General features: G+C 41.8%; 7 protein-coding genes and 1 pseudogene across 8 annotated transcripts; 5 read left to right on the top strand and 3 right to left on the bottom strand.

The window, feature by feature from the left end:
* Nucleotides 1-25,232: 25,232 nt before the first annotated feature.
* Nucleotides 25,233-27,073, bottom strand: LOC148907785 (uncharacterized). The gene is made up of 4 exons (XM_089035744.1): nt 27,011-27,073; nt 26,176-26,319; nt 25,935-26,093; nt 25,233-25,865 (listed from the first exon to the last, which is right to left on the bottom strand). Exons 1-4 carry the CDS (start codon nt 27,071-27,073, stop codon nt 25,338-25,340), a joined length of 894 nt encoding a protein of 297 aa, XP_088891870.1. The 3' UTR covers nt 25,233-25,337.
* Nucleotides 27,074-40,403: 13,330 nt separating this feature from the next.
* On the top strand, nt 40,404-41,237 carry LOC116288952 (uncharacterized). Its single transcript, XM_031695818.2, has one exon. It carries the CDS (start codon nt 40,404-40,406, stop codon nt 41,235-41,237), a length of 834 nt encoding a protein of 277 aa, XP_031551678.2.
* A 116-nt stretch (nt 41,238-41,353) lies between these two features.
* On the top strand, nt 41,354-44,009 carry LOC148907784 (uncharacterized). The gene is made up of 2 exons (XM_089035437.1): nt 41,354-41,937; nt 42,433-44,009. Exons 1-2 carry the CDS (start codon nt 41,354-41,356, stop codon nt 43,739-43,741), a joined length of 1,893 nt encoding a protein of 630 aa, XP_088891563.1. The 3' UTR covers nt 43,742-44,009.
* Nucleotides 44,010-44,568: 559 nt separating this feature from the next.
* LOC116290400 (uncharacterized) lies at nt 44,569-46,299 on the top strand. The gene is made up of 3 exons (XM_031697426.2): nt 44,569-44,873; nt 45,067-45,327; nt 45,616-46,299. The coding sequence occupies exons 1-3, from the start codon at nt 44,587-44,589 to the stop codon at nt 45,788-45,790; spliced, it is 723 nt and encodes a 240-aa protein (XP_031553286.2). The 5' UTR covers nt 44,569-44,586; the 3' UTR covers nt 45,791-46,299.
* Nucleotides 45,809-50,597, bottom strand: LOC148907783 (uncharacterized). The gene is made up of 12 exons (XM_089035436.1): nt 50,021-50,597; nt 49,735-49,950; nt 49,413-49,596; nt 49,058-49,271; nt 48,565-48,922; nt 48,217-48,414; nt 47,884-48,070; nt 47,093-47,341; nt 46,760-46,931; nt 46,344-46,489; nt 46,078-46,272; nt 45,809-46,007 (listed from the first exon to the last, which is right to left on the bottom strand). Exons 1-12 carry the CDS (start codon nt 50,381-50,383, stop codon nt 45,880-45,882), a joined length of 2,610 nt encoding a protein of 869 aa, XP_088891562.1. The 5' UTR covers nt 50,384-50,597; the 3' UTR covers nt 45,809-45,879.
* Nucleotides 50,598-50,636: 39 nt separating this feature from the next.
* LOC148907782 (uncharacterized) lies at nt 50,637-51,427 on the bottom strand. The gene has a single exon (XM_089035438.1). It carries the CDS (start codon nt 51,425-51,427, stop codon nt 50,696-50,698), a length of 732 nt encoding a protein of 243 aa, XP_088891564.1. The 3' UTR covers nt 50,637-50,695.
* Nucleotides 51,428-52,608: 1,181 nt separating this feature from the next.
* On the top strand, nt 52,609-53,277 carry LOC148907781 (uncharacterized protein F54H12.2-like). Its single transcript, XM_089035743.1, has one exon. It carries the CDS (start codon nt 52,609-52,611, stop codon nt 53,275-53,277), a length of 669 nt encoding a protein of 222 aa, XP_088891869.1.
* Nucleotides 53,278-53,997: 720 nt separating this feature from the next.
* Nucleotides 53,998-61,880, top strand: LOC148907780 (uncharacterized; annotated as a pseudogene). Its single transcript, XR_016120747.1, has 9 exons — nt 53,998-58,599; nt 58,890-59,233; nt 59,421-59,524; nt 59,939-60,054; nt 60,130-60,203; nt 60,306-60,583; nt 60,798-60,949; nt 61,074-61,158; nt 61,578-61,880. The product of XR_016120747.1 is annotated as an uncharacterized LOC148907780 (transcript).
* The last annotated feature ends 8,703 nt before the right edge of the window (nt 61,881-70,583 follow it).

The following is a 70,583-nucleotide window of genomic DNA, read 5'->3' as shown; positions in this document are numbered from 1 at the left end:
CGGAAATAACGTGTTCTTTTCTTACAGAAATGTTTATTCTGTAATTGAGTTGTTCTTAATATTATGGTGAATGGACAGTCTTTAAGGTCAATGTCATGCAAATGGGGAACAAGGAACACACACCCACACACACAAGCTTGTTTTGGAAATAAACTGAATTGAGAATTAAATGAAAATGACAACGACTGAAAATGAAATGGAAATAAAATAAAAATAACATGAACATGAAAGGAAAATGGATGAAATGAAATGAAATGAAATGAATAGAAATGAGATGAAAATGAAATGACAATGAAAGGAATCATGAAATGAAATAGGGAAAATGAAATGAAATGAAATGTTATGAGATGAAATAAAATGAAAATGCCATGAAAAGGAAAGAGATATATTATAGAATAAAAAATGTTATGAAAATAACGATGATGATGAAAATGAACATGAATAGGAAATAAGAATGAAAATTAAATTAAATGAGATGTGAAAATGACATGAATTGAAATGTGGATAATGTGAGGATGAAATTTATCAAAGAGGACAATGGAATAAATGAATATGGAATGGAAGATGAAGGAAATAAATAAATGAAGATGAAATGAAGTAGAAAATGGAATTTTAGGAAAGAATGAAAAAATCCGTAAGGAAATGGGAATGAATTACGATGAAATCGGATAGTGTAAAGAAAAGAAGAAGAAAAAGAATAAAAAAAAGAGAAATTAAATGAAGTTTAAAGGGTCGAATTGGCCACAATTGTCAATGCCCAGTCTCTTTCTACAATAAACTATTATCCCTCGGCACATATTGTTATTTTCAAGTAGTAATTTATTATCATCATTATTATTGTTATTATTATTATTATTATTATTATTATTATATTATTACAATATATTTAATATACCTTAGCAGTAAAATTAATAGTATAAATTATACATTTAAATTAATTATTTTCATTATTATGTAATTATTTACTTAATTACTTCTTTATTTATTTATTTGATTACTTGTGATTCAGTTTATTATAATACGTTTTCATTGTAAATTTATGTGATTGCTTTTGACACGCCCATATTGGAAATCAGCACTAGTTGAATATGTTAGCTTGAATGCAGTCCTTTGACTAAACGTTGTTGTTGATCAGATCATCCCTACGCGCCTAGAACGAAAAGGATAACGGGTAAATTTCCCAGAACTTGAGACTGCTCGCCAGTTTAAATCTTCGCCGTATGCTCAAGGCATGGTTTTATCAAATTAAATGGGAACGAAAACAGCGAGCTCAAGACGTGTTAGATAACATATGTTGCAGTTAGTAACTGTGAATTAATTATCCCCACTATCCTTTTGTCTACGGCCATACCATCGAGACAAAACCGTTATCGTCCGATCACCCAAGTGAAACTTGGTAGGACCATGAAAGTACTTGGATGGGTGACCGCCTGGGAATAATTGGTTGTGTAGACTATCCTTTGCTTAAAAGCTTCTTTTTTGCACCATATATGTCAGTGCTTTTCATTATATGTATTTTTTCTCATTTCATTCTAGTCTTTGGTTATTTTCTTTGCTTACTTTAGTTTAAACGCTTTCTACATGTAGTATATATCCAATAAAGTATTGCATTTATATCTGTCGACGGCCTTCGTTTGTTTTCCTGCCTTTTATTGGGGAAAAAACTCAAAATCTCTTTCCCTTAAGTTAGCTAAGCTTTCCCTTAAGTTAGCTAAGCCATGCAGCAAAAGAAACCAAAATTATTTTATTGAATACGGTCTCTAGAGCAGAAAATTTTGAATACGGTGTTAATCATGCGTCTTGTGGACGGTAGAATCCGTAAAATTTTGAATACGCTGTCGTAACAGCGCCAATCTTTAGCGAAAGCTAATGGTCATACTCAAGCACAGGCTTAGCTTCATTCATATTCACAAATATCATTAAAACACAAATACCGTTAAAAGGCCGCGGGATTTTAAAGCATTCAGTGGTGATGTTAAAAACCTGATAGCGTTTTTATTCCTTCCTTTTTTCATATAATATCATATGGAAACTCGTGAATAAAAACGATATCACAAGCTCTTATATAATCCCTATATTATTTCCCCGGGGGGGGGGGGGGGTACTCCCTTATATTTACTATACGGGAACGTTCCACCAAATAGGGTATGTTTTTTTGCCTTCACGTCTTGAATAGGGTATACAATTTTCCGTAAGTTGTCTTGAATAGGGGTGTACTTTCTATGTTTACTATGTCTTGTACAGGGTGTCAATATTTTATTTAATAGAACATAAAGTCAAAACGAATGACAATGACATATTGACATCTCTACGGGATCACTATCTGGCTATGTCAACATCTCAAGCAGCAGCAGTAAGGGGGACTCGCGAAGTCCCCAGGAACCTATGTCATTTTCACGGGAATTACCCGCGTTAGCGTCTATGGGAAACTTTTTGGCGGCATGGAAATAACCCGTGTGAAGTAGGTGCGTTACACTGTTAGCTTTCGCGAGAAGTCCCTTACTACTGCTGTGTTGGAAATATTTGTCTTATATATGCATGAATGTAAAAAGTTCACCAATGACTTCTGTATAATTTGCCTAAGATCCAAAGTTAACATGCCCAAGCCCAAGGGTTTCTGGTGTTGTGGTAAGAAAATGCAGATAGAAGATGACACGTCAGCACAGTATTACGAGTGTGGTAAAAATATTCGCAATGCCGTACCAAATGCTACCAAAGAGCAATATTACGCTAATGGAGGTCGTAAGAAAACACCTTATAAGAGAATAAAATACTTTAGGGACTGGATGAGTCATATCCAGGGTTATCGACCGGTATATTTAGACACCGAAGTAAAGAAGAAAATCATAGACCACTTAGAAGAGCCAACCCCGCAAAGTCTACGGAAGACATTGAAAAAATTAAAACTAGGGAAATATTACAAAGCTATTCCCTATCTTTTGTCTGAAATTACCGGTAGGTCTATTCCCGAGGTTTCTGATATGAGCAGAGCCGAGTGGATGTTTTGTCGGCTGAATAAGGATATTCCTTATTACCCTGACGTAATCTACGAAATATTTTACAAAATAGACCCCAACCACCCCCTCTTAGGATGGATTCCGAGAAAATAAAAATGCAAAACTGGCGTTTATTTTGCCAGAAACCCCACTGAGGAATGCATCGCGCAGAACACCAAGCTATCCCTAGTGGGGTTTTTTGCATTTTGGGCTTACGGGGCTTATTTCATCCCGCGCCAGAGGCCCTCTAGTACATACACATATATCTTTCTTACGACCCACCAGAGGGTGAACTCCGGACAGCGTCCCGAGACACCCCCTTACTTTTCCAATCGCGAAACCCCCCATCGCGGGGTTGAATCGCACTTTCTACCCCTCCCCCCCACGGTTGCTGTGAGTGGGGGAGGCTTTTTTTTTCACTCACAGCAACCGGTCCAAATGCGTCTACAGCGAGGCTTGAACTCGGGACTTTAGGCCTCCCCAGCTCCAAAGTCCACGATCACAAGCGAACGCCAGACACATCTGGACGCTTATGTATGTGAAAATTATTATATTTAATTTGCATATTTTCTAGACTGACGTTCGATATGTAAATAGAATCCTGTCACGCTTTTTTCAAAGCAGATGTTTACTGAGCAAGCTTTCTTTGAAGCTCTTCTTTTGCCTCCTGGTAGATCTTTTTGCGAGATTCCTCGGAAAGATCTTTTACGACTGTTTTTTTATTCCTTATGTCCGTCTTTAGTTTTTCGTATTTGTCTTCTTCGGCCAGAATAAGCGAGAATTCTACGTCGTCTATCTTTCTGTCACGCAAAGCCTTTGAGACAAGATCGGTAATTGTATTTACTTTAGCCCTTGACAGAGCTATTGTCGTGTCATGCTTGGATATTTTGCTTGACAACTGTTTCATAATACCCGTAGCAACAGCCGAAATAATACCACAGGCTGCCCCAACGCCGGCCAAAGGAACTCCAACAGTTATTCCCGGCCCAGTAAGCGAAGTAGCAACGCCGGAGCCCGTTAACACAACAGATACGGATCCTGAAGTTATCGCAATCTTATGTAGCGTACTCCGGGCTCTAACGTATTTCTTCCTAACTTTTTCGTAGTGTTTTGCTTGTCCTTCCAAGTAAGCCAGGATTAAATTTGCTTTATTCAGACGAAAATTTTCAGCATCCTTAGGAAGTTCAGGATAAAGTGGAGGTGCTGATGGTATAACATCCATTATATATACTAATGTACGACGCTTTTGGGAATGATATTGAGGAGCAGCCACATCATGACAAGAGGGACTACTGGAATTGGAGGGCCTTTAGGAAGATGTTTCCGCATGCAGACCCTAGTAAGTTCGAAAGAAGGCCCGATGGGATTTATTACCAAGGCTCTAGGATGTACAGCAATGAGGATTTGAAGGCACCAAAGCCCGTTCGTAAAGAAAGGCCACCAAAACCGGAGCATAAAGAAGTACCACCCAATTTTCCAAGGAATCTATTAATGCCCAAGGAAGATTACCCATTTTACGACGCCCAAGGTGGTATAAACGACTTCGATAAATTGGTAACGCATTTGAAGATTCCAGTGGGTCAGCAATCATTTGACGTAGTAGTAAGGGATATCTTTAAAGAGACGATGTTGAAGCATACGTCGGGTAAAGAGGCCAGGGAATGGTTAGCAGGACCCAACATGCGGTATTGGCCGCAGCAGTTAAACTTTGCTATTTGGGCTGCCACTAAAGGTTGTGGTGTTGCCGCGGACATGTTTCATATTTCATTTATGCGGTTTCACGTCGCCTTTACGGTGAGGAGGTTGTTGAAGGAGCTTAACGTACCCCTACCAGGAGATGAGGTGTTTAATTCGATGAATAACCGCTACGACTCCGCTGTCCTAGAAAGGTTAATTAACGAGTTTAAGCCACAGCAAAGAGACTTTCGTTATAAGGAGGGTAAGACGCATGGGTTGGGCATTGTTTACGTTTAGGGTATTAATGCTGCGCGTCCGGCAGACATGGATCACCAAGAATACCCCGGGAAGGAATTAGAGTTTTACGATATGGGCGGTCGCAAGGATAATAACACGCTAATTGATAGGATTCAAATGATTTTTCCTAGCACTTGGGATCCGTTTGTGTTAATGAAAGGAAAAGGTTTAAGGAATTTCGCTAGGATTAACCGCAGCATAGAGGCATTCGTGTACTGCATCCTGGGAGCGCAGGTAAATACCCGCAGCCCCATTGTTGGATCCCAAGGCGCTTCACAGGAAACGCAACAGGAATTCCTAACCCTGTTTGAGTCCGCAATAATAGAAAATGACATATCTAAATCGGTGCAGAGATATCAATTAGCGGTGCAGCAATCCAAAGTGCGGCTGGATTACACTTTGTCGCCTGGTTGTTGGTTAATGCCAAGTAATTTGGTCATCAACACTAATTCCGTTGTGGGTTATAACAACAAACTTCAACGAGCTACTAAGGATATGAAGTTTGGGGTGAATGACGTGAACTCTGACATGACCAAGGGCATTCCTCACTTCGTAGAGAAGCCAAAAAAGGAACACGCAGAAAAACCCGAACCAAAGAAGAAGCCTCAAAAGAAGGTTATGCCAACCATACCCGAGGAATATGACCATAACCCTACTAAAAGCCGGCCTAGCAGCTGCAAGCATTGGTCTGAGTTATTATATATGGCGATGAACAACCCTTACGTAACTGGAGTAGATTGTGTTTATACGACTTACACAGGCGAGAAAAAATACAACCAGGCATCTTGGGTTGATGTCACGGGCATGTCCGTGAATTTGAACTACTCGGGAAAGAAGTTGATCCTTTGTAGTATTTGCATTGGTACGAGCAGCCATGCCAACGTGGGCTTTAGGTTCCTGGATGAGAATGGCGTACTGCAGCCTATGAGAAATAAGACAAACAACAGGGAGCCTGTGCATTTTTCCGTAGAGCCCAACCCAGCCAGCGCCGAGAATTTATCGGTTTGGACTTTCCACATGGTTGCCGATTGCCACGGGAAGGTAAAGCTGCAGATAAGAGTAGATGACACCGGGAGTGTTTGCATAAACAGCATAGAAAATCAAAGGGATACTATCTACAATCACAAGACCATTAGCACTCTTACGGTAATGAGTCTATAGAAGGGAATTTATTCCCTGAAATATATGAATCCACACGCGAAGGAAGATTGGTTTCTTCATTATTTGGAGGAGAAGGAATACTTAGAACAGCATTGGTACGACACCGGGCTGTGGGTGAAGGTTGGTGGCTTGGGATTAATCGTGTGTACTATTACCATTAACACGGGGTATTCGTGCAATGCTGGGTTTAGGATTGTCGATGAGGATAACCACCCATTACTACCCTACAGAAAAAAAGATAATAATAGGAACCCGACCCATTTTTCGTCGGAGCCCCCACCGCGAAGCACAGAGGACATAACGTTAATAACTTTTCACATGATAGCCAATTGTCAATATGCGAAGCTTCAGGTTCTTCCCAACGACGTTGCCTACCTTCGGATAAATGGTCAAGGCGCTGCTTCCGCTGATGCTGCTTGGTGCCATAAACCCATTTCTACTATGACTGCCCTACCCCTGATACCAAATTATCAAGGCGGCGCGAATACTATCTTTACTTATCCCCAGTCGAGGATGCCTCGGGCGCCTGACGACGACAAGCCCCCAGTAATACACAAGGATAAGATTAACCCTTCATCTTCTTCAGGAGTACCACTCCAATAGCGACAACCAAGATCCAAATGTTATTCCCCACAAACTTTAACAGTTCTCCGCCGGCCCTAAGTGCCAAGGAAACAACCGAACCCAGCAGCCCAGGAAGACCGGCTGCCATCTTTTTTCCCAAGTCCGTCAGCCCATTGCCTAATTTCTTTACGCCCGCGCCCGTAGCCTTAAGCGCGTTAAGGATAACTCCTACTACGGTGCTAATAGCGACCGCAAATGCCAGCGGAATACCATACTTCAAAAGGGCTCTTTTTACCTTTTCCTTGGTGGTAAGCCCCAGCTCCTTTTCCAGGTTATCCTTTTGCGCTTGTAATTCCGCGACTCTTTCCTGAAGGGCTTCTAATTCCCTTTGGGCAGCCTCCCTTTCCTCTTCGGGACGAGTTTGGTCATTGATTATTTCCTGCTGCCGCTCTATTTGCCCCTCCAGGTCTTCGATGGCCTGATCTCTTTGCCGGATTTGCTCTTCTTTAGTGTTGATTTCGGCAACCAACTGCCGCCGTTCCTCTAAAGAGCCAGCTATGGTGGTACGTAAGTTCTTAGCTTCTTCCTTGCTTATGTCTAGGTCTTGCAGGGCAAGCTCGAAGGCCTTTTGGGCTTGGTCCCTATCGCGTAGGGCTTTGTCTGTTTGTTCTCTCATTTCTATCATTCTTTGGTCTTTGTCGTCAAGTTCTCTTTTTTGAGCATCGAGGAGTAGTCGGTTTTGCCTCATGTAATCTGCTTCCCTTTCCTCCATTGTTTCCTTTAGTCCTTCGACTTCCCTTATCGCTTCGATGCCTTTTCGTTGCCGCTGCATTAGGGTCTTGAACTTTTCAAAGGCTTCGCTGGTGTTTTCATCGTTTTCTCTTAGTCTTTCCACCAAATTAGGCCTTCCTAATGCGTCTTTGATTTCTTTTGGGAGATTACTGGTGAGCCTGTCGGAGTCTCTCCTTTGGTAGAGATTATACCACTTATCCCTTCCTTGATACTGGATTTGAATTTGCCCCTTATCTCCGGTTTGGAAATTAAGGCGGGTCAAGTCCACATTTGGAAATTTCTCCCTTACGTCGTCTAAAAGCCCCCTTAGCATTTCAGTTCTTAGGTCCGTGGAATCCAAGTTTTGCAATTCCAAATATTCTGGAATAGGTCGCCCTGGGTTCCTTGATTGCCACTTATCCTCTAAAGAACGCCAGGCCTCGCGGGCCCTGCTGCCATATTTGCGTCTTAGCTTGTCAAAAAGGCCCCGCCCGTCAACGTTGTCATCAGGAAGTAAAGACTCGTATTCTTCGTCGTTAATGTCTACTTGACCTTCTTCGGTAAGGGGGTCAAAATCCGTTCCTTCTACTTCCATTATATATGATAAGCTCAAAGTTAAATCCCAACGTATTACCTAAGCAGGTTGGCGGACTGAAAGCAGAACGCACCTTTCACCGGGTCACCTTTACCCCCAGTAGCGCAAAGCCAGGGGAAACGCTGTACGTAGGCGTGCCCCGCCTAACAGATAACCTAGTGTTGGTTCCTGGTACCCTGGCGCTAAGGTTTGACCTAGCAATACAACCAAACACTGCGGACGTGCGTTACGTCGTCAATAACGTGGGTAGAAACCTCGTTTCCAAAATACGCGTAAAGTTCGCCGGGGAATCCTTGCTGGACTTAAACAGGTATGATTTGTATACCACGTACAAAGACTTATGGTTGACTGCATTTGACCGCGCGCAAAGGATAGAACAAGGAATAGCAAGCGCAGCCATACGCAAGGTAAGAAGCGCAACCTCTGGCGCCTCAGGAGAAGACGAAATAAAGACGGCTTATGGTACTAAATATGTCGTTCCATTAGATTTCGAAGTTATCACGAACCACGGTGCATACTACCCAAGGCAGCTAAGCGAACTGCAGTTCGAAGTAACCCTAGCAGACACTACAAACATCCTGCAGGGAAAGGACGTAAGTTCCTCAGCCGTCCACCCATACTCCGTTACTAACTTAGAGCTGCAGTACGAAACGGTATACAGCGAAGATTTAGCACGTAGCGCCGGTATGGAATACAGCGCCGGGAAGGCTTTCCTTTACGATCACGTCGTGATGTACAAGACGTTCAGCTTTACAAACAACGTCGAAGAGGTTATCAACCAAAGCATTAACCTTCCCAGGCGCAGCCTCACAGGGATAATGTTGCTGTTCGCAAAGACATACACTGCAGGATTGCGTGACTCTGAGGCGTTCTTTAATCCTAACATCACTAACGTAGGCGTTAGCATTAACGGAGTGCCTAATAAGGTTTACTCACAAGGGATAAAGCCCGAGGACATGTACCGGGAAGTCGCGCGTAAGTTTGGCGACCAAATTGGCCCAAAGGAATTCTTTAAGGATAAGTATGCGCTGTGGATCGACATGCGCACAACGAACGACGAAGACCTACATGGTCAGGGTTTACGCCTGGTAAATACCCAGGACGGCATTACGTTGGAGATCAAGCGCACCAAACATGCCAGCGACACTACTAAGATAAACGCGTACATTTTCGTAGTCTCAGACGCGCAGCTAAGCGTGGAAATGAATCAGCTAAAGAGCGTCGCCTACTAGTTTCGTGAACAAAGTGAACGAAAATATTAAAATATTCCTTACGTATAATATGCTTCGCGTATTTCAAAACAACGAAACCAAACTGCAATGCATAGTGCAAGGCGACAAACTGTACTTCAAAGCAAAGGAGGTGGCTTTGGCGTTGGGCTACGTTAACTCTAGGGACGCAGCTAGAGCACACGTCTCAGAGGAAAACAAGGTAACTTTGAGGCACATAAAGGGTGTCAATCTGGCCGACACCCTTAATGCGCAACCGCATTCCGTTTACGTAACAGAAATGGGCCTTTACGAGTTAATATTCGGATCTGAAAAGTCCGCAGCCAAGGAGTTCAGGAAATGTGTGTTGGGCGACGTTCTCCCTACGCTAAGGAAAGCAGGTAAATACGAGATCGAAAGGCGGTTTGACGGTCCAAACAAGTTGGTATTCAAAATAGAAAATGAATTTGACCTGCATAAAAAGGTAGTGGACTACATCCGCAGGTTTTACCCCAAAATGCTCGTGACGCCTGGTCTAGGCGAACTGCAGGACGGCGACGGTAAACGCATAAAGTGCTGGCAGAAAGGATATCAGCGAGGGCAACCCGACCTGCTCATCCTGAATGCGCACACCCATTACCGCGGCTTCTGCATCGAGCTGAAGACACCTAAAGGCAACGGGGTATTATCCGAGGATCAACGCCGCCTCTTACAGAGGTATGAAGAAAACGGTTATAAGGTAATGATTAGCAGCGACTACGATGTCATTTGCAGGGAGATCACGGAGTATGCACAAGGAATTCGCCTGCCATGTAGGTGGTGCTGCAAGCGCTTTAAAAGCGCGCAGACTCTGGCAACGCATTTGAGAATATTCCATAGGTATAATGGATAAGGATAAATTTAACGAGTTAAAGTTCATACAAACGCACTGGCGCGATTTGGCGGTGGGGGAAATCTACGAGATAAAGAATTACGTGGTCTTTGAAGACATCGACCGCCTGCGTTTGGTCTTAAAGAATAAAAAAAGAACATACACCCTTTGGGCGCCCGATAGGATAAGGTACGCCATCGAAGGGCAGGACGTTACCCATGTCATGAGTCATGGTAAAAAGAATGGCAGGTGGGTATTCGACGTGGTCAAGTACGAGCCTGAGAGTCCTCAGCATTCGTAAGGACGTCTAATAGGGTCCGTTGCGCTTTAGGATCCGCGGGGCACCAATGCCCGACAAAGGATCCTTCGGGGAATACCCTGTCGCAATGAAGGCAGGTGTATTTTTTACGCGGTTTGGGTATCGGCGGCTTACAAGTTTCAGGGATTATGCAGTCTGCAGGTAGTTCGCACGTAATACAGTCCATATATTGAAAGGGCGATCAGGAATCCTCCAAGGAATGCGGCTGCGTAGGCTAGCATATATCGAGGCTGCTTTGAAAGGGGCCTTTATTTTTATTTATTCTTAGTTAGTTCTGCAAGGCTGCTTTGAAAGGGGCCTTTATTTTTATTTATTATTATTAAGTATTCTTAATAATAATAAATAAAAATAAGATCAAGATTTGAGACTCTTTGCGCAAACCCTGATCTGCCTCCTTTCTTTTTACTCCTTACGAGCAATCTTATCTCTTAAGTTGTTTGCACTCCAACTTTGGAATGTACTCACATGCTCCTTAAAGGGCACGGGATTAGACTGCGGATACAAACATTGCCAAATATGTTGGTCACTTCTTTGACATCCGCAGCGATCGCAGCACGCCTCCCAATATTCTCTATCCTCCCAGCGCACTCCTTCGGCGCGATCAAACATCGCAAAGCGCTGATCGATCTCCTTCTTACGCTGCGTTAACTTCCTTCTGGTATCAGCGGGACAACAGCGCGCCGCGACATCCCCATGTTTGTAACAAGTAATGTCGAGGTCGTAATTGCCGCGACATCGAAACCGATGCCACTCGTCATCTTTATCCTCCTCACAGCGCTCACATACATTCTTTAGGCAGACGCGGTTTTCAACGTGGTAATCCAACATCTGCGCGCTGCTGAAGAGGCGATTGCACTCATTACAACGTCTTTCGCGTGCCTTCTTGGCGCACATCTTCTTTTCGACGTGGTATTTTAACATTTGCTTTGAGCTGAACTCCTTGTTGCACCGCATGCACTCCATATATAATAAGGATTTAATAAGCCTTATAAGGGATACTTAATGAAGTCCTTAACGGAATCTTTCGCCCAGCCCGCCATAGTTATCAGCGCACCAAACCTCTCCGCGCGCTTCAAGCCGCACATTTCATCGTACAACTCCTGCACGCGCTCTTTCAGCCGATCGATCTCCTCCCTTTGCATTTCTATGGTGTCTCTTTTATCTTTTGCGTCGGCGACAATTCTTTGCACTGCTTCCACTGGCTCCATATATATCAGGGAACAAGTTCCCTTCGAAAGAAGGGATATAATGAACCCGAATCACATGCCTTGTAACGCTCTGATAGTAGGACCCACCGGCTGCGGAAAGACCCAATTCGTGGTAGAGCAGCTATTAGGACCCTTTAGATGCCGCTTCCACTACATAGTGCTGTTATGCCCCACCTACGTAAATAACCGCACCTGGACGGGTATAGGAGTGAAAGACGACGACTTCTTCGTAGATATCTTAGACCCCAACGAGTTATCCAGCCACCTTAAGTTTTGGCATAAGCAATTCCCTAAGGATACACAGACACTCCTCATACTGGATGACATTGCCTGCGGGGACGACGTAAAAAGGCGCACCTCCGAATTAGTGAAGCTCGCTTTCAGCGGCAGACACGACAATATTAGCGTTTGGTTGCTCTCGCAGCAGCTTACCAGCGTCTCTAAGCCCTTCAGGGAAAACATAGGATCGCTTGTCGTCTTCTACACGCCCAGTAAGTCTGACCTGGAAACCATCTTAAGCGACTATGGCGGTGAAATATCTAAGGAACAGTTGCATGAATACATGCGGCATTTAAAAACGCACCAACATTCCAAAATGATCTTCTCTTTGAGGTTTCCGTATTCCATTAACATATATGGATATTGAGCAGCTCTTAGATGAAGTCCCCACACAGTTAGACTGAAAGTAACCTCAAGGAACAACTCAACATCCTTGTGTCTTCTGGGAAGTGTAAAGAAATGATAGGTAAGGAACTTACCCATGAGCAAGTTAACAAGTTGTCAGAAGATGAAGTCAAGAAGTTCCATAAGAGGTATGAGGCCGCCCTTGCAAGTAAGACCACGGACGCCGTCGCAGACTCCGCTATCCGACTTGCAACTAAATTGCTTGGACTTGCGCTGCCTATAGACGACGTGGAGCAACTGCGGAAGGACATAAGCGAGGACTATGTCATCGCCCAAGAACTTAAGATAACCTGCGGGTGGTTGTCTTTGAAGTGCGGTAAGTTAATGGCAGTCGCCTCTGCGGCACTTCACGTAGCTCAGCATGTCGACTTGAAGGAGGTACTGGTGTCTTGGAAGGACTTTAAGAAGGACAGAGAAGTTGAAAAGGTCTTCCAGGCGGCACTTGCCGAGGTACCTGATCAAGTCGCCTCAAGTACTTAGTCAAGTCGTCCTCAAGTACTTAGTCAAGTCGTTGTCAAGTCACCTCAAGTACTTAGTCAAGTCGCCGTTAAGTCATTGCCAAGTCGTTATTAAGTCGTCCGTAAGTCATTGTCAAGTCGTCGTCAAGTCGTCATCAAGTTACTTGTCAAGTCCTTCAAGTCCCTTAATATAAGATGAGTGGCACCGAAGAACAACCAGAAAAGGCTCCCGTAGAAGATACCAAGATTACCAAGGCTAAATCTCCAGGCACAGTTGCCGCGGGGAAGAAGCTTGCAGAGATGAATAAAAAGAACAAAGCCAAAAAAGAAGAAAAGGTGGAGGAAAGAGAAGAGGAATCCTTTATTAATCCTGGGTACGTCATCGGCGCGTTAGGAGTCATCATAGCTGCAGGCAGCCTTTACTTACAATGGCGGGCAACGAAAAAGGTAGAACCACCAACATATCACGCGCCCGTGCACGCACCTGTGGAGCCGGCTGTTAGAAAAAGTAAGATCCCTGAAATGGAGTAATAACCTTCTCGCTCTGTAATATAATGTCAACCGCGTTATTGAAAACTGTTGAAGAAGCAGCTATCATTACTTCCATCGTTGCGGGTATTGGTTGGGTAGGTAAAGAAAGTGCTCAAAGAAGACTTTACTGAAGACCCAAGCAAGAGCTTCGCCAACTTTGCTAAAATGACCGCTGCCGTGGGCGGGGCTATCATGCTAAAGGACTATCTGCAGAAGGAAAAGTACATCCCTTCTAAGATATAAATGGCTGCTATGATAGGAGGTTCACTAATTGCTGCTTTAGCATTCACTGGCGCCAGTTACGCAGGTAAGTACATAGAAAAGGCGGTAAATGGCGGAAGTAGTCTCGAAGCTGAAAGAAAGAGACACGACTTAGCGCTGGAGAAATATCAAAGGGACGTGGCGGCTTGGAATGAAAAAAGACAAGCTTACAGGGATTGGTTGGACAAGAACTACCAAGACAAGATGCAGGCGGATAAGAACTTCGAAAATACAGACTACGCCTTTAGACTTTATGCACAGGCGCACCCCGCGGCATCGACGGGGTTAAGAAAGCCTCAGTTTAAGAATTACTACCAGCCTTCTAAGAAACAAAAAGACAATGAGCTGGTCTTCGTAGGAGTCGCAGGGCTGGCGGGAGGCGTAGCTTTGGCGTATCTGCTCTAAGCTGCGATCAGATCACTAGAAGGGGACTTGTCCCCTGTAATATATGATCGTCTTTTTGGAAAGCGACAAGAATGACTTTACCACTTATTTAAATCCCCCCATTAAAGCCCATAAGGTTCGGCTCATAAGTTGCTCTTTGTACAATTCTTGGTATAACCTGATTAGGGGCATAGTCACTGAGCATACAGGAGGATCTAACTATCAAGCCGTATTGCTGCCCGATGGACATTACACACCAATCACACTGGCCAAGGAATTAGCAAAACACGGTTATACTCTCACCACGGGGTTGCCGCACGAAATGACCCTCAAACATAATATGCCAAACTATTCAGTAACTTTTGGAAAGCTTGACCCATTGGGATCTTTATTATGTGCCTCGGGCAAAACAATTACCAACACGGCCATACCCGTGAAATGGAAAGTCGCATCCTCTTACGAAGTCTATTGCGACTTGGTCTATAGTTACAGCAATGGAGAAAAGTCTTCTCTTATGTCCAAGTTTCTGCCCAAAGGTAATCCATTTGACCCAGTAGAATACACTCCCATTTCTTTAAGCTATGACTTGTCTAATTTGGTAGAAAACATAAACATCACCATTAAAGTGGACGGAAAGACGGTGGATTTCAACGGACGCAAGATCAATCTCGTTTTGGAATTCATATAATGGGCCGCGTAGAGGACAAACTCGAAAGGATTTACTATGGGCCTGAAGGCTATTGGAAAGGAGCGTCGGCCATCAAGAAACTCGCGACCGCGGCCAGGGTATCAGAAGAAACGGCTAAGAACTGGCTAAGAAAACAAACCCTCTGGCAGGTTTATCTTCCCGTGCCTAAGTACATTCCCAGGCCCAGCTTCACCGTAAATGGCCCCAATGAAGTTCATCAGGCAGATTTGCTTTTCTTACCGCACGACAAGGTAAGAAAGAAGACCTATAGATACGCTTTGACCGTAGTTGATATCGCAAGCAGATACAAGGACGCCGAACCCATAACCAGCAAGGATTCTGGGGAAGTCGCAGAAGCCCTAGGTAGGATTTATAAGCGCGTTTTGAAATGGCCTAAGCTGCTGCAAGTGGATGCGGGGACGGAGTTCATGGGCGTGGTTACTAAGACCCTGAAAGACCACAGCACTAAAATTAGGAGAGCCGAAGCTGAGTACCACAGGGGTCAGAGCATCGTCGAAAGATTCAATAAGACCCTGGCCGAGCGTCTCTTTGGGTACCAGTATTGGAAAGAGCTGGAAGATCTCTCCAAACGCAACAGGGAATGGACTCAGAGGCTCCCCCAGGTCGTCGCGGCTTTGAACAACGAGGCGGCCAGGGCTACAGGAATGAAACCCAGGGATGCCATAAAAAAGAAACACGTGGAGCACAAGTCCTACGTCAGAAGTTCGAGGGCGGTCGGACTGAAGGAAAAAAAGCTACCCCGCAACATAGTGGTCAGATACCTCTATCAGCCGGGGGAACTCGAAGGTGGCAGTAAGAGAGCCACGGATCCTAAGTGGTCCCTGGAAACGTATGAGATTTCGAAGTCCGTCACCAAGGAAGGGCAACCCGTGTTGTATTACCTAGATGGCCCAAGTCGCGGATTTGTCAAGGAAGAGCTGCTCATAGTCCCTAAAGACTCAGAGTAGTGCTGCTCCACGCGCCCGATTACACTCTAGGCATGTCAGTCTTACGTTGCCTCTGCAATGCCCGCGCTTGTTGTTGATACGATCCACGGAGAACTGCTGATCGTCATTCGGATCAAACCTCCATAGTAGCGGTATGTTACACTTTGCGCAGCGGGCGCCTTTCTCATAGACGTCGTCCACGCATAGGTCGAACGTCATATTTTTTTCTTCGTCGTGCCGCTTGTAGCGAAGGAGTTTCTTAACAATGTTCTCTTTGGCTATGTCTTCTGGTGTGCGGTCGTAACGCAGTTGCGGACCCCAGGCCCTTTTCAACTGTTTGGCATACTCCACCCTGCTTACGGCGGTGTAGATAAGGTTGCTCCAACACAGCCGCTGGTCTATGATCCATAAGGCTTCCTTTATGGTAAGCCCTTGCGCGCTGTGGACTGTCATGCAATAGCCCAAGCGCCAATCTGGATGGGAGGTTATTTTTTCCACCTTTTGTATGGGTACCCAGGCTTTGTCATGCGTTACCGCGTTCTGCAGTTGGATGTCGGTACCAGGTACCCAGACGTCGCGGCTCTGCATGCGGGTGTCGTGGGGTTTATAACAAACAGGTACGGGATGCGTAGGGAAGCGCTCTCGGTGTATATTTAGCAAATCCTTTTGTATGCGAGACTGTGCTGCGCGTTTGCTGCTCAGCACCAGATCCTTTGGTTGCCATGTGTAAAGGAAGTCCTCGTATTTCTTCGCTCGTACGCGTTTGCGCAGTGTCTTGCATTGCTCGGCATCACTAAGGCCCCTTAATTCCGCTTTCAGGTTTCTTACTTGATCCTTGCTGCGGTAGTCGGTGTTAATTTCCTCCGCATGGTCTACAAACCCCTTTAGCCATTCGTGGGGCATCTCTCCGGCTATTGGAGGAGGCTGGCAGGGATCTCCGGCGAATATTACTTGACATTTCCCGCGGAGGAAGTCTACGAATTCTTGAAGGATTTCTAAAGGAACGGTGCAAATCTCATCCCAACGTATCACCGTAGGTATGTCGTGGATGGCTTCTGGTACCCACTTTTGGCCATTCCAACGAAAGAAGCTGTGGTACGTTTGAGCGTCGTGGCCCATTTCGCAGAGTTTTCTTTCCAAACGGTGCGTTGGCGTTAGCACCTTTATCTTAGGAAAGAGTTCTAACACGCGCGTCGTCTTACCGCTGCCTCCCGTACCGTACAGATAGGAAAAGCGTTGGTAGGAAATAGGATCGGCAACGGAAGGCAGCGGCTCCACAGTGGGCGTTATGGTGCCCCGGGTGTGTTCTCCATGATATTCTACGCGCGCTCTCCAGGCTTTTATTTCTTCATCTTTGACGCGCCATTGGCCACTTTCTGCGAGTTCATCGGCAGTGTAGAATTCCTTCATCTTCTCTAAGACGTGCGGTTTCACGTACAAGGAATCCGTGGCTACGCGTGGAATGTCTTCTTTGTCAAACCGCAGGAGCATTGCGAGAAGGTTAATGTGCGCGTAGGCTAACATGCTGGCACGCAGATGGTAATACTGCGGTCGATGGTCCTGGTAGTAACACAGCGCATTCCATTCGTGCAGCTTATCGTCGACAATGTAGTCCCATTTCTCTACGGACACCATCGTTCCTTTGTCATGCGCACGTTTTATGAGGAAGCTTAACTCGCCGGCGTCCGTTATTAGGCGCCGCTGCACATGTTTCTCTCCTTCCTTAGCGCCCTGCGTGAACTTTCCTATGACCACGCGCGCTGTGGGGTTATGCTCCGGTAACCATTGCGTGAAGGCGCTGTGACAAAGTATGGCTTCATGCGCTGTGTATTTTAAAAGTTTGCGCTCTTCAAAGAACTTCAATAGGGGTATGGGTATCCATTCTTTCTCCTGCAGGTGCTTTCCGTACCACGCATAGATTATGGGGTGCAGACCCGCTGCTAATTTCCAGGTGGTCAACCGTACAAACCCCGTTGCTGGGGCGTCGTAGTGACCATCCAACGCAACACGAAAGAACTGTGAATCTGGATGTCCGTAACGGTCGTAATATTCCTTACAATCTCCTAGGCCTTTAAAGCTTGCGGGGTAACAATGTTTCATATCCAGCGACACGTATTTGTCTTCATCGTACTCCATGTTCCACAGACCGCCGTGACCGTGTTCTACGCAAGCTTTAGCTATATCTTTGAACTCCTCCGGTGTGGATTTCCACCCGTTTCTTTTCTTTGCGGCTAAGAAGTCCAAACTGCGACTGCTAAGCACTTCGTCGGAGAAGTCTTCTCCTAAAGTATCACAGGCGCTTTGAATGCGCAGCTGTTCCACTTCAGGACGATACAAAGTACCATCTTGGGTCATAAATTGACTTCCCTCCGCATCCATTAACCAAATAGAATTCTCGTGCATTAGTTCTGCAAGCGGCGACTCCTTGTAAACGCGCGTCTCCTTCTTCTTTGGGAATCTTAACTCCCTCCACGCATGTGCGTTATGCTGGTAAATTACGATAGGCGCACCCCGGCCCCCATACTTGTGCGTCCCGGAGTAGATGAAGCCGTCGGTGATGTCTTTCACGTGTATGCGCCTTTCTAAAGCAACCTCTAACTTCTTGATGTTGTCTATCGTTGCTCCAGCCCTACGCGTATCTTTCCCATTTCCTGATGGCTTCTCTTCTCTTTAAAGTTAACTTACCGCCACGAGAGGAATCCTCAAAGAACTCTCTAACCAGCTTTCCTACGCAGTTACCAGGATGGCGCATTGGTTTAAGTTTTTTAACATCTTGCTTCTTGATCTCGTAAGCAGCATAAATAACTACGGTAACTGGATATGCAACTTCGTAGAACAGCATGTCGATGCCCACCAGCGCTCCAGGTCTCGTATCCTTGCTTAAAACAAACAGGTTCTGCTTACCAGACGCGCGTATTGGATTACGCCCCTTTTCTATTATCCACTCACCGTCTAAATACTTTATAAACGTCAACTCCAAACGGTAGTCGCCTTCAGGCATTAAGTCGATTATCCTTCCTGCTCTTTCCTCGTGCATCGTCTCGTCTGTATCTCCCTCCATAAACGTTGTGAAGGCAAAGTCCGCATCCAGGCGATCCAACACCTGAGTCCTGAGCTTGCGCACAGTCTTGTTTCGAATGCTGTTGATGGCGTCCATCTATATCTAAGGAATATCTTAACCTCCGTTTACGGTACCCAACACAGCAGTAGTAAGGGACTTCTCGCGAAAGCTAACAGTGTAACGCACCTACTTCACACGGGTTATTTCCATGCCGCCAAAAAGTTTCCCATAGACGCTAACGCGGGTAATTCCCGTGAAAATGACATAGGTTCCTGGGGACTTCGCGAGTCCCCCTTACTGCTGCTCATTCATAGCATAATACTCCACAAAATTACGCACAATTCATTTATAATGGTTCTAGAGTAATTATAGTTACATAGGGTATACAAATTCCCCTTGAGTCTTGGATAGGGTCTACATTTTGCCAATTTGTCTTGAATAGGGTATGGATTTTCAAGATTTTGCTGTCTTAAATAGGGTCAGGGTTTATAGGCACCAGCGGAACCCCCCCCGTCAGAAACTGGATCAAGTACCCCCTCCCCCCGGGATTATTACATGTTTCTTATCGATCACAATATATATACATTATCATATATGGTATGTATTTTTACGGAATGATGTCTAAAGAGCGCAAAAAGCAAAGAGTTATGGATAAAAACTCAACGTAAAAATTAAAAACCAAGCATAGGTAAGCACAGGTAATCATAGGTAAGCATAGCTTATCATAAATTTAAAGCATAGAATAGATCCCGGTGCATCCATGTTATAGACATCGACACGTTGCTATCCCTGTGCATCCATGGTATTCAGCCATGGAGTATATACCCCTCCTGGTAATTGCCCTAGTACACTATGAACTAGACGAACTCTATCGAATTAAGTGCAATGAAAAAATAAGTTTTTGTGAGTTAATCCATGCAGCAAAAGAAAACGACATCCAAAACTAACCGTGGACGATGTCCAAGCTGATCGTTACGATTACGAATGAAGCTCATCTGATCGTGTTGGATGCGAGTTCGTGCACATGAGTTCGTACACGATTTACCGAGATAGAAACATTGATTCAATGTGTTGTATCACACTCAGAACTTTAAGACTTTAGCAAGAATTTATTTTGGTGAAGACTTTCTGATGAACACTACCACAGCGTATACGAAACGTCAAAAACGTTTTCAACACATCGTGCTTTAAACTCAAAAAAAACCTTATGTATAAGAATTTATTTTGTTTAAACTGATTTACTTTCTCATGAAAATAAAATAAAATCGCCTTATAATCGTTGTAGTGCGTATGGAAGAAGATATTTTGGAGTTGTTTGTTGGAAATATTTTTGATTTTCGCTCCGAAAAATGTTACAAAGTCACTCTGAACCATGAATCAATCCCCTCCCCTCCCCCGTGGTGTTGGTTTGTGTTGACATGTAAACGAGGCAGTCACGTGGTATCACCTGAGTTCAGGAGCAGTCGACGAGAAATGTTGTTGTGTGAATATTTTCTGACTAAAAATCCTTCTTTTATTCCACAAATATGGATTTTTATGGGCTCATACTGCATCCTAAAGGTAAATTACTTGTTCTATTAGCCATTTATTGTTTAATTAACTTATTTAGAGCGATATGTTAGAGTTGAATTGACCGTAAAGAGTTCGGTTGCTTGTCGCAATGTTTTGGCGGGATTCATCTCAACGATTTAGCTTCAAGTTGAACTATTTATTGCTTGAAAAAACCTAAATAGCCCAAATTACTTATGCTTTAATGTTTCATTGGAGATTTTGCAATGTTTGCCGGTAATTTTCCTATATTTTCTGCGATTTTGTTGGATTTTACTGCCACATCAAACGATTTACAATCGTTCCGCCCGATAACCAATTTGTCCAAAATGATAGTGCTTAAAGCTTGAGGAACATTTAAAAAACATTTTAAGAACATTTAGGAACATTTTTTGCACGATATTTTCACCGAATTTTAAGCAGTCGAGTCCACTGATAAGATATGTTTCAGCTATTTCGAGGTGGCTATTTCACCGATTTAAATAAGTCAAATATTGAGGATATCACCTTGATTTTCTACTGAATGCCAACCGAGGTACCGTTATCTTACCTATCCCTGGGTATCCTTACCTATCCTTGCCTATCCTTAGCTATCCCTCGGTACCCCTATCTATCCCTAGCTATCCCTGGGTATCCTTACCTATCCCTGAGTATCCTTAGCTATCCCCGAGTTTCCTAATCTATCCCTGAGTGTTCTTAGCTATCCCAGAGTATCCTTAGGTATCCCTGAGTATTCTTAGCTATCCCTGAGTATCCCTAGCTATCCCTGAGTACCTTTAGATATCCCTGAGTATCCTTAGCTATCCCTGAGTATCCTTAGCTATCCCTGAGTATCCTTAGCTATCCCTGGGTATCCTAAGCTATCCTTGAGTATCCTTAGCTTTCCCTGGGTATCCTTAGCTATCCCTGAGTATCCTTAGGTATCCATGAGTATCCTTAGCTAACCTCGAGTATCCTTAGCTATCCCTGAGTATCCTTAGCTATCCCTGGGTATCCTTAGGTATCCCTGAGTATCCTTAGGTTTCATTAAGTACCCTTAGGTATCCCTGAGTATCCTTAGCTATCCTCGAGTATCCTTAGCTATCCCTGAGTATCCTTAGCTATCCCTGGGTATCCTTAGGTATCCCTGAGTATCCTTAGGTTTCATTAAGTATCCTTAGGTATCCCTGAGTATCCCTAGTTATCCCTGAGTATCCTTAGCTATCCCTGAGTATCCTTAGGTATCCCTGAGTATCCTTAGCTATCCCTGGATATCCTTAGGTATCCCTGAGTATCCTTACCTATCCCTAGCTATCCCTGGGTATCCTTACCTATCCCTAGCTATCCCTGGGTATCCCTACCTATCCCTAGCTATCCCTGGATATCCCTACCTATCCCTAGCTATCCCTGGGTTTCCTTACCTATCCCTGAGTATCCTTAGGTATCCCTGAGTATCCTTATCTATCCCTGAGAGTATCCTTAGCTATCCCTGAGTATCCTTAGCTATCCCTGAGTATCCTTAGCTATCCCCGACTATCCTTAGGTTTCATTAAGTATCCTTAGATATCCCTGAGTATCCTTAGCTATCCCCGAGTTTCTTTATCTATCCCTGAGAGTATCCTTAGCTATCCCTGAGTATCCTTAGGTATAAAAACGTATTCATCTTTAGATTTCTTTAAATACTTATTACTAATAGTCCATGGGCCGGGACCCTAAAAATTGCCATTTGGTACCAAACAAAGGGACAAGGGATGACTCACTTTTTTGAACAGGTTGATTCCTCTACTTTATTATTATGCATGATAACCGTGTCAAGTGAGTAGCTTTATAGGGGTATTCACGTGATTACATGACGTCACTCAATTTCACTGAATGACAAACAATCGCCATATGATATGCTATTAACTGTGGTTTTAATACTCATTAACCATATTTTAAGAGTATTTTCATACGTTTAGATGATACAGATGTCTCAAAAGTATATTTGAAGGGTTTTTTGAAATAAGCTTATCCACATTTATGTGATGGTTACCATGACAACGTTGCAGAAATAACAACTCTTTACAAGAAAGTTGCTAAACAAGCCATGCTTTAACGCTAATCATTTCAAATCATAATCAAAGTTTGGCAGATAATGGTGTTAAGCGGTTCATGACTAATGAAATGGCTTAGTAGCTATGCCAGCTATGAAATAATTAAAAATGTGCAATACATACATACATACGTGCATAGTTTATTCAAATCGCAAATAAATTATTAACAAATAGTAAAATACAAGTAAGAGCAGAGGCTAGCAAAAAGCGATACAAATAAGACAACAAAGCACAATAATAGGCGACTTGAAAGGAAGTTATGAGGTTATCCCTATGTGAAAACTCCCAAGAAAAACAACAAAACATGACAAAAATGCATTATAAAGAAAGACCCTAAGCAGCGTAATTAGCGAAAAATGCTCTATAAATGAAGTATAAGTATATGAATATGTACTAAATAAAGGAGAGACAAGCTCTCCGCCACCCTGAGCCCCACCCCCGCACGCGCACCCACCAGACAGATTATGAAGTCTGTCCGCCTGATGAGCGCACGCGCGAGAAACCCAGAGCAACAGAGAACCCGTCTCCTCCTTAATCTAGACTCTACTAAAAAATATACTAATCGATGTGTACTGCAATATGTAAACATTAAACACCTAAGTGAGACTTCAATTTCTGCTTAAATGATCTAAACCCATCGGTTTCAACAATGTCTTTAGGTAGATCGTTCCACATATTAACAACTCTGACGAAAAAGGAGTATTTGTAGCAGTTAACTCTGGCTGCTTTAACATAAAGTTTGTAGGAATGATTAGCTCTAGTAGATGTAACTTTTGTAAATTCAAAAAAGTCACGGAAATTTAGAATACCTAAACCGAAAACTATTTTGTAACATTCAACTAGAGTTAGGTAGTCCCTGCGGGTCGAGAGAGTAGGCCACTTCAATATTTTACATCTTTCTTCGTATGTCATTTCCCCTCTAGTTTGTCGAAGTGCTAGTCTGGAAGCTCTTCTTTGTACTTTTTCCAATGCAGTTATATCCTTCACCAGGTGTGGACACCAAACGGGTGACGCATATTCAAGGATTGGTCTTACAAGCGCGATATATAGCATCGAAAAGACTGTGGTATTGGCAGTGCCAACAGTTCGTAAAATAGTCCCTAGGACTTTGTTAGCTTTATTTACGGTGATGCCAATGTGTTCACTCCAGGATAGATTATTGGAGATAGTAACACCAAGATCTTTGAAACTATTAACGTCCTTTAAAGTCTCCCCTAAGATGTACTTCGGTTTGGACTTGTCGCGCAAATGGGTTATACGCATAGATTCACATTTATCATTATTAAAGCGTAACTGCCATGTGCATGCCCATTCTCTAAGATGGTCTAGATCGTGTTGAAGAGCTAGTGTGTCTAGAACAGGGTCAATAAGCTGCCTGTAAATCTTGGTGTCGTCCGCGTACAGTTTCACATTAGAGGAAATGCGATCTGTGATATCGTTAATGTATAGCAAGAAGAGGATGGGACGTACGATTGTACCCTGAGGTGTTCCAGATACCACTGGAAGCCAGTTTGAACAAGTTCCTCTTATAACCACACGTTGGTGTCGATTAGTGAGAAAATTTCTGAACCATAGAAGTAAGCTCCTGCATATTCCGTACATGTTTAGTTTTAAGAGCAAGCGCTCGTGTGGCACACTGTCGAAGGCTTTCGCCAGGTCGAGGAAGATTACGTCTGTAGGGATAGAAGAATAGAAGATTCATGTTTGGCGGCCATCTTGGATCCGCCATCTTGGATTTTCGAACATGCTTGTTTTGTTACAAAAAGTACAGAAATTGGCAGAAAAAATATATAATTATGCTAAATATTCTTTATGCGACTTGATTCCTTGTGTCAGGACACTTGTTTTAAGCCAAACCTGACTGCATATGGGCAACATAAACGATAATCTGGATGTCAGAGCGCCAAGTCTTGAACGACATCAGCAACATCTGATGAAATCTTGGGACACCTTGCAGTCTACTGGAAAAAAAAACTTTGTTAGAAGTTATTCAGACAAATAAATAAACAGTCAGCATATAACAGCCAAGTAAGATGCGGATTAATATGTCATTCTTACCTTGTCATCTAGCCTATTCATGTCATCTTCATCCTTATCGCTGTGATCTGTGACATCTTGGACGGTGTCAACGGGTCTATTGTCACAATCTGTTAGCTTGCACATGTCTGTGCACTTCAATCCATTCTTGAGACAGCTGTACTTCGGAAGTTTGCAGGCTCGCTTCACGATTATTTCGCCTACGCATCATTTCGCCTACCGAAGTTCGCCTACGCTTTATTCGTTTCGCCTACCAAAGTTTACTTAGCTATAATTACACTGTTTCTTTTCGATTTCCGAATAAATGTTTGTTTGTTCACACTATCTTTAGGAGGGGTTTTAATGAAATATTATGAGAGAAACATAAGAGAACGTCGAGAATGACTACAAGACTTCGTGACAACAAACCCGTGACTAACAACAGTGTACTTCGATCGACAACTCGTGCTCGTCAAACCATTAGATTTTCGAATAAATCTTTGTTCCCTCACCAAAATCTTTATCAAAAACACGAATATCTTATCTTTAGGAAGGTTTTTAATGAAATATCTAGGAGAGAAACATAAGAGAACGTCGCGAATGACTACAAGACTTCGTGACAACAAACCCGTGACTAACAACAGTGTAGTTCAATCGACAACTCGTGCTCGTCAAACCATTAGATTTTCGAATAAATCTTCGTTCCCTCACCAAAATCTTTATCAAAAACACGAATATCTTATCTTTAGGAAGGTTTTTAACGAAATATCTAGGAGAGAAACATAAGAGAACGTCGCGAATGACTACAAGACTTCGTGACAACAAAATAGTTCGATCGACAACTCGTGCTTACATTCCATTCATTATTATACACAGGCAGTCGATAATCAACTCAATTCGTAATAACTAACCAATTTTATTATCGAAGATTCTTTACAAAATTTTGATTATTGACATTTATCAAATGTATTAAGTTTATTTCTAAAATATTCCTTATATAGATATAATATCTATATGGGTTTATTGACTTCTAGAGGGGCCATTCAGGGCAGAGCAGGCTTTCAACAGTTGGACCGCTGATTTTTCATTACTTTCAAATTTCTCCCATAAGTCAAATATTTTCCTTTGTAGATTTCGATACTTTCTCTTTTGAATTCGCTTGAGCTTGCCACTGCTGATCAACTTGACGCTGAGTTCACATACCCTAGCTTCGTTATGGAGTAGCTCAACTAACTCATAAAAGGGAAGGTGACTTCTCCCGGCCCGCCGGTTCAAAGCATGATGCCATCCTTCAAGGTCATTATTGGTCCTAATAGGCTGACCAAAAACACTCCACTCTTTGGGTTCGTGGATGGTCGAAGATATCCACTGATCGTCCACATACTGGCATAGTTCTTGTAGGGTTCTTCCGTTAGCTTGCGTCTGCAGTCTATAAAACTGGCGAGGAATCTCGTTATGGGGCAGGAAAGGAAGGGCCATGATCTTTTTCAAGTACTTGTAGATAAGTTCGTTTTGCTGGTATGCGGGCTGAAGACCAAGTTCTTGTATCTGTAAAAACAAAAGAATAATAAGTAAATCTATCTCAAAAATATCGCATTACTATGATTTCACTTTTACCTTTCTCCATATAGCCTGCGTCCAGTGGAACGCACATCCTTGAAGCTCTACTTCTGGTAAAACAATCTTCAGGGCTGCCCATACTGCTTTTTCAAAATCTAGTGTAACTTTTCGTACAGATGGCTCCTGTGGCAAAAGGCCGATAATTTCTTGTAAAACCTACAATAAAAAAAGAAATATGTTTAGTTCGAGTCAATCATTGACGATATTTGTCATATTTGTGTTTCACAATCTGATATACCTTTTTGTAATCCTTCTTCTTTCCCGACATAACAACAAAAACCAGGGGAAGCTGTTTTGCGTTGTCGCCGGATTTGACGAAGGCATTTATGGATAGGAGCTGAGTGAATGGCCGACAATAGGTTAACAACGCATTGAAATCTGCCTATTGAAATCAAGCAGAGGTTGAGTCACACCTTTAACGAGTCTTACAGGATTGTTCTCACAAACAATAAGACGTTCGCGTCTGTCTTGTAGTCATTCGCGACGTTCTCTTATGTTTCTCTCCTAGATATTTCATTAAAAACCTTCCTAAAGATAAGATATTCGTGTTTTTGATAAAGATTTTGGTGAGGGAACAAAGATTTATTCGAAAATCTAATGGTTTGACGAGCACGAGTTGTCGATCGAAGTACACTGTTGTTAGTCACGGGTTTGTTGTCACGAAGTCTTGTAGTCATTCTCGACGTTCTCTTATGTTTCTCTCATAATATTTCATTAAAACCCCTCCTAAAGATAAGATATTCGTGTTTTTGATAAAGATTTTGGTGAGGGAACAAAGATTTATTCGAAAATCTAATGGTTTGACGAGCACGAGTTGTCGATCGAAGTACACTGTTGTTAGTCACGGGTTTGTTGTCATGAAGTCTTGTAGTCATTCTCGACGTTCTCTTATGTTTCTCTCATAATATTTCATTAAAACCCATCCTAAAGATAGTGTGAACAAACAAACATTTATTCGGAAATCGAAAAGAAACAGTGTAATTATAGCTAAGTAAACTTTGGTAGGCGAAACGAATAAAGCGTAGGCGAACTTCAGGTAGGCGAAATGATGCGTAGGCGAAATAATCGGATACCGCAGGCTCTTGTACATGAATAAGACAGTAGCCCACTGCAGTAGGTGCTGGCTCACCACTCATCCAATCAATTGCTAGCGGTTATCACCGTCTTGACACCAACCAAATGCGATTGGACTTGGGATCACAGGGCAGCACTCAAGGTTTCGCTTCCACACTGCTGGCACGGTTGTACTTGCATCCATTGAGTACTCTAGTCACCGCTCCCTCAGCGATTACTCCAGACTCAATACAGATGTCTCTCAAACCTGGGTTTTGGAATCTTTTCCCGATGATAGACAGCAAAGTGCAGACCATATGGAACATGCCCATTCTTAAAACTACGTCCTTGAACTTATGAGGGTGTTTCCATGTGATCTCAGTAGCTTTCGCGTACAAAGCCTGATCGAAAACCAACACTATGGTCTTCAAACGAAGTGCATCTTTGATATTCAGGGAGCAGACCAAAATCTCATCGATTGTGGGGAGATATTCTATGCTATCTTGGGAAACCTCAGTTTCATTGTGCGCTAAAATGTTATATCCAGTCCATCCGCTTACTTTCTGCTTTGTCTCCGCATGTAGCCGTTCTAAAACCCGTAGCAGATTTTTTCGTCTTGCACTTTCTAAGACTTCCTGGCATGTTACTGGTACATATGTTCTTGGCTTAGGGCCTTGGCATTGTAAATTGTAAATTGGTAGTTTCGCAGCACAGCTTAGCGGCTCGACGCTTCTTTTCCTACTTTTAGGTATTTGTGGTGATTGCTCATTGGGGAGACGTGGGCCAAAGTGCCTTGCCTGTACTGCTATTCCATTTACACGGTGTGAGGTCCCTTCGCCTGAAAGAGTCTCTTCAAGCCTGTCAATATTATCCCATGCCAATGTGGTACTAATATATGGCTGTATGGTGTCTGGCAATGGAATCTCGCTGTTCTGTGCCATTTTCTTAAGACAGAGAGCAGTGTTGATCTCCTCAAGCTTGGAATACGAGATGCCATGACCACAACGGTTAAGAATAGACACGAGCTCCACGTTGTTTGTCAGCGTCTTCACTGCATATGGAAGAAGGACGTGTTTGGGCTGTGTAATCTTACCATTGCTTGCACCAAATATTAGGTCTTGTGCGTAAGACTTCACCAAGCGCTGGACTCTTGCACTACAGTTTCCCTCTGACAAATCTTTGGTACCAGTTAAAAAGGTGCACAAAAATGCGCTCAGCTCTTGAGGAATATCAAGCGCAGTGTTCTTGAGCTCTGAAGGGCGTGGCGGCCAATACATATTGCTTTGTTTGCTCCCAATAGCATCGCAAATGTCAATCGCAGCTTGCTGTATATTAAGCCTGGTTCACATATGATCGCAGACGATCGCTTGATCGCAGAATCCACTCAACCGAGGATCTCAAATCGAACTGTTCACATATGATCGCAGCCGATTGCCGACGGTTTGTTGACACCTGAGTCCGCGAATTATCACTCAGCAGTAAAACAAAGTACGATGCAGATTCAACATGGACTAAAAATAATAATCGCTGGCTAATCAAAAAAGAAACGTTCGACTTAATGATCGTGAATACTTCATCAGGGGAGTCATCACTATGAAGAACAGGACGTGCAATCTTAAAATATACCCCCAAACGACAGTTGTTTACTTGCCTATATGGCTTACAAACGTAAATTAGCATATATAACCGTGTGGTGATACTTTTAAACCAGTTATATCTGGGAAAAAAAACAACAATGCTTTTTCACTTGTCAAAATCAAAAATATACACGTGTTTTATGGAAAACTGAGCATTGTGGGACACCTTCCAATCTCACGATCGCAGAATTCTGTTCACATATAATCGCAAACGATCACAACCGATCGCAGATGATCGCAGAGCTGTTCACATATAATCGCACTCGATCGCCAGCGATCCTCTGCGATCGTCTGCGATCATATGTGAACCAGGCTTTAGAGATCTTGTCATCCTTGTCATCCTTTTCTGCCGTCAGAATTGTGACAACAACAACAACGTTTTATTGTACTTAGAATTACATTCATATTTACAAACAAAATTACATAACTATAAGTACAGGCCCTAACTAATAACTATAAAGTTAAAAATGTGCTAGGACCATTTAATAATAATATATATATATATATATATTAAATATAATATTGACACGTTTAAAGAGGACGGAATTCTATTAGTGGAAATGATAATTTAAAAAAATACATAGAAGAAATACATAAAAAATTACATAATCACTAGAAAAATTACAACTAAATTCTTGGCTATTTCCATGGGTGTCAGACAAGCGGGAATGAAAAAAAACACTAGGAGTATTGTCGAGCAAAATTTCAAACTTGAGTACTTCACCGAATTCTGCCTCTAGATGTCTTCTGATATGCTTTTTCGTGGAAGGCTTTCGTTCCTTGATACCCAGGGAGGTTAAATACATTACAAGCAGTTTTGTCATTTCTGACAATCGGACGATTCTCTCATTTTCTATAACTTCTGATATGATGAAATCAGAAAGCATCTGGTAAGCACCAGACTCTAGAAGGGCATATTCATCATCTGAAGACTCGTACCCCTTCAGTTCCACCAGATGTCAGGGTACAGGCTGCTGATGGTCTAGTGTAATTCTTGTAGCATGTCTCGTGGTAAGCTGCCTCTGCTGCCGCTAATTCATGGCTTACGATTGCAAGAATCTTGCTGTCATTCTTATCTGTAGCTATCTGTCTGATGGTGCTGTCTGCCCGCATATCGCGACATTGCATTAACGTCTCACGATTTTTTGTGCCCTTTATATATTTACTTGTTTTGATGCAGAAAACGCAAAGGCGTTCGTACGTTGTACTCGTGCTGGAAGATCCTCTAATGGAAAGACGCCTAGCCATTTGTTAATTCCTGCTCAACACGATCGCATGAATCTTGCTGCATTTTATCTAACAGCATTTTCATTGTGAAAACAATTCGGCATTTTCGATGGTAATAGATGTCTGGGATTTCCCCTTCATTTGTCGATGTGGCAATTCCAAAATTGTTTTTTCATGCTGTCTTATCTCTGTCTATTTAGTGCATAGATTGTGTCATCTGTTGGTTGGTTTCTCCAAATAAGTGTATGCTTTTGCTCTAAGACAGCTAATTAACGGGCAAAACGAAACTCAACTTACCTGTCAAGCGAGCCGCCATCTTGGATTCTTCCCATAATGCATTGCGCGTTCAATTATTATTTTTGTTTCTTATTTTTATTGTACATTTCATATTTAAAGTAAAATTGTTGATGTCTCACGGATAAAGGAAGTCCACTTTGTCTGTTCACTTCAAGTTTTGCTTAAAATGTACATCCTTCGAATTTTAATAGGAGTATTAATATGTAGCCTCGTTTTCATGCTAAACCGGAATTTCTTACCTTTAAATATATGTGAAAGCTACTCACTCAGCAAGGTTATCATATATTTTTGAAAACCTCTTGCGAAGGTCTATCACACGAAGACATTCACGTTTTGTCCCACAACTTTGGTACCAAAATCTGTCCTGGCCCATGGACTATAATATCAAGCTGCAATAATGTTTGTTTCCTTTGGATGGTTACTAAAGCCAAAAGAGTAGCTAACTCATAAGTAAGCTCTTTAAGTGACAAACCCTTATTAGGTGAGAAAGCCTTCAAGTAGAGCAAGACTTGGTTGACATCCCAAATGCCATAATATTTAGTAGAAGGGGGTTTTTGTTCAAAGGCCCCTTTAAGAAAACGGCAAACCACCGGGTGCTGTCCTACGGGTGTTTTGTCAATCATCACAATACAAGACAAAGCTGACCTAGCAGTATTTAAGGCAGAGTAGGATAAACCAAGTAATGTATGCAAGAACTCCAACACCTCATTTAAATTGGGTGAAAATGGATCAACTTTCCTTGCACTACAGAATAGAGTCCATTTTTTAATATAGACTGTATACTGCTTCTGAGTGGCAGGTCTCCATGAGTTGACGAGTACATTGGTAACGTGTCCAAAAAAGCCCTGCCTTTGGTAGTATTCCCTGATACTGGGCACGCCATCAGCGTCAAGCAACCTTGCATGCTGTGCGTCTTTGGGCTTGATTGGTGAACTAACAGATGGGACCCTTTCTTCCACACCATCACCATCTACCGGTTGGCTAGTTAGCACCTGTAAGATTTTGGTGAACTACGTCTGAGTGGGCCAAGCTTGCACCACTAGCAATCCTTCCGCTTGCTCGCTCATCACTTTGCCTAAGCAGCGAGGAATCAAGCTAAAAGGCGGAAAAGCATAAAACCTTTCACCTTTCCATGATCTACCAAGGCATCAACTGAAACTGCTTGAGGATCAGGCCTCCATGAAACATAACGTGATAAACGGTGGTTCAGTACTGATGCAAAAAGGTCAATAGTAAGGCCTGGGAAAATCTCACAGAGTTTCACAAACATGTCATTATCTAGCATCCATTCATGATCAGAATAGCGTTTTTTAGGTAATGAATCAGCCTTAACATTAGTAGCACCTGGTATATGGACAGCTGTTAACCATAATTCTCTGTCAATGCACCAGTTCCATATTTTCCTTGCCACTATATCGCAAGCACCAGACCTACAACCCCCCATATTATTAACATAGGACACTGCTGTGGTATTGTCAATCTCAAATCTGACATGGCCATCACACATATCTTTACAAAAGATAGTCAAACAAATAAACACAACATATAATTCTCTTACATTGATGTGAAGAGATCTTTGTCCCAGAGTCCATGGGACTGGAGAGATTCATCAGTACTACAAGAGATACCCCATCCACTATCACTGGCATCAATCTGAAAACTATGTCTTTCTCCTCCATAATTGTAACGCGGCCGCCGTCAAGACGACCGACGAAAAGTTGAAAAAAAAAAAAAAAAAAAGACTAAAGATAGCAAAAACGTCTACCTATACTGAAACTAAAAACGGTGAAAGAGTTTGAAAAAGTTAAAGAATAAATCTATCTAAATCAAAAATAGGGGGAAAACGAATACAAAGCACTGAGGATGAGCGTAAACATTTCTAGTTTTTGTAAAGTTTCAATAAAATATTTTTGCTGTGTTTACATAATAAGACTTGCTCTCACGCGCGCGAAAGACGCGGTTACTAAGTTTTCGTTTTGGTCTATTTGCTCTTAATATGTCTTTAAGGTCTGGCTGGATAAAAATATCGCCAGAAAACATATCGTCAATGAACTCTTCTTGATCCGCCATTTTGGTTACGAAAACGAGTCCTCCCCCCAGTCTCCTCGCCTAGAATTTCGAAAACGTTTGGGGAGGGGAGGGGAGGGGAGGTCTTTGTGCGAAGTCGTAAGTCGCAAGTTGAAAGTGCTAGGTGCTAAGTCACAAGTTCTTACTTGGCAAGTGGTAACTCGTAAGTTGGTTATCAATCACTTCAGTTGCGAGTTTTGGACTAACGACTTATGATGTCTTCCCTCGGCAACGGTAGTATAGTTGTTAACTATAAAACAGTCAACCTGCTTCGTCACAAGAGACAGGTTGTAACCCTAAAATGCAAACTTAAAAAGCACCCAAACCGTGAACACTCCGTTTTTTGCTCCAATTTAAACACAGATAATGTTTCCAAAACACAAGCATTAACTCTTTGGTCAATGATAATAAACATAAACTTGCTGGATTTAAATTCAAATTTTTTTCATTACAGCTACATCACTTTTCTGTAGTAGTTCATAGTTTACACCAGCTTTGATCGCAGTACACTCATTGCTTATCAGTTTCCTTGCTAAAATCTCTGCAAGTGCAGCAGAAGTAAGACTTGTAAAGCTTTTTGTTGGAACTTTCAATAACTTACATATATCATGTCTTTCCACAATTGTTCCGCATACACATTTTATCACCACTAATGATGACTGATTGGTTATCTTGGAATTCACTTCAAGGTTCTTTTTCAGGCACTAGAAATCGAATTCTCTGTAAGAGAATCATTCTGCTCACTGTTAAATAATATCATGGATTCATGCGTGGTGCAAGAATCTTGTGTAGAGTCATCCTGAGTGCATAAATAATAATGTATTCTGCCAAGAGGTTCTTAATCCACTTCAGTATTGGAGAAATCTGAATTCCTAGTATTTTGTATGAATGATACAAATAAATCATCTTTAAAAATATTGGTTTCATCCTGCATGCTTATCGCTGTTGGCAAATAATTGACATCGAAATCGCATCACGCCATAAGTCACATTTTTAAACAATTAATTATCAGACCAATTTTCAGCAAATTTCACTTCAATCTAATTGTTATTTTATATACAATAAGGAATTTGAACAATTATAAAAAGTAAACATCATATTGCCTCTTACTGGACGCTATATTGTAGTATGGTATATGAAGTAGGTATTTTTTTAAATTGAACACTCTAACCAAATAGTTAATGCAAATGTATTGTACTCATTGGTATAGAGCACGGCGCACTCGGCTTCTCCTTTACCTGATGAATGATCGTGACCAACACTGGGCTCTGTTAAGCTTGCTAGATTGGGCATAACCTTTCCTAGCTGGTTAGTCATTCATATTCTGTGGAGCTTCCATATTTACTACAACTGCAACCTTGGACGGCTCTGGCTTGATACCATCTTTCCAAACAGTATAACGGAGGAATAAAATTTCTGATTTTCTGAGCTGACACTTTTCTTTGTTTAGGGTGACCTTCGCTTCTGTTAAACCTTCAAGTACTCTGTTCAGTCTCAGATCATGTTCTTGGAGGTCTTTTCCATACCCCCACTGTGTCATCTATTAGACTCGCTGCACCTGGCTGATTCTCTAAGACCCTGTGTAACTGCATTTGGAAATGTTCTGGAGCAGAATTGATGCCAAATGGAGGCCGGTTGTAACAATATCTTCCATACGGTGTTATGAAAGTGGTGAGGGGTTTTGTTTCGCCTGTAAGCATTATTTGATGAAATTCGCAATTTTCATCGAGTTTTGAAAAAACTGTTGCTCCGGCCATCTGTTCGAGCAGTTAATCAACTGTGGGAAGTATGTGTTTTTCTCTCTTCACAGCTTGGTTCAGTCGGGTATAGTCAACACAGATTCTGACGTTATCATTTGACTTTTGGACTACCACGATAGGCTTGATAAGAACATTACATGACACTGCTGCATCAGAGCCATTGGAAGAGAAGGAATGGACGGCATTAGGAGATGCATTTTCTGATGTTTTACCTTGTCTGCAGAACCATGTTATCAGTATTCAACGTAAGACTACATGTCTGAGCTGCATCAAAAGTGATGTTGCTCAGTCAAGGGCATGTCCTCTTAAGCATACCAAGAAGCTTGTTAGCTTTGGCTGTGATGGTTCTAATATGCTTGCCCCAGTTAAGGTTAACAGCTGTCAACAGTGCATTCTTAAGGTCTTCGCAGTCGCGATAGGAAGTAACTTTATGAAATATCTTGGTGTCGTCAGCGTACATAACAGCTGTAGTTTCCTTGGGAATGACATCGGGAAGATCGTTTATAAACAAAACAAAAAGAAGACGACCCAGGGTGACTGGAGCCCAGGAAGATGCAACACCGTCGACCACAACTCTTTGAAAATGACCATTTAAATAGTCCTTAAACCAGTTCAGGAGCATCCCACCAATGCCGTACGTTCTTAGCCTACTTAAGAAGATCTTATGGTCGACTTTGTCAAATGCTTTGGCAAAATCTAGATAGATGACATCAACCTGAGTGTTTTATCAAGGGATTCTCCAATAGTGTGCAATACTGAGAGCAGATGAGTGACACAAGAGCGATTCTAAGGAATCCATGATGTGCAGTGGTGATCAGCTTCAACATGTGGTCGTAGATTCTGTAAACACAGCGTTCAAACACCTTGCTTATGATGGGCAGCAGCGAAATAGGTCTGTAGTTTTCAGCTAGTTCCTTGGCTTCAGTAGATTCAAGTAAAAAAAATTAAGTAATCCGTCTGGACTTGGTGAGAAAAAAAGCTCTTTAGTGAGGGTTGGTTTGTTTCTATTTCAAAAAGCCGTCAAATTTTTTCTCCTTTTTCCTCTTTTGTTAAACATTCAAAATTTCGTTTATTTTTGACACTAGAATGAATGTAAAAGTCAGGAGAAATAATAGTTCCAGCATTTTATGTTTTGCGAGCGGTGACGACTTAATTTTCAATTGATAATGAATGCAAATTTAGCGATAACGGCGGTGCAGGATTTATGCGCTGTAAAAAAATCATTTTGATGAATTTCGAGAAAATAAAGTCATCATTACTTCATTACTTACTAGTAATTACCTTTCTATGGTAAAAGTTTGGGGGAAAACTATTTTCTGACTCGAAATGCAGTGGGCCGCTTTTACAGAGACTGCCTCTTAAAAGCAGGAATAAAACGATATGGCTTTGGACAATGGTCGGCCATTTTGAGGGACTCTAGCTTCGAGAGGACGAACAGCAAGCTGGTTAATTCGCGCTTGCTTAAAATTTAACTTAAATTAATAAACTTTTTTGATTTTTATGTCAGTTTTAATTAATGTAGATCATTTATTGTGTTCGAGAACTTCACTGCTAATCTAATTGTGCTCGTCAGACTAGTCGTTATCTAATTTCACTGAATCTTTATTTTGGTTTCATGAAATAGCTCAATAGTGAATTTATCGTGGGCCTCTTGGTGCTATTCGTACTTGGCCTGGCCTCTTGGAAGTCTTCTTTTGCGCCTTTTCATTCTGGCAATTATAAAGCCCTAGTGTTCTTGAGATCTCGCGGGTAAAAGCAATTGACTTGATACGTCGGCCAACCCTTCTTGATCGGATGTTGCTAAGACTCCAAACACACTTCCAAGTTCTGAAAAGGTCGGATACGTGCGTAGCCAAACAAAAAGCATCAATATCCGGTCACGAGTTGTCAAAGCAAGCGGCCTTGTTTGAATCTCTCCGATCTTGGGTTTCGGGAATTGCAGATAAATCTTTCAGCATCAACTGAGATTCTCTGAACAACTCTTGTAAGGCTTGATGGTGTTTCGCCTGTCAATTCCCACATCTGAACTGGGTTTCAGTAGTGTATAGGTGTGCAGTTTTGTCACATAATTTGCATAAAAAAAGGAAATGACATCACCAGACCGGAAATGAGAAAAAACCAGACCAGACAATAAACCAGACAGTGTTAGGTTACATCAATGATTTTATTTCGCAAAAAAACTAATACATTGTTTCTATTGTTTCTTTAGAGCAAAATAATTACAAAAGATGAGATCAGCATGATCGTATTCAGGACATTCTTTTTCAAAGCCATGACACTCACATTCACACCTACGACACAAGCATTCGCATTGAAAGTTATTACGAACGATATATTTCTTAAGAGCTTCATCACGACTTCGCTTGAGCATTTCTTCTCTTTCTGCCTTATCCTTTATGGCTTGTTCGTTTTCCAACTTGCGAAGAGTAGTAGTTGCCACTTGTTGCTTCCAGGCAGCATACCCATCGTCCATGCTGGGGGAAGAGATATGGGCTGATATACTATCAATGTGCTGTTTGTTTTCATCCACCATGGCATAGGTGTAAGTGTTCCACTCCATCAGATAGGATTTGCGACACAGAATGCCGTGTGGTGTTTTGCGGGTTTTGCCAACACCACGTTTTATGTCCTGTGCAGCTTTCCTTCTTCCTTCATTAGTATCAGGGTATCGGAGTCCTGTTTTTGAGTTAAGGTAGTAGGTGGCAGTCAACGGATTAGGGGGTGTAAAGGGTGATTTAGTAACTAGGGGTTCTTTTTCTTGGGGTCTGACATCGGCGTAAGTGATTCCATCGTTGCCTTCAAATGTGTCAAGCTCGCCATTGTCTAACGCATTAAGGAAACATTGGTGATCGCTTTTCTAAAAAAAAGAAAAAAATTAGTACTCTCGAGAGGATTTGAACCTCCATCTCACACCCGCTTGGGTATGTATCATACCATTAGACCACAAGGGTATTACATGTAAAGAAACGTAAAAGAAAAAGGGATTTACTGATAACATGGCGTCCACTGCGCAGGCGCATGGTGGAAGATGGGCAGGCACGACAGGAAGACCACCAAGGAGCCATTCTACAGTTACACTTGTTACAGAAAGGTTGAGGCATGATAGGGATGGATATGTTTAGAGGTCTCATGCGATAATCAATGTTTTCAAACGTTCCTCCACGTTTACTTTTAAGGTAATATGTGGATGTGTGTGTTAGGATTAGATCAGGTATGATGATGTCTTTGATCTGATGGTTAATGAGGGTTGTTATCCAATCAACAAACTCTGTATCGTTTGTTTGTCTCATGTAATCGTCAAATAGGGTTAGCACGTTGCTAACTCTTAGGCCAATACAAAAACACCACCTTTTTAATAGCAGGGGAAAATTTCCAATGTCAATGTCGAATAAGTTTGCGTACAAACACTGTTTTTCCTGATTTGGAAGGGCCTGAAATCCAAATGTTGGAGGGATGTTCCCAACGGGGTTGTACTTCTTGCACCTGCGCTTGGTTCATGATTGCCGCAGCAACTGAATGTAATCCTCTATACTTTGCAATTTATTTCCACCGCTTTGATGTGATACTATTTTGCGTCGTGCTTTCACTGCCGATTTGCGAGATTTGCGTTTGCGTTTGCGAATAAGTATTCCATCCTTCATGGTGGCAGGACCCACGTCATCATCATCATCGCCGTTATCATCACTAGGGGGGTACGTTACGCTATTGTGTTCCCTTTGAACTACGGGTCTTTTTCCTCGTCGGACCGTGGTGACGGTGGTTGTGTTGGCAATAGTTTGGTGATCCCCAGGACCCATTCGCGTCCGGATAGCACGTGCCGTTGTATCTTGGTCAGCATTTGTGTGATGAGGAGGTCCAAAATTACCACTATCATCACCACCTGAATCACCACTATAGGAACCATTTCCGCTACCATTTCCATTACCGTTCCCATCACCACCTGAAGGCGATGGAGATGGTGATAAATCATCGTAACGTGGTGATTTTCCTTTTTTAGAAGTGCTGGGGTGCCCTTGTTGTTGCAAAAGGTCAAGGCGTTCCTTTACTTTTTCAATGGCCACAGCAATGCGTGTGCGAGAGGCTTCTAAGTAATACTGTCGGTCAATGGATTGAAGTTCAGCCAAGTACTGAATAAGTTGGGGTTCAGTTAAGTCATTTATTTTCTTGTAGGGTTTCCAAATCATACGTCTTTGCACTTCACGTATAACTTCATTGATGTCATTTACTAAAGGTGCATCACTACGGTTTTTCTTTCGCAGACCTACCAACACGTCTAAGTACTCCTTTAGTTCTTGCTGCGACATTTGACCTAAGGTTGTGCTGGATAAGAATTGAATTTCCACTCCTAAACTGGGGTCCACTGTTCAATGTCCTGTATGGTTGTACCATTTGCTTGTGCTGACGACAGAGGTGGTGATGGTTGTGGTGGTGCAGGTGGTGATGGTTGTGGTGCAGCAGCAGGTGGTGATGGTGTCGCAGCAGCAGGAGGTGATGGTGTTGTGAGCTCAAGGTTAGCCTCTTGCAGTGCTTGTGTAAAGGTGTCAGGTAAGGAATAGGGTATACCAAGCAGTTGTAGCATTTCATCATCATCCTCGTTGCTAATGCGAATGGGGGTGCTTTCGGCTAGTGGTGATAGCCCCCCTGCAAAGGGTGGTGTTTCCATTTCCTCTAATGTTCGGCTAATGGCTCGATCGGCTATAGATTGAATAGGAGTGGGTTGGCGGATACCGGGGGCTTGAAACAAAGGACTGCGCTCCTCGTGCCCCAGCAAACGATATAAATCACGCTCCCTGTCTTGGTCCGTCATACAGGCATTATGTCGACAATCGCAGAGCAACGCAAATTTATACGCAACCTTGCAAAGTGTCACCCCAGCCAGGTGGTTCCTTTATTGAAAGGGGGGAAAAATCATCACTGGGAGGCGCTGCAACAAACCATAGGCAAATTTGCTAGTGGAGACATTAGTTCGGAAGGGGTTCGCTTACCAGCCGCCACAAAACGGTGGTTCAAAGGGGTGGCCAAAGGGAAGCATGCCAGCGTTAACAATTTACGACGCTCCGTGTTACAACGCAGGGGGTCCAAAGCTGAATTGTTTGGAGCCGCCCTTAAAGCCGTGGCAAAAGCGGCCGCCCCACACTTAAAGAAAACCGCCATAACCTTGCGGAAGCAGGCCGCCTCTACGGCTATAAGTACGGGTATCGAAAAAGTTAGCAGCAAACTGAAGTCAAAACCTTCACCTGCCCCGAAAGAAAAGGATCCTGTCAACGATCAGGAAATTAACGACATTCTAAAGGAATATGCCTAAACAAAAAGGAGGTAGACGACGACGACGATGAGTTAAGCACAGCAGCCAATTGGGAGCCGGCATTCGTGGACGTCTTGGACCTAGCATTCCTGATTACGGACCTATCATTCACCCTTTTCACATCAAATACTCTCAACCTGCAAGCACTGTCAACAAACTGCCACAACCAGTTCGCACGTTGCGTAAACAAACAGCAACTCAACTTACTCACTTACCTTCGACATCAGACACCGTCAGTGTGGTAATAAAAGGACGTCCTGTTACCTTATTCCCCAAAGCACGTCGTGTAGCTCCAACGACACGATAACTATGGCTCCACCACCTGTCAATGCAGCTGCAACCCACAAAGGCTACTTGGTACCAGGTATTTTGTGGGATCGCTTAAATCACACACTGGAAAAACAAACTGAAGAACTTAAGAAACTGAGACGACCCCAACAACAGGAAGGAGGCGGTGTAGGGGCTGTGGATGCTAACGGCAACGTCAAGACCGATGCCCTTCTTCACACTCTGGCTGTTAATTGGTCTCTTCAACAACATCCTAACCTGGAATTTGTGAAACATGCGGATCAGCTAATGAAACAGGTTCTTATCGATCCTTCCTTGTCAGCCAGTGAGCGAGTGCGGTACCTAAACAATTATGCACGTGCCTACTATGAAACGACGTGCACGAGATGATGCACCAACTCCTGCGCCTGCACCTGTTCCAGCGCCCACGCCAGGTCCAGCTCCAACACCCACACCAGGTCCTTCAGGCACCCCTAAAAGATCTCTCATTCCTGTTCCTAAACGATTACCTACAGCACCATTTACATCACCTGTCAAAACCACAACAACCAAGAAAAAAGGAAAAGGAAAAGGACCACTTACACCCGAGCAACAAAACGCAAAATCAATGATAAACGACATGAAAAAAGCCTTAAACAACGTCAAGGCTGACACTAAGCTAACCCCTGAACAAAGGGAGCACAAAATTGGAGTTATAACACGTGGTCAACAAGCTATCATCAAGTTACACAACAATTTGGACTTTGACTCTGACTAGAAAAAATGCATAAAAAGGAGCCATCATGGACCATCGTTATTTTCTCGCGCACACTCTCACGAGCTTCACATCATCATGTTAGGCGGACGCGCTGCTGCACCACCATCAAAGCTTGCCAAAACAGATCTCGCTGCTCCCATCCCTAAAGCGCAAAAGGGAACTATTAGAGACCTTTTCTCTCAGGTGCCTGAGGATTCTACCATTGAACAATCCAAATGGGAAACCTACTATCAGCAATCCACGAGCACCAACCCCCTCACCATCATGGTGTCGCGCACGCGTGAGTGGGTGGACATGAGAAAAACCATTTTGGAATTTGATGTTCAATTCAAGAAAAACGATGGTACGCTGTTGGACAATAACAGTAAAGCCTTCCCCATTAATAACATTGGGCACTCACTCATCAAACAAATCAAAGTCAGTATTAACAAAGGCAGCATTCAGCCCAATGACGACAAGTACCACTATCAAGCCTACCTGGACCAATTGCTTAACTTTTCCAAAGCTGATAAAGAAGGATGGATGTCCATGGAAGGATGGTCCACCGATACCCCTGGAAAATTTGACGACACCAACCCCCTTCCAAGAACCATTACAGATGCTACCAACTCTGGTACAGCTAATACATACACTCAAGCCGCTTTAAACACCTGGCTTGGCAATGCCTTAGCACGGGTAACCCCCAATGAAGGAGCTGTGTTTCGTCACAAGTTGTGTGCTGATGGTAAAACCGTCAAGTTTTTCATTTCCCCCTGCATCCACATGTTTCGCAGTTATCGTTACCTTCCCCCTGGTTGTGAAGTAAGATTTGAAACCATGTGGAACCCTTGCAACCTGGTCATGATGGCAGCTCAAGCAGACAACGCTGCAGCCACAGCCCCCACCTTCACCATAGTTCCCAATACTTGAGTTTCGTATTCTCGGTACAAGACTCAGCGCCAGTCTCCTGCTCGGTCACTTGAGCACTGAAACGAGACTAATACAGCAATACATTTCCCTGTGTTTACAGTTTCCACGTGTGTGACATGTCTTCAAACGATCGTTTTTCTACTTTAAATCAGTTTAAATCTATCCAAGACCTTAGAAATCTGAAAGTTAATGAGTTAAAGACTATTCTCAAGAATTTCGGTGAGCCGATCGGCGGAAAAAAGGAAGATTTAGCTCTTCGTTGCTTTGTTCTTGTTGAACGATCTAAAGGGTCCAAATCCCCCAACACTTCACCTGGCGAAGCTCTTGCACCACCTGTTACTAGTAATACGACGGACTTAACATACGAGATTATTATAAGAGAAGCAACTGGTTTGATATGGAAGAAAGATCTACGAGAATTACCGACATTTTCCTTCGTACAGCTCTATGATTATCTTGTGAAAAAGACGTCTAAGTACAGCGAGCTTGACGTGTGTACTGGAGGCTACAAGCAGCTAAGAGCATTCCAATTCTTTAAAGAAGGACATATTAAAGATTTACAACTATGCAACAAAGGCAGCCTTGTTTATTTAAAATCAGAGGTTCTTGCTTCAATGAAATCTGAAAAGTATAAGTCAATACTAGTGTTTGACAAGACAGGAAATGACATTGTAAGAGCTGCGTGCAAGTGTACTGCCGGGTAAGTTTCAAATATTTGAAATTAGACTAAACGTTTTTCCACAATACCTCTATCACACCAATTTATATAATTGATAATGTCTCCCAAGCAACATAGATACATAAGACCTGGCATCTTCACAACTAAATTAACCTTCGTGTACAAAACAAACTATGACATTATTAGATTTTTTTTCTAGGTTTACAATAATTCCTTTTTGGCATTTTAATACTTTTTATTTTACAACTTAATATTTGTATACAGGTGTAAAAATTTAATAATTTAATTTTTAATCTAAATCTTTGAAAGTCAATAAATTACACTACTAAAATTACTAACTAAATAAGTGTGCCTATTATTCAAGTATTGTAAGATGTTTTTTTTTAATTGATGGCTTTATTTATTTATTTTTCTTGTAAACTTTTAAGTTTTTAAAAATCAATTATTATAATTTATATGATTCCACAATAGCCAGTGAACAATAGGAATAATTGGGAAAATGTTCTTATTTATTAGGAGAGGACCAAATGGATTTGGAAGATGCAACCATATTGGAGGCATCATATTTGCCATAGAGGATTTCAGCCGTAATGGTCTTCAGTCTAACACTGAGCCAGTTTCTTGCACTTCACGTCTCTGTGGGTGGAATGTGCCCAGGAACATGAAAACTGATCCCAAGCCTGTGGATGAGATAATCATTCAAAAAATCAAGTATGGGAAAGATACTAGAGCAAATGCTAAAAGCTCATTGTATGATCCAAGAGCCCCATCAGACAGACATGCAGACATTGAAGCTACCAAAATACTAGGAGAGAAATTGTCCTCTTGTTTACAAAGCAGCATCTATTTCATTGCTCACAATATCAAGTCAACTGTTCATTTAGAATCAAACACAGTCGAAATTGACAGTATGAATGAGTCCATTCCAGAAAATGCTACTGAAATAGATGAGCTTCTAGATGCTAGTGAAAATGTCCCCTTCAATGATGAGTATGATATCAGCACCAAAGCTTTCAAAAATATTATTGATTGCTATGTTCAAGCACAGGAAATAAGTGATGAAGAAGTAAAGAGAATTGAGAGGGAAACTAAAGGGCAAAGTGAAAATAATGCATGGAAAAAGCTCAAAGAAACTGTGCTTACTGCTTCAAACTTCAAGAAGGCTGCCCGTAGAACAAAAGCACCAGATACTCTGCTGAAGGACATAATGTATATTGATAATAACAACAGCCAAAAAATTATTTCTTCTCTCCAGTATAATCTACATCATGAGAATGATGCTGTGAGCTGCTATGTGGCTTTACATCATGCAACAGGCAATACTAACCTGAGAGTTATAGAGGTTGGTACACAGATATCAAAACAAACACCAGGTCTAGGAGCTAGTTTGGACAGACTGGTACACGATCCCTCCTTAACAGATGGAATATTAGGAGGACTAGAGATTAAATGTCCATATTCAAAACGTGGGCAGACTGTTGAACAAGCATGTAGTGATAAAGAATTTTACATTACTCTTATCAATGGAAATCCTGTTCTGAAAAAGGGACATGAATATTATTATCAAGTACAAGGACAAATGTATGTGTGTAACCTACCATGGGTGGATTTTCTTGTCTGGTTTGGCAATGATGTCATAGCTATTCAAAGAGTCAGGTTTGACCATGAATGGTGGGATAAAGAAGCAATGCCAGCTTTGATGTATTTTTACAAGAGAGCATTTTTACCTGAGGTTTTCACTCGACGAGTGAAAAGAGGATTGCCCCTGTACAAGCATGGTGGCTGGCTTACTCATAAACAGTACAAAAAATTAAGGTCATCGTGATTTTATGTTAATCATTTAACAAGTGACACTTAATTTAATATCATGCATATTTGGCCTGTGAAATAATTACTAAATAATACTCTCGAGTAGTGCACTCTTATTTCATAGTTGTCCATTTTTCATAGCTGTTAAATAGTATTAACTGTCACATTGGTTTTTAAAAACAATTACATATTTAATATCCTTTTAGAGGCATTTTAGTTAACTTTTGGATGATATAGACATTAAAATGTTGCTGTTCATTCTACTGTGCATTCAAACTGATGCTAACATTATTAAGTAAAAATCATGTAAAACAATGTATCAGTAAGTTGTTCAACTTTTTGGATAATATATTATATAATTTTGATGCTATTTTACATTCATTACATTACACCATTCATTTGTATAATAACAGTCCTTCTAGAGACACTTAAATTATTGTTGATTCAACAAATAGTACTTTAAACAGAAATACATTTTACTGTCTATAATTATTTTCCGTAGACAAACAAAAAGTGCAAATCATGCCAAAAATAATAAATGTTCAAATCAAATTAAAATCAAATTTATGTAAACAATGAAAAGGTTAAAGTGCACCTACACCCTATTTTTTTAATATTCTTAACTGTTTGTACGGAACTTTTTAAAATGTTTTGTGGTATTTCGGTCACATTTGAAAAAAAAATTGAATGCGAAAAATTGTTTTAAAAATACGAAATGCGTGGTCCATTACCGCAGAATCAAAGCGGGAGTCTGGGTCCGAGTGTGACGTCACCCCAGGCCATGACTTGTTGCTTGGTGCACAAAAGTTAGTAAACAGATCGAGTACTTTTGAAACGCAAGAGATTTTTGAAGACAAATTCATGAAGATGGACTCTGATAACTCTGATCTAGAGACATCTTTTGACTTACAAGATGAATACGATGTTGAGGACGAATGTTTTGACTGTTCTGAGCAGTCCGATTCAGGAGAATATTTGTCAGTCGAAGGAAATGATGATACCTCTGAGTGGTACGAAGGGCATCATTCAGGAGAACCTCTGGCAGACGAAGAATGGACGAGACAGTATGAAAATACTGAACGAGAAAATGCCAAGATTGAGGAAATGCTTCACAAACGATTGACTGCCGTTAGCGTAGTAAGCGAATGGTGAGTTTTCTGTGCTATTGAAACATAAAAGCGCCCCGTGAATTTATAATGCGAGAGCGGTTTCGCCAAACCGTAAACAATGTTTTTGAATGAGCTCGAGGATGACACTAACCAAGATTGCGACTTTTGTAAGCTTTACAGTTTCTTGTTACGTGTACATTGAACATTCGTGTTTTTACTGTTTGTTTTGAAGGTGCAAGTGTGGCAATTGCTCTACTGAGATGCTAGTAAATATAAGCGAATGCTATTGCTGCAAAGAACTCGACGGATGCGACGAAGCTCTCCATTCTCAAGAAGTCCTTCAAGACCTTGATGAAAATGCCGAGCTGAACTGCATAACCGAACATCCTGGCTTCTCAGCAGTATGTCTCCAAAAATGGAGTCTTAAGCTAGCAGCTGATAAGTACAAAACCAGAGATCGGAAAAGATATCAACAATCAGGATCAGAGGAAAGGTAAGCTGAATTTGTGGCTTCTTTATGTACACATTATACTTTAACCAAAGAAATTATGAAAAAACCTTATCAATAAAAAGTTAAATATGCCAAAAATATTTTTATAAAGCAGTTTGTCCTTCTCGACATTAATTCCAAGGATTGCATGGGATATGATAATTTTTGCAGTGAACCAACCCCCAAACTCATGAAATTACCTTAATAAATCAAACTATTTTATATTCATTAGTTATTGATCATAATTTTGTTGTAATCACACACTAAACTGATTCATTATTGACATTCCAGCTTCCTTCGTAGCATTGCATATAGGGAGTTCACAAGACTAGTGCATGGGTATTTGGGATACAAGAGACGAATTCCACTACCAGCCTGTGCTTACACACGCATCAGAGAATGTTTCAGAATTTCTGAAGATGAACTACACAGTGGGTTTGAAATGGATCTTGAGCCTTTAGTTTGACTGCACAATGACAAGATATAAAAATAAAAAGTATTTAATACAAATTTTGTAGATGAAACAATTTAGTGTTTTAATAGTCGATGTTTTTTTTAATTTCTTTGGTTTTTTGGACAGTCAATGACATTCTTGTGTCCTTTCATAGGATTTTTGCATAGGCTGCAATGTGGGGCTCTCTTGGCATGTTCTCTACTTGTTAGTTGGTTTTGTTCAGGGACATCTAAAGAAAAAATATTAAAAATGTATAAGTAATATAAAATTTATAAATTTAGCTAAGATGTAAAAAGTACCTGCACAAGTAGGAGGAACATCCTCAACCACAATGCTTTTCCTGTGCAAGTGCTTTTGAAGAGCCTCCTCTCTTGGCTGCTTCTCCAGCATTGAATTCATTGGTGCTGGGGTCATCTGTCTTAATTCATCTTGTGCAGCAGTCAAGTCTTCTTTTGATGAATTCATGAACGTCTGGAAAATTTCTTCCACGTAACCTATAATAAAAATTGAGTTTAAAATTATGAGTGACAAAAATGTAACCCTTGAAGCACAACACATAGCCTACCATAGTCTGGTTTTACTCTGACATCCCTTATCGTGGCTTCTCCATTTTTGAACTTGGGATAAACCACCTTTTGTCTGTTGTTGCCTCCCGTTGTTTCTACCTCTCTCCGAAGATTAAGGTTGAAATGCATAGCAGCAAGAATGTGTCTGAAAAGAAAATATCCAAATTTTAAACATATGCAGTTGGATTTGACAGGGTTTTACCTTTGGGGTTCATTGGACTCCCAAGTTATCTAAAATTGAATCCTATGGCATATATGTTTTTCAAACTCTCTTTATTTCAAAGATATTTTCGTGTCTCTAGAAAGCAATCTATTTTTGTTTGGGCGTCCTATTCATATTTTTTTTACATATATAACCCAAATTTGGTGATCTTATTTATCAATCAGGTTTCTCGCTAAAATTCTAAATACAAACCGGCAATACATTCCAACATATGAATATGCAATCATTTTGGGAGCAAACTGATTGATGAGGGAATGGAATCCTTCCAAGCAACTGGTCTGCGCCCAAGGGGAAGCTTGCTGGATACCCTTTTTCAGAGAATCTTTTGTCAAGGCTTTACAAATTTTTTCATACACCTCTGACCCTAAAGAAAAAAAGGTAGCTTAGAAAGTGTTTTAAATTTTGAGATTAATAATCTTACACTCCTGCTTACTTCTTGGGTGAGAACTTTACACAAGATGACAATAGTTTAGTTTGGACTTTATGAAACTTAAAGCCAAATAGAATACATTATGCAAAATGTACCTTTAGATAACCAACGTCTGGGTTGAAGTATCCCATGATTGCACTTGTTAAAAATTGGATCATCTAGGCTATTGTGAACATTCACTATGTGACTGAGAAAAGATTTAAACTTTGCCCAGATCACAGTACCAGAACCATTTGAAGTAGATGTGGCACTCCAGTACAGATGCCTCTCACAGGGCTTTATCCACTCCTTTACTTCTTCATAATGCTTTTCTTTAGAAATTTTTGTGAGGACTTTCCTGATTTCTGAAATGCATAAAATTAATCTACATGTAGTGGTAGTGCACATGTATTCAAATCTAATAAGCCTAAAGCGAGATGATATTTTACCCCCGACTCTATGCCATAATAGTTTTTAAAATTCTTTCACATCAAAACTTTTGATTCCTTAGAGAATACAGGAACAATAGTCATAGTTAGTGAACATAAACAAAGTGAAAAGGACTATAGTCTAGTAACGGGTGGTAAAAAATCATCTTGCTTCAGGATTATATATAAACTTTTCATGCGTCAGGGCAAGTATGCTCTATATCTACTCATTGCAATAACGGTTTCATAATAATAAATCACTGACAGGTTTAATATTACAGTGCGGCTAATGAAACCGTGGCCAATTGTATAAAATTGACCGGTAAGAATTTCGAACTTAATGCTACCATATGATTGGCTAATAATTCTAGTTTATCAAGTTACCCTGGATATAGTAATCACACTAACTATTCTGCATATACTGTATATTGGTCATTTGCATACAAATCAAAGCAATAATGAAGTCACTCATAACTCACTTTTCTTAAGGTGCCATAAATCAAAGTAGTGGACAATGTTTGTCAACACCTTCTTCATGTGACAAGCAATACCAGTGTGTCGGTCAGATATAAATGTTAAGATCACAATCCCATATCCTATTAGGTAATCCATGCATTGTTTGAAGCCTTCAAACTCCATTGCAGGACTATTTCCCACTTGGTTCCTCTGCGGGCAATGAAATAAAAAATATTTGTTTGCTGAAACAAAATTTGTGGTTCATGAAAAATAAAGATGGCAGTAATTGATATTAACTGCTATTTTTATTATAGATGGTTCAAAAGAGAGTCCTACTGATAAAGTTCATGTCTCACCTGAATTAATGCAAAATGTATAATCATGGGGACAGTGCAACAAAACATGGTATATGCACCATATTTTGCACTGTGCCCCATGCTGTCATGCCGTCCATCACCTGCTAGTACAACACCACTGCCCATGGACTTTATGTTGTCAAGCATCTTCTTCTGGTAGCTTTTCCAGTACATATGTATTGCAGGGAACAGCTTGGTCTGCAAATAAAATACAAAATCCATATAATGCTATTTCTTCTCCATCTTCGATCAGAAGATGCATTTGTTTGTTTATCTTAACTGATTGTACCATTATCATTATAAACTACCTATGACAAACATAGTACAATATATAATACCAACACTCACTCTTTGATGTTTAAAGAACGTAGTCATCGACACACAACCAAGACCCATGTGTGCAAAGATTTTTGATATTTTGGAGATTGATCCCCCAGCCAAAAGGATTGCCATGCAAAGGAGAAAGTTCCCTGCTGGTACACCCCAACCTGGTATCACTGGTTGACTGTGCCAGACATTTTCCCTCTTTAGACACTTTGGGTTGCTGCAGGCAGTTTTTATTACAACTTCTGTCCCAACTTGGCTCACTTCTACCAGGGGGTTATCACTTTTGCAACAGTGACAAAACTTGAACAGCAATAACAGCTGGGACAGAAAAACAATGAACTTTGGCTCTGATCGCAGATTGGTGTCATTCAATTGAACCCTGAAATAAGTATATGTGATATGTGTTAAAAATATTAAATGGGTATATTAGCAGTATCATGAAGTGCAGCTACATTATGTTGTACATGGCATTAGTAAACATGAACATTATAAAGTAGAGAGGGGAAAAACACACCTGTGAGCTGAATTTTCTATATCATCCTCAGATTCATTTGCTGACTCCTCTGACTGTGTTTCATAGCTGTCATCTGGTTCTTCTTCTGTTACTTCCTCCTCGCTTTGGTCATCACTGTCGTAATCCCACTCTGAATCAGTTACACTTTCTTCTTGAGGAACTGAGTCACCCACTGTCTGAGTTGCCTTGTTTTTCGTTTTGTTATTCTTAAGGCCTGATAATAATAATATTTATAAAGATTTCAAGTATTAGGTTCACAAATACATATTAGTATAATATATCCTTCTAGGAACCCTAAGAATGTTTGTCACTTATAAAATCACACATACTTATAAGGACTAGCTACATTACTTACGTCTTGTAAGCCTTCTGCATTCAAGCTTCCTTTTCCTCAGGTGTGATCTCAGGGATATTACTTGGTTTCTCAGCAGTCTCCTTTCTTTTTGCCATTTGGCTTCACCAGTCGTAGGGTCTCTAGTACTCGATGTCTCCTCCGTTTCCATGAAATCGACATTTTCGTCCTCCCTGTTCTCGGCACTCTGGTGAAAGAAAATCGATAGTCGATTGAGCTACACTGTATTATGTAAACAATCATCCTTACTCTACCATAAACAATGACTCGTGTTCAAAACATATGAGTAATAAAGCCCATAAGACTAAGTTGTAATAATAATCACCGTAATATCTTCAGTATTAGAGACAGGAGCAACTTCTAAAACCTCTTCTCTTTGTGCCACAGGCAAGAGCATAGGCTCAGGCTCGCTGACTGGTTCAGTTGTACCAGGGTCTTCGACAGTGGCGTCATCATGATGATCTTGATGTGCAGTACTACTGGGGACGCTTTTAGAAGCAGCAGTCGACACGGTGGCATTTTTTAATGATTCTCTTAAAGTCTATCACGAAAAATACACTTTATTAGTTTCATAAGAAGGTTGCAGTAAATGTTTTAGCTGAGTTTTTTACCTTTCTTCGATTGCGATATGTTTGCTGTTTCTTTGGCGAGTCTAGTTGACCAGCATGTAGCGTGGGGTAAACATTCACTCCAAAACTGTCTCGTTTCAGTCGAGGGATGGCCGGTTTTCCCAAGGTAGCAAGAGTTGTAAATCTTCGCTCAAATGATTCTACTCTAAAATGCACAGAACATATGCACGAGTTCCTTGTAGGCTCCCACTTTGCACGCTTCACCTTTACAAACTTTATCCATCTAGTCCTTCGCTTCTTGGCCTCGGGTCTTTCATCATTAAAATACGGAATACTATGAAGGGCAATCCCTTCAGGAATATTTGGAACGTTGCTACATCCCCAAACTACACATTTGTTGGGCATTTTAGCGTTTGGAAATAAAACGTATTTAAGAAATTTGATAAAAGCAAGCGAATAGTCTAGAAAAATCTGTATAGAATCTGTGGTAATCTTTGGTTGTGTTGGCCTGTGGTGACGTCACACACCGCTCGCCCCAATCTCCTCTGTAATTACGGCCATGGTTCACTTACTTCGGCTAAAATGGTCAATTTTTCAATCTTTGACAGAGCACCAAAAATTCCCGTTTTGATGGATCTAAAAAATTTTTCCACAAATCTGCTTTTTGTGCCTTAAAGTTTTACTCCAGATCAGAAAAAAATAGGGTGTAGGTGCACTTTAATGTTGTTGCTGCTTTTCTGGCTCGAGGAGTGGTGGGAGGAAATTGGTTAAATAACTACAGACTGTAAAAATCTGGTCCGCAACATGAGCCAGACTTAGAGGGAGAACACCATCAAGTATGTGGTAATTCTTGATTCTTCCTATTGCTCGCTCAACATGGATGCGAACTGAAGCAATCCTGGCTGTATCTTCAACTTCTTTTGCTGTCAGTTGATCTCTTGTGCCCTTGAATGGAGGCAAATTCAGGTCAACTCTAGGAGGAAGGATATCCTTTATATCAAACCCTCTGTCTGCCATGATATTGTCTCCATAATCAAGTAGTTCAAGTATGCCAGATTCTTTAGTAATAGCTTTATCAGATACTCTTCCTCCCCAGAGCTTGGACACAAAAGTAACTTGGCCAGTTGGTGATATTGCAACAAGTACTTTGAAAGTGTTATGGTGTTTGTAATTTGACCAAGACTGTGATTGAGCTTTAAGTGATGATGGGACTTGAACAAACACTTCTGTACAATCGATGATGACTCTTGTATTGGGGTAGTGTGCAAACTGGATGGGTAGATTTTCCAAAACCTCAGATTGTGTGGGGAAAGGAAATAGCAGTTTTAGTTCTAAATATAAGAAATTAATCCAAGTCGTGAAAATCTTAGAAAAGTGTCCTGGTGTTATATCAAATCTATCTGCCAAATCTTTAACAAATAGTCCAACCCTTAGACGTACTAATACCATCCAGAATTCTTGCAGCCCTGAATGGCGTCGTTTAGGGCCGGGCTTCTTTCCTTTCTCTTGGTATGCTTTAGTGTCAGGAGCAAGCTGTCCATTCCAGTACTGTAGCTTTCCAACTTTTGGTTCGAGGTACTCATACACCGCCACCAAAGCATTGTAATTAGGGAACCCCGTATAAAATAGAATGGCACTGTCATCATCCTTGAATTTTTCAATGCTGAATTTCTTTCTTTCATACTCCTCCAGCTGTTTTTTCAGAACACCTACTTGAGACTGAAGATCATGAATGATAGCAGTTTGTTTTTCCAATTTGTCTTCTACTTTTTTGATATAGTCCTCCTGCTCACCAAATGTATCTCTTTTGCTGGCAAAGGAGAAAGAGTAACTGTGCTCTTGAGTGGAGTTAGTCTCAGGTGAATCACTTTCAATTTCTGTTTGAACTGCTTTTTTTTGATAACGAGGTTTGATTGGTCCGACTACAGTGGGTTCGACAACATGCATGTTAGAGTTTTCACTACTAACAGTTACGACATTCGCAGCATCTTCTATTTCCATTTCATCCAAGTTTACATCAGTCTTTGTAGACACCGACAGTGATTCAGTCGTGACGGATGGTTCGGGATTGTTTGTTTGCCTTACTAAAACACGTCGCTGAGGCTTGACTTCACTCGATTTCCAAGGGAAAATCGAAGGTTCTGCTCCTTCTCTCAAACGGCTTCGTGTACCTCCGGGAGGCCTGTAAATGTCTTCCTTTCGGAAATGTTCTTCGCAAATTAAAGTCAGATTATTGACTGAAAAACCATCTCTTCCGTGCTGCCTTTTAATCAGGTTGCACCAACGATCTCTTTGCGGATTTTTTTGTGGAAACTTGAACAAACTCAGCCCCGACGTTCCGCCATCTTTGGAATATTGAGCATTCGAACAGCCATAACATGCACATTCTCTGCCAAAACCCGACATTTTTCGCTTCTTTTTGTGTTCCATTGCCTTCTTCTACTGATCAATCCAGATAAAGAAGGTCTTTGTGTATTATTTTGACGATAAAATCGATCGACGATCGTTTTTAAGAGATAGACTTCAAGTTTTCGCACTGTTATTTTGTATTGCTATAAGCATTACGCTGTATTAGCCTCGTTTCGACGTCAATTGACTGCGCCTGTAAGCATTGCTCAGCGGTCTTCAAAATGGACGTCGAGAATTCGAAAAGGGAGTATTCCCCCAGACTATGGATTCGTCACATGGTGGCAAACTCCGACCTGCACATTCAAATTGAAGGGGAAATGTTAACCAAACAGAACGTGGCCACTTACCCTCACATGTCCTGGTGCGTCGTGACTGAAACCATTCCCAATGGACGTTTTTACCATCGCATGAGCAATCCATTTAATGGTTATCGACCTAACTACATGGCTCTAGGCTTTCTTCGTGGTGATGCTTACAATGGCAGTTACACACGAAACCCCTTCAACTTCACAGACATGCACCAATCTTTTGTCAAGGTAACTGTGGATGGACAAGAAACCCCCTACCAAAGAATTGATCTTCGTTCTGATCTAAAGGACGAAGGTTACAATACATGGATGCAGTTTTCAGGACAAGGTGTAGAATCAGACGACATTGGTCTTAACCGACAAGATTATAAAGATGGTAATTACTTGCTGCTGTTTAATCTCAACCCTGATGGTGAACAAAATTTTGGCTATAACTACTCCAGAGTAACAGGTAACATCAACATTGACGTGGACTTCGACCCGGCTACAGCGGACAGTACTACTATGCTCTTGGCTGGATACTTTGAACAAGAAGCTTGGATTGATGGTAATAAAAACGTTGCTCTCAAGTACAATTACTAAGAAAAAATGAATCGCCAAGGTCAACTTACTACTCACTCCATTGACGTGGTCGCCCAGTACCCTCCCAATTACCACAATCATCCCACCTACACCTACGTGGGAACTCAAGCCTCTGATCAAGCCTTAAAGCTTCTCACCAAGTACCAGTCCCACCTCGACAGCAAACCTGAAGAACCCTGGGGAATGATTTTTAACACTGATCCCATATCCAAACCTGGGCAACATTGGATAGCGTTGTTTGCCAATTACGGGCGTGTGGAAATTATGGACTCGTACGGATCTGACAATTTGGCAAACTACACAGAACCCCACGTAATTAAAATCATCGACATGGTGGATGTTGTGAAAATGCCTCGCCTTCAATCGTTTGACACCTTTGTGTGTGGACACTATTGCCTTTCCTATTTGTATATCCGAACCCGTGGCGGTTCCTTTTCCAAATTTGTAAAACCTTTCCTTGATCACCCCACCCGAAAAAACGACAAAACCGTTTGTCGCTTTCTATGTAAGGTTATGGTACCCAGGCCTTTGCGCCGTAAGTTTAAGGACAAGGTAGGACGTATAGGTCAAGCCTGTCAGTCCAATTGTAGTAAAGAAATAGTACAATAAATAAACAATGTTTTTAACTACATAAACATGCTTTATTGTCGTTGTTCTTACTTTAATGTTTTACAGCTTCAATCATCTGACTACTTATTTCTGTCTGTCCTAACGACTTCAAAAAATCACGGATGTCATCATCTACTTGTACTTCTACTTGCTTGGGTGGTGGGGGTGTGTCTGCAAGGCGGTCCACCGGCACCTTAGCCTTTCGCTTGCGACTCCTCTTTTTTTCTTTCTTCAGTTCCTCAGAGCTTTCCTTTACTTCATTTCTAGCACCTTCCACTTGTTTCATGACTTCTATGGCAGCGTCACATACTCCTCCTTGTTTTTCATCGATTACCTCTTCCAGCACAATGTCTTCAGGTCTACGTCCTTGACGTGTGGTGGTTGTCATGGCTGAAATCAAGCTCCCCACCTTCTCTCTTACGTCTTTTATGATGCATGTGTTTTCCTTGGAGATTTCCTTAGTAACACTTTCTCGTTCCACGGAAGCCACCAGGTCCATAATCACATCTCTGTGTTTAAGCACCTCACAATCTAGCATGTGTCTTAACGATCCCATCAGTTCCAAAATTACGCGCGCCATCTTTGTTTTTTTCTGTTCTTCTTCTTGTTAACCACACAAATCACAAGCTCCTGCAGCAGCGCGTCGATGCTCGTTGTTCACCGTTTGCTTCGAAAGAAGCGCTCCTGCCACTGCGTATTCTAAATTTGTAGGCCCCTCCCCTCTCACGTGTTTATGTGAACGCCAATCCGCTATCAGCATTAAAATGACGTAAGCAAAACTTAACGCCATTCTGGAAAATTGTTAGGGTAGTGACGCCTGCCCATGTACGGATACGATGCTACAATGCCTCCTTCTTGTACACGTCTTCTCCTTTTACGTCTACGACGTCCACCACCTTGACCTCCCAGTACCATATTCGTTACGTAAGGGGCCGCCGCATTTAATTGATTCTTCAACAACCCGCGCAATTTGGTATTCTTAACTTTCTTGTCTATTAATTTTCCCACATTTTTGGAAATTTTCCCGCCTACATAATTAACCATCTTTTTTTTCATGGCGCCTTTAAAACCGCCAACCTTCTTCTTTAACTTGCTAATGACCATTGTGAATACGAACTAACGTCTACGTTTTTTTGTCTATCCTTTTATAACAAACTTGGGCGGACACAGTCAGAGGATAGATTGGCCCACGAGCCATCCACTTCATCTGTACCCTCCATGTCGATCAAAGTTATCTCCTCTCGCAACTGATCTTGTTCTCTTTTGTCCACGCTGGCTTGCTGCATCAAAGTAGAAAATTCTACCAGGTATGTCTTGAAGGAAGACATACGTCTAAAGGTATCTTTGTAGTGTTGAAACAGCATGAATCTTTCTGAATGATTAAAGCATTCCAACCGTCCTTGCACCTTGTTGATAAACTGATCTTCCATCAAACTCAAGTGCCATACCAAATCATCCAACTGCGTCAAACATATGTCCTGTTCCTTCACCTTGTCTTCGCATCTTTTACCATCCCATATGAACACATCCTCAGCATCCACAAACACAAACTTTCCACTCTCGTCTCTCCCTTTGTTGCTCGACTGATTGTCCTTAGTTGATCCCATCTCGAAAGGTATAAAGCCAACCTAATTCCAACACTCACCTTCATACTTTTTCGCAACCAATCCAATCATGCCACGTAAACAAGTAGGCGGGACTACCCGTCAACGTCAAGCCATAAAACGCTACGGTACGCAATCAGGCGGCAGACGCACGCGCTATTCCATTAAACGTTACGGTGCACAAAGAGGAGGTGGCATTCCCTCCACCAAGAGCGTCAAGAAACAACTCAAAACGTTGCAAAACCTAGGCGTACGTAAACTCCAAAAACTGGAAAAAACAACTTGGTGGCAGTAGAAATCAAAAAGGCGGGCTATTCCCTCTACTGGCTTTAATTCCTGCTGCCATAGCTGCTGCAAAAGCTGCATCCCTAGGCGCCGTTGGAGCTGCTGCCGGGTATGGAGTCAAAAAAGGATTGGAACAAATGTAATGGAACCCTATCATTACCAGGATGGATATCATCACAACCTTGCCGTAACCATAGAAGCCCGTCTTAATTATTACCGCCTTCAACCTAGAGAAGTGCTCAGGACCGATTCATATTTTTTCAAGCTACCCCAATTTCCGTACCTCCTACACTTCGTAACCAGCTTGGACATTCTTCACGCTTCTGGCACTACGGATCCCGTATGCAAGTGTCACAAGTGGTTGTGTGATTACATTCACAGTGATCCTGAGGTCAAAGATCAAATTGATTACATGAGGCATTTTTACAAGGAGGCCATTCGTCTCATGCTCAAAAACCCAGGGTATGTCGACAACCTAACATCCCTTCTCATCAGACACTTTGGTAGCCAGCGTGGATTCCTTTGGTTCCCCACCAACGTACCTATCTTTGAAATGCTTGTTGAAAAACATGGGTTAGATGGTACTCTTCACTTACTCATTCATCACCCCGACAGAAGACCCCCGACAAAAAGCGAAATGGAAGAAGACTACGATTAAAAAAAACTATAAAAAGCACACTTAGCAATAAGTAACACTAAGTATATATCATGCCTCGCTGTAGCCGTCACCGCTGTCGCCGCCGCCAACGTGGTGGAGGTCCTTTGAAAGACCAGTTAACTGCTTGGGGAAAACAAGAACTCAAACGTGCAACACCACACGCCGTCAAGTGGGGAAAACAGGAACTCAAACGTGTCGCCCCCAATGCCCTCACGTTTGCTAAAAACAAAGTCTTGCCAGGCTTGGTAGGACGTGGCGCTAAACGATTGGCTCCTACATCAGAAGCTTAGCCCAGGAAAAAAAATCTCAGCGTGTGTTTGTTTTAGGCGTTAACTGGATTAGCTATAGTAAACTCTAAGGTGTTAACGTGTGTCAGTACCATTTGTCAACGAACAAATTATGATATACCGGCCTAGCAAGGTCAGATTACTTTCCTTTTCATAACTGCAGTTAAACAGCCAAGAAACAAATGACGGCTTTGTTTCGCATCAAAAAAATCTTGAGTAAATTTCTTGAGCATGTTTCGAGGCAGGGAACGGAAAAGCTCCGTAGCGAAGCGTAAAACAAAGCAGTATTCGAAGCGCATATTTTGCATTTTTTAGTTGCAACGCGAGATCATGCCAGAGCCAAAAGATTACGTATTACGATTAAATTATAAGCTAAATTTCTAGGAAGCACAACAAATATAATCTTTCTTTGGGTTTGGAAGTTTACTGCGAAACAAAACTTGAACAATAAACGGCTATCTATGCATGAACAAAGCAACCTACAGCTCGCAGTACAACTTCAACCATCTACCCTTCCTCACTTCATGCAAATCGATAAGTAACATTCACAATGAATACAGACAGATTGTAATAGTTCCCAAACTTGAAATGAAAAGTGTTCGTTTTTCCCCCCAGTTTTTGGACAGCTTTGCCGAGACACACAATACTTAAGTTGAACAGTTGAACCAGGGGGAGGGACAGGGGCAGAATATTGCATCATATTCAATTGTACTCGGTCCTTAATCGGTCACAGTGGAGGTCCCTGGCGATTTTTCTACTTCGTACGGACATCTTGTACAAGTTACTTTTTAATAGTTCACACTTTCAGTTTTAGCGGGAGGTTCGAAGATATAAACAATGATTTGGAGAGTTAATTCATTCGCCGATCAGCATTCCACGCTCATTGAGCTAATATGGCCAATATGGCCTCGCTTAGTAGTTCGATATGTGGCGTCACAAGCGAATCCCTCGACCCACAAAAGAATTGGTACGTCCTAACGAAGGAAATCTGCAATCGCAACCTCCCAATGAAGTAGTCAGCATTTCGGCGGGAAAGCTGAAAGCCACAAACAATCAACTGCCGTTCAAGAACAGATTTGGTCTGTGTTCAGGACTGCTGAGACAGCGAGACCTCTCAAGTATCGACTTGCTTCATTCGAGCCAGTTCAATTCTGTGATAACTGCAGTGAATGGAATCAGTTTATCAGAGGAATTATTGGCGCCAAAAAATGGCGCCAATGCCTCACACAGTTCTTCAATCTCAAGTAACAGTCCATCTACTAGCCCTTCAATGTCCACAATTTCACCAATCAGACCTTCTTCGGACTTTCAAATTAGTTTTTCAAGTAGTGATTCTTCTCCTTCAAGCCAAAATATCTTCAACCCACTGTCATGTTCTACACCTACACGCATATCCACCTCTGCACCATCTATCAATCCATCATCAGAAAGTTCTTTTGCACAAAGTGACGCAAGTGAATCTACAGAAAGCATAAAAGCAGATCTGACAATAGGTTCCACTACGAAAAAGCGCAGGATTAGGAAGCAGTGTCGGTGAGTGATGGCTGATATTTCTGATGTCAGCCTCAAGTACCATGAAACATTATCATCTGTTCTTGGTAACAGTTTTATTTTTTGTTGTGATGATGATAAGAAGCCTGAGAACGAGAAGGATAAGTATTTTGTAAGTAGCACCATATCAGAGGTTGTGGATATGATAATGGATGCAGTTGGGGAAAAGAAAGGCCTGAGAGAATTATTCCTGCCAGAAACCTATGACCGTCTGTTAAAGAGTATGCGAGTTCCGGATTGGGTGCTTTTGTACTTTAAATTGCAGACAAAGCTACCTGATGATGCATGGCAAACTTTATTAAATCTAACACACCTTGGAAGAAGTGGCGCAAGTACATTATGATTTTACGTTTTGTTTTTCAATAAGGTTAAAAACTCATTTTAATACCACAAAATGCATCAGGCCCCCTTTCCTGTAAATAAACACCAGTTCCTTAGTCTCCCTCACAGCTTCTACTTGTGCCGTCATACAAAATTTCCCCCCCAAAGTAGCAGCTGCAAGGGTATTTTATTTTAAATGGAATCACTCAGAAGTTGCTTGTATGCTGAACTTGTATTTTATTTGTACTGAAATGTAAAGAATAATTAATTGAAGTTATGATCATATCTGCTTTATAGAATTCATTGGACAATGCTGTTCTCTTGACAAAAAATCAGATTAAGGCCATAAAAAAGATGATTTTCAACATCATAAAATCGACATTGAAAATAACAGAATTAGAAACAGACTTTCCATCATGTGGTGTCGACCTAAATTCTGTTTTGATTTGGGCTATAAGAGAGCAGCGATTGTATGGAGCTGACACCCCACATATGGAGTTCAATATCAAGATAGATGGACGACCCCTTGGAGGCAAAGATCAAATAGCTGTAGGGATTGTGCCCATTGACTTTGCAAAGAAAAGTCCAGAGAGTGCACTTTCGGTCTATCCAGTTGCAATTGCTAATTGCAAAGAAGAAAGGTGAATGAATGAAAAGCAAATTTAAAATAAACAGTAAAAACTGATAGAAGCATAAATTTTGCTCTCACAGGGCTTATTGAGAATGAGATTAAGCCTGCATCACTGTATATTTTGTCAGGAAGTTAACTTAGCCTTTGGCAACTATAAACTGGGGTATTGGGTATTAACATATTTTTTCTTGAGACAGGAGCAACATGAAGCAGTTAATAGGAATGCTGAACAAGCAAAAGAACTGGCTTAAACAACATGGACTATGTGTGGATGGGAAATCATACAATTTCAAGTTTACAGGTTCTTGTCTAAGTTATAGATAATAGCATTGTACACAGGTATTGGAATGTGTACAGCTCCTTACTGCTGTTTTCCATTTTTTTGCAACTCAGACATTCCAATGTCTAGTTGTGAAATGGGTTTTTCGCTGCTACCAATCAAAATGTATTAGTCGGTGTCTCCTATGTTTGTGATTAGCAGCAGCTAAAAGATCCATTCCACAACTATCCATTCGAATGTCTGAGTTCGCAGAAAATGGAAAACCACAGTAATATATCTACAGTTTGATTATCAATTGCAATAGATAAGCAAAAAATTTGAAGTGTAAATTTCCAGATGCCTCTTTATATATGCATAGATAAATATTGCTAATGGTGGTTGGAATTTGCTAATCATTTATAACTCATTTTTTGTGCATGTATGGATGTTTTTCAGTTACCCTTGATTATAAAGCTTTACTGCTGTTGATTCATAAAAAGGACGATGAATCGTTCACTCTAGGAGGCAAAGGATATGGTGTGGAATTTTGTGTCTTTTGTGATGCTGTCAGGGTAATGTCCAATAGCAGTGCAACATTTATGCACATAATGCTTTATGTTGATATACAATATTTTAAAATCTGTTAGGCCTGTACACATCATGGCGAAATTCCAAATCATGCTTGTGTTGATTGTTTAAGATCAAAAGCCAATATTGCAAGGTTGAGTATATTTGAATGATACCTTATTTCGTCTTCTCGCATGTTATGCACATTTGAAACAATACAATTTATTTGGCCTTGACATGGGTCTTTTTTTTTAAGGCCCACAGGTGTTCGTGACGATCTAACGTTCCTCTTGGAGGAGGATTTGTCAAACATCAACCTCTGCTCCCTGCACTGTGAGATGAGGAACATGGAGCAGCTTTTAGGTTCCTTGGGACTATTTTCACACCGTGTTGGTACTCTTGACCAGTTAAATAACATCCTTTCTCAATATGGGCCTGAGAACACCCGTGGAAGAACGCGAATTCAAGTAAAGGAGAAACCAGGTCAACAGACTGCAGTGGGAAGGCATAATATAAAGGTTGCTTCATTTTCAGGTGCAAATGAGTTATAATGCATTGATTAATTCCCACAATTTAATGCAAAATGTCAAAACTATTGTGTTCAAATTTAATTTGAACATATGGACGGTTTTTGAAATAGGTGTATACATTTATTTTGACACAACTTAACAGAAATTGATATTACAATTGAAGATAAATGCTTGAATAGCCAACAAATAATGTTGTTTTTTCTTACTTAACACTGTAGGATGTACAGAGAGGCAATTACTGGATAATGCTGAGAACATAGTAACAGAATCTCTACCCACTGAGAAGGTTGCAGGTTATTTTTCTGAATGCAGGGATGTCTCCAAGTCTATAGTACTAAATTACATCACATTCACAGAAGAAAGAAAGCAGGTGAGGCATAACATTATTAAATTGATATTATGTATCCAAAAATGAAATATGATGCCAGTGTCAATAAACTATATCAATATTTCTAATTCTTCAATTTAATGCATATATGTTTGTATTTGACTAGGACATTCAGAAGATTCTGAGCAGTGAAGCTTTTCAGCGTGACTTTGGAAAAGTTCAAAAAGAGGTTCACCTTGAAGAGACTCCAGGTATTTACAATTTCACAAAGGAACTGTTTGCCTGTAAAGAAACATGTCGTTAGCTATATTGATAGCAGCAAGCATCAGAATTATCCATCACCTGTGATGTTTTTCTTTTCTATTAGGATGCATTATTTTCAATCATTCGCCCCACTATTTACTCACTCCCTCATGCCTTCAAATTACGTCTATCAATACACATCTGTTTATTCCTTCATATTATATCATTGTTCATTCGGTAGAGCAGGGCTCGAAATAACAGCAGGTCAAGACTGGCCATACTTTTGAGAAAAATTGGTAATCACCATCCAAAAATGTATTTGAAAGATCATCTTGACCTGCGTATGTCTAGCCGTTATTTGGAGCCCTGATATTTGCATTGGTTGTTCCTTTTTGAGTGTATTTTGAGTTTATTATGGTTTCTGCAGCATTTACAAAGTTCCTTCAAGATAGTTTGCAACATTGGGCAAAAGAACAGGAAGAAGTAGAAGCCACTTTTGTTGAGTTGTCGTCACAAGCAAAGGGGAAAAAAAGTAGCGGAGAGCCAAAGAAAAAGAAAAAGAGGGCAAATCAGGAGGATGAGGACAAGATCTTTGCAGCCTATGCAGCCAAACTACAAATTAAGTTATTTCTTAAGGTGCTAAATAATTTGTGATTTTCTGATTAATTTTTTGTTTCATGTGAACCTTAAATTGCACTGGAAATACAACATTTTTCTAGTTATTCTAAAATGTTCTCTCCTTTATTTGTGTATATTAAATTTTGCTCCTCTGACAATTTGCTTGTAAATTATATCTACATTTATATTTTTATTAATGCATATAATATATAATGAGTAGTATAGGGAATGGGGGTTCCAGCGCAATCTCAACACGGGGTAAGACCCGCGTCAAAAATCCACCTACGGAAACAACCCACTCCAAGTGTGGTTGGGGGCAACAGCGCAAATATGTTAATCTATATATGGAGTGCGAAGAATGTAAGAGAACTTTTAAGAAAGAAGCGGATTTGAAAAAGCATTTGAAAATGAAGACGAAGTGTATGAGCAGTTATGATTGTGGATGTGGTAAGAAGTTTGAGACTAAGGTTAAATTGTTTTGGCATTGTCAGGACTGTGAGTACGACTACGACGACTTAAAAAGTGCTTGGTATTAGGTATAAAATATTTCCTATTATATAGATGGAATCCCAAAGCAACTTCAGCACGGTGTCAATACCCGGTAACGGTGAGATTGACGTTAGACAGTTTTGGCGTCAGTCAGAAAGGAAGGTTAAAAGGACTCTCCGAAAAGGTATAGAAGAATTAGGAGCCCTGAAAGCGAGCATAATGGTAGAAGTAAGTTTGTCAAAAGACGAGGTAATGACGACAGCAATGTTGCGATCAAAGTCGTTAGTGATATTAGAATCCACGAATCTGGATAGGTCACTCAGTGAAGCCTTAGAAGCAATAATGGAGTCGCTGTCTAACTACACGAAAGAAGGATCGGGTTGGACAGTAGAGGAGGTTGAAGGAATAGAGATAAGTATAGCCAGGTACGTACCCATACGAGGGGGGAGTTACGTACCGCTACCAACGTGGGTAGAAAGGAAGAAGGCTATTGTAAACGTGAAGAATGAAGACAATCGATGCTTTATGTGGGCAATCAGGTCTGCACTGTATCCAGCAGAGAAGGATCCCTGTAGGACAAGTAAGTATCCCACAGATGATTTAGAGTGGGATGGTGTGGAATTTCCCATGCAGTTGATAGACATCCCCATATTTGAGGAAATAAACGATCTAGCAATTAACGTTTACGGAGTCAGAGAGCAGACGATAGTACCGTTAGTTCTGTCAAAAAGTAAAGGAGAGCGCGTACATTTATTCTACCACGGCGGACACTACTCATGGGTTAAACACATTAGCAGACTATTCTACAGACATACTAAGCACAAAGGCAAAAAGTACTTCTGTGACTGCTGCTTGCTGTCATTTACATCCTTAAATACCCTAAAGAAACACGATGAGATCTGCCGCGGAGTCGAAGAAGTGGCGCAACGGATCCAGATGCCCACCAACAAAGAGCTTTCATACGCAGACCATCAAAAGCAGATGCAAGTGCCTTACGTGATATATGCAGACTTCGAAGCGTTGATAACTAAGGAAGAGCAGAAACGTGGCGCCACGAATAAGGTAGGATTACACGAGATCTGCTCCTTTGGTTACATAGTAGTCAGATCAGACGGTAAAGCAAACCCTCCTGTGATTTACCGAGGTAAGAACGCAGCTAATGAGTTTCTAGAAGCATTGCGAGAAGAGGAGGGAGAGATTAGAGAACAATTAAGATGTCCAAAGAAGATGGAATTTACCAAAGAGAACCAGGAGGCTTTTAACAAGGCAAAAAAATGCTACATTTGCCAACATACGCTTCTTCAGTTTGGAAGACGAGCCAAGAAAGCGTGGGATGAAGATGGAAAGTATCTAGGAGAAGCTCATTTTAAATGCGGGAAGTATGCTAAGAAAGGTGAGAAGCCGGGAAAGCCCTCCACGCACTGCATTCACTGTCACAAAGCATTTGTTGAGGATTTCTATGTGGATAAGGTTAGGGATCACTGCCACATCACGGGTAAATACAGAGGAGCGGCTCATTGGAAATGCAATATAAACTTCAAAGTAAATCCAGACATGGAGATTCCGGTGTTCTTTCACAACCTCCGCGGTTACGACTCCCATTTGCTACTACAAGGAACAGACGGCTCCGACGTCAAATGCATACCCAACAACAAAGAGCGCTACATGTCTGTAACTGTGGGTAAGCTAAAGTTCTTAGATTCGCAGCAGTTTATGGCGGACTCCTTAGCAAACCTCGTAAAGTATAACACCAACTTTCCCATTTCCAGTCAATACGGCGCGGAAAGGAAAGGAGTCTACCCATACGAATACATGGACTCCTGGGATCGATTCAAAGAACCCCTACCACCCAAAGATCGCTTCTACAGCACCCTAAACGAGTCTGGTATAAAGGATGAGGAGTACCAGCATGCGTTAGACGTGTGGGAAAAGTACTCCTGTGAGAACATGGGTGACTACCACGACATCTACCTAAGGTCTGACGTAGTGCTGCTCGCAGATGTTTTCCAAAGCTTCAGAAAGATGGCTATGGAATATTACGGATTGGATCCCGCTAATTTCTACACGGCTCCTGGGCTCAGCTGGAGTGCTTTGTTAAAGAAGACAAATGCGCAGTTGGATCTCCTAACGGAGTACGACATGTATCGGTTTATGGAAGACGGTATTCGTGGCGGCGTATGCGGACCCAGCCGACGTTACGCCCGCGCAAACAACCCCTTAGTAGAGCACGACCCAGAGAAACCAACCACATACATTTACTACCTGGATGCGAATAACCTTTATGGTTGGGCAATGTCACAGTACCTACCTGTGAGAGACTTCGAATGGGATCCAGTGAAGCCGATAGACTTCTACATGCAGGTAGGAAAGGAGGAAGACAAGGGTTACGTCTTAGAAGTGGATCTGGAGTACCCAGAGCGCCTGCACGATGAACACAATGAGTTCCCCTTAGCACCAGAAGCGATAGAGATACCATTTAAGCAGCTAAGTCCGCTGCAAAAGCAAATGTGCCCTGGTTACAAACCGTACAGGAAACTAACTATGAACCTGATGGATAAGAAGAAGTATGTGGTACATTACCGCAACCTGCAGTTCTACGTGCGACACGGAATGCGCGTAGAGAAGATCCACAGAGTCCTAAAATTCACGCAGGAACCCTGGATGCGCCCCTACATTGACTTTAACACGCAAAAGCGTACCGCAGCGAAAAATGACTTCGAGAAAAATCTCTTCAAACTGATGAACAACAGCGTGTTCGGAAAGACAATGGAGAACATCCGCAAGCGCGTAAGCGTAAAAATAGTCAGCACCAAAGAGGAAGCAGAAGCATACGTGTCACAGCCAGGCTTCGTTAGATACGTAGAAATGCTGAACTTCTACGTGATTCACATGAAAAAGGCAAACCTCTTACTAAACAAGCCCGTTTACACAGGCTTTACGGTGCTGGATCTATCGAAGCTGCTTATGTACGAGTTCTACTACGATAAGCTTAAGCCAAAGTACGGAGACCGCTGTCGCCTCCTGTACACAGACACCGACTCCCTAATTCTAGAAGTGCAAACGGAAGACGTTTACAAAGACTGCTTCCCTGACATAGACGAGTACGACACCAGCGGTTACCCGAAGGAGCACTTCCTTTACTCTGCGAAGAATAAGAAGGTAATTGGGAAGATGAAAGACGAAATGTTAGGAAAACCCATCGTGGAATACGTGGGTCTGAAACCAAAGATGTACAGCGTGCTAAAGTTAGACGGCGTAGAAAAGAAAGCTAAAGGCGTAAAAAAGTATGTGGTTAAGAAGGACATTACGCACGAGTCCTACCTCAACGTATTACGAACACGCAAGGAACAGCGGCATAAGATGAACAGCCTGCGCAGCTATGGTCATCAGATACATAACGTCACGCAGGAGAAGGTGTCACTGTCTGCATTTGACGGTAAGCGATGGATGTGTGATGACGGAGTGCATACGATAGCATTCGGACATCACACGATAAGCAGTTCTTCTTTGACGAACCCACGCGTGGGACCATCATGAAGATAATACAAGATGGGCTGACCCTTCTTAGCTATCGCACTTCGGATCTGGTAAGTTTCCAAAGACCAATTAGGATCCGTAGCTCTTTTGGATCCTCCTTCTAATTCACCCGGCTCATAGAGATATCGAACCGTGACATTACCTAATTTCTTTTCATGGGGGAAGACCGCCCTCGAACTTCTGATGAAGGACTTGTGTTCCACGTGTTTCTTTTTTATGGCATCCCTGGGTTTCATTCCCGTAGCCCTGGCCGCCTCGTTGTTCGAAGCTGCGACGACCTGGGGGAGCCTCTGAGTCCATTCCCTATTGCGTTTGGAGGGATCTTCCAGCTCTTTCCAATACTGGTATCCAAAGAGACGCTCGGCCAGGGTCTTATTGAATCTTTCGACAATGCTTTGACCCCTGTGGTACTCTGCTTTAGCTCTTCTAATTTTAGTGTCGTGGTCTTTCAGGGTCTTGGTAACCACGCCCATAAACTCCGTCCCCGCATCCACTTGCAGCAGCTTAGGCCATTTCAAGACGCGCTTATAAACCCTACCTAGGGCTTCTGCGACTTCCCCAGAATCCTTGCTGGTTATAGGTTCGGCGTCCTTGTATCTGCTTGCGATATCGACTACGGTCAAAGCGTACCTATAGGTCTTCTTTCTCACCTTATCGTGCGGCAAGAAAAGCAAATCCGCCTGATGAACTTCATTGGGGGTATTTACGGTGAAGCTGGGCCTGGGAATGTACTTAGGCACGGGAAGATAAACCTGCCAGAGGGTTTGTTTTTTCAACCAGTTCTTAGCCGTTTCGTCTGATACCCTGGCCGCGGTCGCGAGTTTCTTGATAGCTGACGCTCCTCTCCAATAGCCTTCCGGCCCATAGTAAATCCTTTTAAGTTTGTCCTCTACGCGGCCCATTATATGAATTCCAAAACAAGATTGATCTTACGTCCGTTAAAATCCACCGTCTTTCCGTCCACTTTAATGGTGATGTTTATGCTTTCTACCAAATTAGATAAGTCATAGCTCAAAGAAATGGGAGTGTATTCTACTGGGTCAAATGGATTACCTTGGGGCAGAAACTTGGACATAAGAGAAGACTTTTCTCCATTGTTGTAACTATGGACCAAGTCGCAATAGACTTCATAAGAGGATGCGACTTTCCATTTCACATCATATGTACTGCCGCTATTTATCGTGGTACTAGTAAGGCCCAGGAGTTCTACCAATGAACTGTCCTTTAGATTGGCGCTCCCATTATTTTTCTTGAATGTCATTTCATGGGGCAATCCTGTGGTAAGAGTATATCCATGCTTTGCTAGCTCCTTAGCCAGTGTTATGGGGGTGTAATGGGAATCTGGTATTTTTGGTTTGGTGCCGGAAGTTCCGATGACAAAGCCATTAATTAAATTATACCAAGAATTATACAAAGAGCAACTAACCAACCGAACCCTTTCAGCGCGGATGGGAGGATTCAGATAAGTAGTAAAGTCATTCTTGTCGCTTTCCAAAAAGACGATCATTATATTAGATACGCCAAGGCCACGCCTCCCGCCAGCCCTGCGACTCCTACAAAGACCAATTCATTGTCTTTTTGTTTCTTAGAAGGCTGGTAGTAATTCTTGAACTGAGGCTTTTTCATTCTAAAGTCGGGGTGTGCTTGCGCATAAAGTTTGAAGGCGTAGTCTGTGTTTTCGAAGTTCTTGTCTGCCTGCATTTTGTCTTGGTAGTTCTTATCCAACCAATCCCTGTAAGCTTGTCTTTTTTCATTCCAAGCTGCCACGTCCCTTTGATATTTCTCCAGCGCTAAGTCGTGTCTCTTCCTTTCGGCGGCACCGCTTTTGTCGCCTCTGACTAATCTATCCAAATATTGACCGCCATAATTAGCTCCAGTGAATGCTAAAGCTGCAATGACTCCACCTGCGACTAAGCCAGCCATTATATATTACGTCGTAGGCAGGTACTTTTCCTTTCGTAGGTAATCCTTTAGCATGATAGCCCCGCCTACGGCAGCGGTCATCTTAGCAAAGTTAGCGAAGCTCTTGCTTGGGTCTTCAGTAAAGTCTTCTTTGAGCACTTTCTTACCTACCCAACCAATACCCGCAACAATAGAAGTAATGATAGCTGCTTCTTCAACAGTTTTCAACAACGCGGTCGACATTATATTACAAAGCGAGAAGGTTATTCCATTTCAGGGATCTTACTTTTTCTAACCTCCACAGGTGCGTGATATGTTGCGGCCTCCCACTTTACTTTTGGCTTCGTAGCCCGCCATTGTAAGTAGAGGCTGCCTGCTGCTATAGCGACTCCTAACGCGCCAATGACGTACCCAGGATTGATAAAGGATTCCTCTTCTCTTTCCTCCACCTTTTCCTCCTTCTTTGCTTTGTTCTTTTTATTCATCTCCGCGAGCTTCTTTCCGGCAGCGACTCTGCCCGGAGATTTAGCCTTGGTAATCTTGGTATCTTCTACGGGAGCCTTTTCTGGTTGTTCTTCGGTGTCACTCATCTTATATTAAGGGACTTGAAGGACTTGACAAGTAACTTGATGACGACTTGACAATGACTTGGCAATGACTTGACAACGACTTGACTAAGTACTTGAGAATGACTTAAGGACGACTTGACTAAGTACTTGAGGTGACTTGACAACGACTTGACTAAGTACTTGAGAATGACTTAAGGACGACTTGACTAAGTACTTGAGGTGACTTGACAACGACTTGACTAGGTACTTGAGGCGACTTGATCAGGTACCTCAGCAAGTGCCGCCTGGAAGACCTTTTCGACTTCTCTGTCCTTCTTGAAGTCCTTCCAAGATGTTCCGAAGGAACCTAGTACCTCCTTCAAGTCGACATGCTGAGCTACGTGCAAAGCCGCAGAGGCGACTGCCATTAACTTACCGCACTTCAAAGACAACCACCCACAGGTTATCTTAAGTTCTTGGGATATGACATAGTCATCTCTTATGTCCTTCTGTAGTTGCTCCACGTCGTCTATGGGCAGTGCAAGTCCAAGCAATTTAGTGGCAAGTCGGATAGCGGAGTCTGCTACGGCGTCCGTGGTCTTACTTGCGAGGGCAGCCTCGTACCTCTTATGGAACTTCTTAACCTCCTCTTCCGACAACTTGTTAACTTGCTCATGGGTAAGTTCCTTACCTATCATTTCTTTACACTTCCCAGAAGACACAAGGATGTTAAGTTGTTCCTTAAGGTTACTTTCATCTAACTGTGTGGGGACTTCATCTATGAGCTGCTCAATGTCCATATATGTTAACGTCATACGGAAACCTCAAAGAGAAAATCATTTTGGAATGTTGGTGCGTCTTTAAATACCGCATGTATTCATGCAACTGTTCCTTGCTTATCTCGCCGCCGTAGTCGCTTAAGATGGTTTCCAGATCAGACTTGCTCGGAGTATAAAATACTACGAGAGAGCCTATGTTTTCCCTAAAGGGCTTAGAGACGCTGGTAAGCTGCTGGGAAAGCAACCAAACGCTGATATTGTCGTGTCTACCGCTGAAGGCGAGTTTAACGAGCTCGGAGGTGCGCTTTTTTACGTCGTCCCCACAGGCAATGTCATCCAGTATGAGTAAAGTCTGCGTATCTTTAGGGAATTGCTTGTGCCAGAACTTCAAATGGCTGGATAACTCGTTAGGGTCTAAGATATCTACGAAGAAGTCGTCATCTTTCACTCCTATGCCTTCCCATGTGCGGTTATTCACGTAGGTGGGGCATAATAACACTATGTAGTCAAAGCGGTATCTAAAGGATCCTAATAGCTGCTCCACGATGAACTGGGTCTTTCCGCAGCCGGTGGGTCCTACTATCAGAGCGTTACAAGGCATGTGATCTGGGTTCATATATAGATGGAACCAGTGGAAGCAGTAAGAAGGATTACCGCCGACGCAAAGGATAAAAGAGACACCATAGAAATGCAAAGGGAAGAGATAGACCGGTTAAAAGAGCGCGTGCAGGAATTGTACGATGAAATGTGCGGTCTGAAGCGCGCAGAACGGTTTGGCGCGCTTTTGACAATGGCGGGCTGGGCTAAGGAGTCCATTAAGGACTTCATTCGATATCCCCCATAGATATATGGACTGCATTACGTGCGAACTACCTGCTGACTGCATCATCGTTACCCCTCCGACGCCTCGTAAGAAACACAGCTGCTGTCACTGTAATAAGGTATTCTCTGAAGAAGACTTCGTTGGACATTGGTGTCCCGCGGATACTAAAGCACAAAGGACTTTAGACGACGTTCGAGAAGAGTAAGAGGTCGCAAAGAAGATCTTACTAAGCCCCAGCAAGAGGAATTAGCATAGGTCTTTCTTTTTTTATCGTTATTTTGTTAAATGCTGCAAAGAGGTCTCAAGTAAGGGTCTATCTTTTATTGTTATTTTGTTAAATCATCACGATCGAAGAATGGTTAACATGATTATCTTTTTGCTGGTTTCAACAATGAGAAAGAATGATACCTCATCTTTTAATGGGGGCTTAACAAAATAACAATAAAAGATAGATCCTTACTTGAGACCTCTTTGCAGCATTTAACAAAATAACAATAAAAAATAAGGTATATATAATGAAGTGCGTGCAATGTGATAGAGCTTTTAGTAGCAAGCAGCGACTGCAATACCATCTTTCCAAGAAAGTCTGTCAGAAGACCGTAAGTACCCTTTGCGGTGACTGCGGTAAGGAACTGTCCACTGTACAGGCCCTACGATATCACCGCGAGAACAGAGTCTGCCTCAAAGACCGTTGTCTCCGTTGCGATGAACCTCACTTCGAGGAGAACTGGCATAAA

The sequence above is a fragment of the Actinia tenebrosa genome, unplaced genomic scaffold (genome assembly GCF_029948245.1).
Source record: "Actinia tenebrosa isolate PJP-AT-01 unplaced genomic scaffold, QUT_ActTen_1.0 PGA_scaffold3__52_contigs__length_22856419, whole genome shotgun sequence".
NCBI lineage: Eukaryota > Metazoa > Cnidaria > Anthozoa > Actiniaria > Actiniidae > Actinia > Actinia tenebrosa.
This window is presented reverse-complemented; position numbering and strand designations above follow the sequence as displayed.

What these genes read in the sequence shown, in the direction of transcription:
- LOC148907784 (XM_089035437.1), top strand. Translation starts at nt 41,354, where the DNA reads ATGTCTTCAAACGATCGTTTTTCTACTTTAAATCAGTTTAAATCTATC. An exon ending in GCGTGCAAGTGTACTGCCGG is followed by an intron (nt 41,938 to 42,432) that starts GTAAGTTTCAAA and finishes CTTATTTATTAG; the next exon opens with GAGAGGACCAAATGGATTTG.
- LOC148907783 (XM_089035436.1), bottom strand. Translation starts at nt 50,383, where the DNA reads ATGCCCAACAAATGTGTAGTTTGGGGATGTAGCAACGTTCCAAATATT. An exon ending in ATGCAGAAGGCTTACAAGAC is followed by an intron (nt 49,272 to 49,412) that starts GTAAGTAATGTA and finishes TATTATTATCAG; the next exon opens with GCCTTAAGAATAACAAAACG. An exon ending in ATAGAAAATTCAGCTCACAG is followed by an intron (nt 48,923 to 49,057) that starts GTGTGTTTTTCC and finishes TACTTATTTCAG; the next exon opens with GGTTCAATTGAATGACACCA.
- LOC148907782 (XM_089035438.1), bottom strand. Translation starts at nt 51,427, where the DNA reads ATGGTATTAGTACGTCTAAGGGTTGGACTATTTGTTAAAGATTTGGCA.
- LOC116290400 (XM_031697426.2), top strand. Translation starts at nt 44,587, where the DNA reads ATGAAGATGGACTCTGATAACTCTGATCTAGAGACATCTTTTGACTTA. An exon ending in GTTAGCGTAGTAAGCGAATG is followed by an intron (nt 44,874 to 45,066) that starts GTGAGTTTTCTG and finishes TTTGTTTTGAAG; the next exon opens with GTGCAAGTGTGGCAATTGCT. An exon ending in CAATCAGGATCAGAGGAAAG is followed by an intron (nt 45,328 to 45,615) that starts GTAAGCTGAATT and finishes TTGACATTCCAG; the next exon opens with CTTCCTTCGTAGCATTGCAT.
- LOC148907781 (XM_089035743.1), top strand. Translation starts at nt 52,609, where the DNA reads ATGGACGTCGAGAATTCGAAAAGGGAGTATTCCCCCAGACTATGGATT.
- LOC148907785 (XM_089035744.1), bottom strand. Translation starts at nt 27,073, where the DNA reads ATGAGTGGTGAGCCAGCACCTACTGCAGTGGGCTACTGTCTTATTCAT. An exon ending in AGAAGAAGGATTACAAAAAG is followed by an intron (nt 26,094 to 26,175) that starts GTATATCAGATT and finishes TTTTTATTGTAG; the next exon opens with GTTTTACAAGAAATTATCGG. An exon ending in CGCAGGCTATATGGAGAAAG is followed by an intron (nt 25,866 to 25,934) that starts GTAAAAGTGAAA and finishes TTGTTTTTACAG; the next exon opens with ATACAAGAACTTGGTCTTCA.
- LOC116288952 (XM_031695818.2), top strand. Translation starts at nt 40,404, where the DNA reads ATGTTAGGCGGACGCGCTGCTGCACCACCATCAAAGCTTGCCAAAACA.